Here is a 72089-nt window from a genome sequence, read left to right as displayed (position 1 = left end):
CCACTGTGCGATGGGTACGCCACTGTAGTCCTCTACGCAACAGCATGGCCACCCCCCTTGAATTGTTAGATTAGCCTCCGGCCACCACCTCCCCCCATCTTTTGTGTCCAAGCATACTCACAGTATTGTCCGTCAGATGTGTTTCTTGCAGCAGACATATGTCCGCACCGTGCCTAGCAAGGTAGGAATGGACCAGTCTCGCCTTCCTTCGATCATTCAGACCTCTGATATTCCAAGTAATACATTTTAAATGCGACATCGTTGCATCAAGGAATCGACATTTCTACAACACACATCAGACACCGGGCTATCAGAACACCTCTGCAAATTACCTCCAGCCCAGCACTTTTTACCTGCATCCAGGCTGCATCTACATATGTACGTGTACTCTTTCAACCACCAACAACGACCTCTGAGTGTGCATATAGCATTTGGCAGATACCCAAAACACAACTTTCCCATTCCCCTCTTCCCCACCCACACCAACCCCCCAAACAGGTTGTGATGTCCCCCCCCCCCCATTACCCAAAATTGGAAACAGTAGCCCCATAAAAGGAGCCCTAAGGGAATCTTCCCGTGGGGAACGCAGTTCCGCCCTGGCATGACACCACTGCATTCATGGTAGGGTGGCCGAGCTTATCACTGATTGCCCCTAGTCGCAGCACCATAATGATTATATATCTGTGACAACATGTACATTGGTATGGCCGCAGCGATTCCAGAAAACTTAATAACCCAGCCTATTGGAGTCTACAGTCAATGAGTGTCTCTATCAGTTCAATCATTACAATACAATAACGCAAATGTGTGGACTTATCTGCCCAAACGGTGCATTCCTTCTGTTCATTCAGTCATTGTCGCTCAGATTGTTTGCCTCGTTCGAATCCCCCGGCTTCGGCTTATGTCTCTGTTCCTTGGCCAACTGTTTAGCATACGACAGAGCAGCCTGTGCGTCTGTAAAAAAGGCGGGCCTGCCAGGGCCCTGTACCCTTAACTTGGCTGGATATATCAGCGAGTACTTAGTTCCAATCTGCTGAAAGATCTTTTTGGCTGGCATGAACTCTTTTCGGGCCGCCTGAACCTGCGATGTGAAATCCGGGTACATAGCAATGTTATTCCCGTCGTATTGCACGTCTCCTTTCTCCCATGCTGCTCGAAGGATCGCATTTCTATCTCTGTAGTTTAGGACTCTCGCCAGAATAGGTCTCGGCGGTGCACCTGGTCGTGACCTCTGGCCTAAAGTTCTGTGAGCCCGCTCAATGAAGAACATGGGGGACAAGGAAGGGTCAAACAGCTCTTTCATCATGGTCTCTACGTAACGTTTCATGTTCTGGATATCTGTAGTTTCCGATACTCCGGTAATTCGTACGTTGTTCCTCCTTGACCTTGCCTCCAAATCCTCATTCTTTAATCGAATTACCTGCAACACTCCATCCATTTCACATAGTTGTTTGGCCAGTTCCGTCTGCCCTTCTTCCGTCTCCGTGACTCTAGTCTCCAACACTCCTACTCGACCTTCCTGCTTGTCCATCCTCTGTGTCATTCGGTCCATACGCTCTGCTAGGGAGTCCATTTTGGAATCTAGGCCTTGCAGACTTGCCTTAAGTTCCTGTAACATAGGGCGAATGTCTTCTGCTGGCGGCACCGAGGCCGCTCCCTCCTCCACCTGACTCTGTTGGCTGGTATCACCCTCTGTCGCTTTGGTGGCTTTTTTGTCAAAGGTGAGCCTGGGCTGTCTGGTATCATTTTTCCCCATCTCGGCAGCCTCTAGCCCCCTCCAAAGGCAACCGACGCAGGCTTCCAGCCCGTCCGCTCGAAAAGCCGCTGTCGAGTGCACTCACCAGCCACCAGTCGCCTCCATGAAGGAGCAAGACTCGGCCCCAGACGCCACCTCGCGTTACCAACCACTCTAGAAATCAGCAGGGCACACAGGCACCCCCCTGTCACGGCGACTCCACAGGGCGTCCGCAAGGCTTCTCCACTTCGCCCTCGTAGCTCTCCCTACTGTTAATAGTTCACTTAGCAACTACCATCTCCCAACCAGCACGGTTACTCCTTGAACTGCCAAGCTGGCGCCTACAGCCCACAGCTAGTTCTATGTGCGTCAATGTCCGATCCTTTTACGCCCCAGGGCCTCCTATGACACTTCGCAGTTGCATGCGGCCTCTTCAGACCCGGCGTCTGCAACTCTGCCGAGTAACCATGATGGCCTGTCCAACAACTGCGCCGCCAGTAGCTGGACGGGTTTTCCCCTTCAATGCAGTCTGCTATGCATCTCGCGCTGTATTGTGTGTGCTTCCCTTCCCACGTAGTAGATTACCGGTACATCGCAGCTCTAATGCCGTGTGCCACCTCCGCAATCCTTGTCGGATGTATACAGCGATATCTCAGACGCTCTGCACAAGCCCCGCGATCCACTGGCCCCATGCAGAGCTTGTGCGCTCTTCAGGACGCACTAGCGCCCACTAATCTGTATCGTTGCGGTTTTTTGCAGACAAGCCTCATTCCTTGCGCTCTCGATTGTTGCAGCGGGGGGGGGGGGGGTGGTTTCCGTTCACCCCGTGCTCCGATCAGGCCGTTACCGATGTTCCCAGGCCGCCTTCGCAGTTCTGCACTACACGGCCCTCGTGCTCTCCGCTTCCACGGGCTGCCCTCTCCTCCTCTGGGACACGACCTATAGTGCCCCTCCTGAGTCCCGGTACAGATCGGGCACAGCCTCCCGCTCACGTCTCTCGGCCGGCACCCGGTACCTGTATTTACTCCATCCGCCAGGCCGTGACACCGCACTCTCGTGGGCGCGCCGCCTAGCCGCTACTCGGGATAGCTACCTCACCCAAGGTTTCTGCTTCCAGGATTTCAGGCGTGCGCAGGCCTCCCCTACATCGCCGCACTCGCTAATTTCCTCCTGGACGGTCGCTACACCCAACCGACATTGAGACGACTGCCAGCACCCACCTAGGGCAATATTGGCCGATTATATCAGGATTAATGCAGCTCGGCCGGCGGAGCCGCTCTAATGTGCGGTCATTACTCAGCTCAGGGAAGCCACGCCCCCCAATGACTGACTATGTTGAGCACAATGAGGGATCCACCTCAACCCTGGCTACCGAATGGAAGACCTTTAAAGGGATCATCCAAGGGATGTGCATCCGTATAACCTTGGGTGAAAAGTATGCAACACAGCAGGATTTGAACGATATTGAACAACAATCTCTCAATATCGAACAGATTACAGTCAACGACTGTGAGAAGTTGGCCTGATATATGATGTCACTAATTCTAGTGTACACCTTGTATCAGTCCAAACAACCCTTATGGTGATTGGTTGTAAAGTCAACCTTATAGACCAGCTATCCTAGTGGTAGCATGGACAAGAGCAGTCTTAGGCTAAACTCTGAATGGCATGTGAAGCCAGCTGTTATACCATATGTAATCCCTTGAATACCAAATGAAAGGACACCACAACAGATATATATATAAAATAAAGTGTATTTATTCTAGTCAAACCCTCAGCACTCTTTATGAGATTCGAGGTAAGTACAACACAGTCTTATTAAAGCATACATTAAGTCACACAGGTAAGTAAAACAGTTAAGCCCTAGGGGCCACGCAAACCATATACTAAGTAAGTGGTATAAGGACAACTGTCACGGAAATAGGATAGGCCTAGGCCTAGGGAATCGCTGGGGCTACACTATACTACCCAAGGTTAGGAAGTGGGAGGCCCACGGGATTCAGGTGCAGAGTGGAAACACTCACGCGTAATGCTTATAATCGATAGAAATAGTACAGTTTAGAATTAATAAGATTTAGGACACTTCTGGAGTAGCTAGGAAGTCGAGACTTGAGAACTAGACACTAGGATAGTCAATACCCTGATGAGCACCGGAGTACCCAAGTTACCTAGCCCACAGGCTGCGGGTCCATAGGTGTGAACTTGCGTCGGGTTTCGTCGTCGACTCCTATGGATGCCTGAAGGAAAGATGCTGACAGGCAGTCAGTGAAGAGTGTCCGGTGGATCCCAAGGCCGGGATCAAGAAGGAAGGATACCTGCAAGCAGAAGGGACAGAGTCTGGGTCACTAGCCAGTGACCACGTGGAACCAGGAAGGAACCAGGCGATGTCGGGAGATTGCAGGTGAAGAGGTGAAGCTTGTCGCAGCAGCCACGGGTACCAGGAGACGTCGAGGACAACCAGGACCAGGAGGCGAACTGTCCCACGAAGGCTCTTGCTGTCGGCGGCGTCGAAGTCGAACTAGGACTCACCAAGCCTTGGCAAGCGGAACCCACGAAGAATGGAGGACTTGCTTCTGGTGCAGACCAGGAAGGTCTGGGGTGCTTCTCATTTACAGAGGAGCAGGAGCCAGTCTGGAGGAGCCAAACAAGCAGTGGAAAATTGAAGGTGTGTCGTCGCAAAGGTTGCTAGCCAACGGGCAAGCAACCGGACAGACGCGGCAAGCAGGAAAATGCAGAAGGGCCCCACGCAGGACTCGTGGAGTGTGGGGGGCTGATCTTCGGTGCAGATGGTGCTTGGGGTTGGGGCTTCTCAATCCCCGGTTCACAACCTCGAGGGTGCCTCAGAAGCTGCGCTGGAAGATACTTGCCACTTTTCCCAGGTAGCCGGTCCCACGTCTCTCGTCACCTCCACGGATCTCAGCTCGGCTGTGGATGTGGATCAGGGTCGGAGAAGTCTGGAAGTCAAGGCTCTGGTCGGGCTCTGCAGTCGGTCTCTCGTAGAACTTCAGCAAAGCAAAGGGTAAGTCTCTTGATGGTGCCTGTTCGCACAGGGTGGCCACTCCTTGGCCACAAGGGAGATTCTTCGGTCTTCTTCTTTCGTCGAATGTCAAAGGTCCAGAGTTTCTGTTCAAGTTGCAGGTTCAGGATAATCTACTCTAGCAGGGCCCAACTAGCTACTAATATACTGGGCTAGTGGGCTGGGCTACCTGCAAGGTCCCTCCTATGGGTGGGACCAGGAAGGGGAGTGGCTACACCCCCTTTCCTTTGTCCAGTTTCGCGCCAGAGCTGGGGCTGGAGTGCCCCAGCACCGGTTTGAACTGGACTATGCATGGAGCACCTTGTATGCCCCAGGCATGTCTCATTCCTTTCAGCCCTCCCTGCCCCAATACACTAAAGTCTGTCTGGGGAGGTGCTAGCACCTCCCCAAGCAGGAAACCTATTGTCCCGGCCTCCCTGGCTGGGAGGGCTCCCAGCAGCAGGAGGTCAGACTCGTGTCTGTGGCAGCAGCATCCATTTTGTGATGCTGAGGCTTTGGTTAGAGTTAAACAGCAAAGTAGGATTTTAACATGTCTGTCCCTCTAGAAGGGAGGAATAATATCCTCATCACCAGAAATGGTATGGGGGTATTATTCCAAAGTGTTAGACACCTTACACGACATGTTTCGATAAAGCCAAACCATAGTTACCATAACCGTTTAAGATTATAAGGTACTTTGAGAGTATATGGTAGGCTATATCATAGAACAGCTATAAGGACATGGTTCCGAAAGCTGCAGACAGGCTCAGCTCATGCTAGAGCACCATCTCACATGTTACCAAGCACTCTGCCTCCAGGATTGTTAAGGCCTGCCATAGGAGTGGCTGATAGTTACACATGTGTCTATATTAAGGGTAGATATAGGTATACTATATCTAAGCAAGGGGTGATTACACGACCTTGCCCCAGCTGAGTGATCAGCCAGTTGTGTCTGATTGGAAGGCCAGACCAGGGGTGGCATAATACATGCTGCAGCCCCTGGGAGGCCTAGGGTACACCTATGCCCTGGGTACCTAGGGTACACTGTCCAGGGTACAATAAGGTGATCCTTACCAATTGGGTATGTACCTAGGGTACATGGAGTCCATTTTAAAGAGAGAGCAGACAACCTGAGACCCTGAATGGCAGGATCTCAGGCCAACTAAGTCGAAAAACCAGCTAGACACTAGGCAAAAAGTTGGGGGTAACCATAGTCAGATATCCACCTTCCTAACAAACCCCCCCCCCAAACGAAAGGAGATAAGGCTGTCCTTGACAAGGTAATCCTCTATTGCCTAAGTGGCCATATAAGGAAGAACCAGCACTGGCATGGTTACCCCCTGTCTCATGGTCCACTAAGCAATCCCTCACCCTAAAGGTATCATAGGGTCTCCGCCATAGGGAATCTCTACCTTTGGTGTGTCTTTGCAAAGTAAAAGGCTGGTGTTGAGATGGAGTACTGAAGTGAGTGTCCTCAAAGTGAGGCCTCAGCTTCCTCCAATCATCCTCCACCATGGATGCCTTTCTTTCTTTAACTGAGTTGCACTGTGCTCTCAGGGTCAGCCTCTGGCTACCTAAAGCTGGAGGCTGGGTCCCTTTTGTGGGCTTACTGGAGGGACAGGTCAGGTTTGGGGCCCTAAGGTCCCATGTTTGCCTGTGCCCAAGAGAATCCCTCTGGGGGAGGTCCCTAACTACCTGTAAAGGGGATCCCTCAGGAATGTTATTAACCATCACCTGGCTAGGGCTACTAGCCAGGCAATCCTCATCTTTTTGATGGGGGGGGTTCTTGTGGACAGGGGCCCTCTTGGGGTCCACTGGCCTTCCTGACCTCTGCAGCCCTGGGCTGACTGAGGCAGGGTAGAGAGAGGCAGGCTACCTGCACCAGACTGGGTCCCACCTTGGAAGGGGCCACTGACATCAGAGGCTCTGCCAGGCCAGGCCTGGCTACCTCTGGGGCAGTTCCTTCACAAGGGGTGAGGTCAGCTCCCTGAGGAGGCTGACCTTTTCCTAATGTCTGGGGAGAGGGAGACTTTTCTTCCTCCCCACTACTCTCTGTTTGTGTGGAGTGATCCATAGTTTCAGGCTTCACTACACCTATGTCAGTCTGAGTATGGACTGAGACCATTACAGTCCTGCCAACCTTTTCAGGGAGGCACTCGGTTTGGGTTTGAGCTGTGACTGTCACAGCTCTGCCAATCTCTACAGGGAAGTCTGTCTTTGCCTGGGCTGTGGCTACCACTGCCCTTCCAACCTTTTCAGGGAGGAAATCTACTTGGACAGGGGTTGTGGCTGGCACAACCCCACTACCCTTTTGTGAAAGGCCTACCATTTTAGAATGGGTGTCTTGTTCAACTCCAGCCCAAGCTGAGAGTTCTAAGTCATTCCCCAGTAAGCAGTCTACAGGCAAGGTTGGGGACACTGCCACCCTTTTAGGGCCAGTGACACCTCCCCAGCTGAGATATACTTCTGCCATGGGATGACTGTTCTGTTTGCCATCAATGTTAGTTACCTGGTATGAGAAACCAGGCAAAAGCTGCTCAGAGGGAACTAGCCTATGGGCCACCATAGTGATGCTAGCTCCAGTGTCTCTGTAGGCCTCAGCTTTTCTACCATTGATGTAGGGCTCCTGTCTGTACCTACCCAAAGTGTTGGGACAGGCAGTGAAGTTGGCAAACCCCATGCCACCATCACAGACAAGAGTAGCTGCTGTAGGGGAATTGGCTAAGCCAGAGTCCCCCTGTGTTCCCCAAGAAAACCCAACCAAATTTTTGGGGGCACTCCCACCACCTGGGGGATTACTGCTGACAGAAATAGGTGGTGTGACAGGAGTAATTGGAGGAACAGTTTTGTTTTTAGCCTTTGGGAAACTGCTGTCAGTTTTCCAATGCCCAGGAGTTTTACACTCATGGCAGTAAGGCTTTTCAACTGTGGTAGAGGAGGGAGCTTGGGACCCACCACCCTGTGTGGAGTTTTGGGGCCCTGAGGAAGATTTCTCTTTTGTTTTATCCCCACCCTTCTCTTGAGGGTTGGTGGTATCTTTCTTTTGGTCACCACCCTGATTTTTAGGCCTAATCCTGGTCCTGACCCATTTATCTGCCCTCTTTCCCAATTCTTGGGGAGAGGTCTAATCTGAGTCTACCAGGTGTTGATGGAGAAGCTGGTTCTGACAATTACTAAGGATCTGCTCCCTCATAATCAAGTTGTACAATCCTGTATAGTCCTGCACCTTGCTGCCAGTTAACCAACCTTCCAAAGCCTTAGTGGCACAATCCACAAAATCAGACCAGTCCTGTGTCTGTGTCTTCTGGGTGTCTCTGAACAACAACCTATATTGCTCAGTGGTTAAGCCAAACCCATCTATCAGAGCACTCTTCAGGACTTTGTAATTGTTAGCATCCTCATCACTAACTGTGAGGAGCTTGTCTCTACCTTTGTCAGAAAAGGAGAGCCACAAGATAGCTGCCCACTGACTCTGGGGTACCTGCTGTACTTTGCAGGCCCTCTCCAAAGCAGTCATCCACTTGTGGATGCCATTCCCATTCTTGTATGGGGGGACTATCTTGCTTAGGTTTCTATGGTTATAAGACCTATCCCTATCTCTAGGAATGTTGCTGCCACCAGTGGGTTCTGACCCACACAATGTTTGCTCTCTGGCCAGAGCAAGCTTCTCTTTGGCAAGGGCAAGTTCTTCCCTTTCAATCCTCAGATTGGCTTCCCTAATTCTAGCCTGATGCTCTCTCCTCTGGGGGGAAGTCATCCCCTGTGGGATGAAGCATTGGAGCTTCTTGAGTGATAGGAGTGGAGAGAGTCCCCTGAGGGAGATCTACCCCTCCTATCTCTCTTTTTAAGATTACTTGGGGGCCTGTAAGGGAAGCTCGCTGCCTTCAACTTCTGGAGGACGAGGTGGTGCTGGTGGAGCTGCTATGGTGGTTAGTCAATAAAGAACCTGTGGTCATCACTTACTCGGAGGGTGACAAGTCTGGGCACTCATTGGCTTGATCATCAATAGAGAGGCACTGCAGCCACAAACAACGTCACTCTGTGGCCACGATGGGACATTCCTTTACTCCCAGCATGATATTCACAGATCCATCGTGGTATTCTATAGGGCCCTATAGTACCACCACTATGACGCTTCCCCAGAAGACATTCAGACCTTTGTGGGGCAATTTCTCTCCCCTGATTGTCCCATGTAAATCAGGAGGGGATAGATGCACCTATTACAGCTCATGATATTAAGACGACAATCACAGAATTAGCCAGGAACAAGACACCTGGAACCAATGGCCTATCACCTTCTGCTAGCCTACATTAGCCTCAATGCGAAAACTCAAAAAGGACCCCACCAACCCGATTTCTTATCACCCTATAGCAACTTAGAATACCAACTATAAAATCCTTAGTAAAGTTCTAGCTGATTGCATACGAGTGCCCCCTGCCTGATACATATGGACCCACCTGATACATATGGACACACCTGATCCATATGGACTTCGTACCCAGCTGCAATGCTGGACTGAATATCAGGAGATTATACCTAATCATAAAGACTGTGCTGAAGTGCTGTCCCTGTCTGACAGCCTTCATTGTAGATCTTGAGAAAACATTTGATTCTCTGAGCTGGGTATACATGTTCGAGGGCTGGCCAAGTTTGGCTTTGGAGCCTGCACCATCTAATTGGTCCAGCTGCTGTGCTCAGATCCTTCCTTCCGGGGCAGTCTGGGTGACCTTATGTCGGAGCCACTGCCGGTGGGCATGGGCATGTGATAGGGATGCCCTCTCTTACCCCTTTTTTTCTACACTTATGATGGAGCCCCTGGCTGCCCATGTGCGGAGTTCAGGCAACATTTGGGGGATCTCCCTGCCAGACAGAATCCATGTATTTTCACTATATGTGGACAATATCTCATTTTCATCAGGGACTTCACCGAGGATAACTCCAAGATCTTCAACCTCCTATAGACCTTTGAGACATTATCAGGTCTCTGGGTCAAGTGGGACAAATCGCGTTTGATCCCCCTGTCCCCATTGGTAGCGCAGATGAACTGGCACACTGGGAGGCCTCCTCCTTCCAGTACCTGGAGATCCAGATGTTCCATGAATACCAGGACCTCCTGGATGGTAAGCTTAGAGGTGGTAGTGACATTCCTGTGTTTTGAGGTGACGTTTTGGGGGCCGATTTCTCTATCCGCACTTGGCCTCCTTGCCTCCTTGCCATCTCCAAGATGGTGATGTACCTTGACTTTTGTATTATTTTGTCAACCTTTCAATGGCGCATTTTTCAAGTACTCGATATACTACTTGGCGAGCTCATCTGGCATAACTCTCACCACAGGGTAGCTTTATCCAAATTGCAGTTCCCACTGGGTTCGAAGGCCTGGGGGCACCCAATTATGAGCTCTACTACTTGGTGAATCAGCTGCAGTGTCCTACTTGAGGATACCAGTACCAAGAATCCCCCACTGTCAGAAGAGAGGGCTTTAACTGTACTGCTCCCGGAGCTCGTTGTGTGTTTAACCCCCCTCGTCTTTTATTGGTGGCCCTGAAAAGCCTTACAAGTGGATTTTGTATTACCCAGGGCTCTCCTCCTTATAACCAATCATTGCCTCTGATGCGTCTCCCAGAGGAGCAGGAACACTTTTCTAAGGGGAACTGCGATATTGAGACCGAGTTGGAATATCCAGACTGGGGGAACTTTTTCACGATAGCCAACTATTAACATTTGTGGAATTGACTGAACAGGCGTCTCTCCAGGGGGAGCAATTTACTTGGATTGCAATGGGAGTCTGAATCAGTTATTAACCAGCTTACTAATGCCCTACACAAATTGGGGGCGGGACATAAACTCATAACCCGGCTATATAGGGCCTTGGTAAAACATTTGCCAAATTTTCCTACAACCCATCAGGAACACAGGGGTGGCAGAGATAGGTAGAGCCCTTTACAATAGGGAATGGTCTAGGACTGGGATCTCCAACATTATGTGTAATAAGAGCTTCTTATGTTCAAAGAAAATAATTATTATTGTTAGTGTTGTAGTAGTGACCACATCATACAAGATTACATTAGTGGCCACCAAAATTACCAGCAGTGATCACCTCAGTTAATCAGGCAGGATTGTCATCAGAAATGTAAAAACGCTTTATCAACTTGGAATCCCTCTGTGTAGGTAATACATGCCAAAAGAAATTAGGGGGAAGCAGAGATTCATTCAGCCTCCACAGTTAATGATGCTGTAATCAAAGTGGTGCTAATGAATCACTTGTGTCAATGTGCCAGAGTATCAGGAAAGGTGTATCGGAGACCCTCAACCACACTTTCACAGTATGTTTTATCTCCGCTCGTGTGGTTTGGTGGCTAGTGTCATCATGGAACCCTGGAACCACTATCTACTCCTAAAAATGTTGTTTTTTTCAATGCATCCCCTTTTCCTGTTAGGAAAACAGGCTGACGTTAAAAAAAAATGATTGCTTTATTTGAAAGCAATTAAAGACATGGTTGTCCTCTGACCTTCCCCCCTTCACGCCTCTATGCTGCGACTTTAGGCAAATGTTGTGGATCTCAATTTTCAACCTACCTCATGCATATTAATAAGGTGGGTCAAAATGCGACCCACTATGATTGATTATTTTGTGAATCAACCTATTCATTCATAGGTTGTTTGGCAAAATACCTATGCGTTTGATAGAAGTCGGAGTGGAATTTACAACTACTTCTACTGAATCCATTTTAGTAGATTCCTAATAAGAAATTGCGAATTGTTTTTATTTGCAACTTACAATTTCTTATTTGGAATATTAGTAGATAAGGCTCAAAATTAGCTGTTTTAGTGTAACATGAGACAATCTTAAGATCTCCGCCAGTGCTGCTGTGCGCCAGGCACACACCTTTTTGACATAGCACAAGGGCATGTGCAGTAGTCTAGCATAGGTTTTGTACTGGAAGGGTGTCCTTCCAGTACAAGATACTCTGCCTAGACAACTTTTAAAACTATTCCTACTCTGTATGTGTGCAGTAGGGTGCAGCAGACAGGCAAAGTTGGAAAGGAAAGGAGAAATTAAAGCAAGTTTCCTTTAAGCACCTGCTTTCAAATGGCGTTAATTTTTGATGCAAAACCCTATATCACATTTTTGGCACATAGGGTTTTGCATCAAAAAGGGTGGGTGGTTGCATGTGCATGCCCTTGTAGCGTCCCCTTGACACTAAGTAACGCAAAGTGCTACTTTGCGTTACTTTTAGTCAATTTCCAGTGCAAAACAAGTTTTGCCCTGGAAAGTAAATAATAAAAAAAACATTTTATGCGAGTTTGCATCCCTTTTGTGACTCAAACACAGGGCGACATGTTAGTAAATCTGCCCCTAAGTGTCATATCCAAAAGTTTGCTCGGAAGCAGCAGCCCACACTATCTAAGGTCGGGGGTGTCGAATACTAAGGCTGCATAGTCTTGATTCCCCCTCTTCCCACATTCCCTGCCTTTTTAATCTCGCTCTTATAGATTCTTTTCGATCCCTGCTTTGTCCCATTGATATGGTTTTTCAATCTTTCTCTTCCGTTTTCTACTTCCTTTTGAGTTTTTTTCTGTCTTGCCCTGGGTTAAAGTAGGTTGAGGAAAAATAAGTGCACTTATAATGTTACAAGCAAAATACGGGAAACGTTCCATCAAATAAAGGATCAATAACAGCTTAAAAATATAACAAATCTTCAGCAGATTGACGATTTTCAGAAACAAAGCCCTAGTCACTTATATATAGAAAGACGTAAATGCTAATAACACTGTAATGATTTTGAAATGTTCAAGGAAAATTTATTTAAGCAAACAAAGCAAATGATTTTAATATATTTTCTTTGCTGTTGCAGACAAATACACAGTATTGGCCTGATAGGTAAATATACTCTTACAGAGTGCTCAGCTCTCATTGAATCACAAGGATGCACCTGCAAAATCACATTTTCACATGCCTCAGGTTCATTCTGGTTGCTGTGGAACTTTCAGGACCGTCTCACCTGCAGCTGCTGCTGGGGCGCTTCAAGATGTGTATTTTGAGGCAGCTCCCCCATCCTCTAGCCTGCCACAGTCACTGACTGCAGGTGCTTGTGCTCCAGCGCAGAGTGCAAAAATCCCTCCCTACTGTCACGGACCAAAGATCTCACATACACACACTATCCATACATTCGCTGGTGGGGCCCATAACACCAACATTCACTCACCATCAGTCCGTGTGGGAGGCGATTATCACTCGAAGCGCTGGAAATGAGAGGGATATACCACTTCTACCCTAATGAGCGACAAATCTACACAACCTTCTGATACTCATTAGGCCCGAACTTCACCTTTAGTATTCCTCTCTTAAATCGGGACAGATCAGTTAGTTGCAGGTTTAAGTGACTTTCTGATTCTCTAATTAACCTTCTCATTAATACATTTCAATGAATAAACAACCCAACTCATTTCTGTAGATATTCAATTCAAATTTTAAATTAATATTGCAAATTAAATCATTCATTTGATCAAGTTGCCATTCATATTTACCTATTCTGGCTAATTGTCGTCCTCTATGTCAAATCTGGCAGTCTCGCAAATCTATGCCCATCAAATTTAGTAAATTCAGTTCATCAGGATTTTGGCCATTAATTCAGTTCATCAAAGATTCAGGCAATCAGCTGTCCTGCATTGTCACCGTCCTCTCCGTCAGTATAACGTCAGGAAATCGAGAAAGGCCAGAAACGAACCTGCTACCACCTCTCTATTCTACCATAATTTATAGTAAAAATCATTGACAATTTGTATCAAAAACGGGTCTTCAAATGTTCTGATTGGTCCATTGAAATCGTCTGACAGGATTCTCATCAAAATAAAGTCTCTGATGTCATTGTACTTGAATTATCCGGTTTTTAGTAGCACCTTATTGTTCATTCAGAAAAGCTGGCTTGCATCCCAGAGCAAACTTGAAGGGTACATGTTCATCTGGGGTCAGGATGAGGCCACTGTGTATCTGTTGTCAGCGCAGGCGCACTTCACCCAAGCCTTGTTCAGCGTTGGCAGTCGGGTTAGGCACCAAAGACAGCCATCTTTCGATAGGCCAGAATGGTCAACTTAAGCAAAGAAACACAAAAACGTAATTAATACATAGAAATGACTAATTAATTGTAATTCCCTCGCTAATACCCATATGTGTGTGTATTTATCTAGCAAAAGCAACACTCAGTGCGGTTTATACTTACTAAATAAAGCACGAATCACAATATCATCACAAAAGCGACATATATCATGCAATATTCTAATTGTCTATCATTAGTATGCGTACCAAATTTAGTTCACGTATTAATTAAGCCATGCAGATGCAAATCCCACGTGTAATCCATATATTAGTAAGGTTGGTAAATATTTTCCACATCACTCCAATCCATTACTTCAATTATAATTAATTAGTTAATCTTATTAATAAAACAACATGCAAAATGGGGTGGGTATACAAAATTTTGCATAACCCACTCCAGCACTTGCAGCACCCCTTGTTAAGAATGTGCATTTGCAGATCCTTTACTGGCCCTGGGAAGTTCTTTCCTCCCTTTCCTCCCCCTTGCTTAAGAACAGCCAGTAGGCCGAATTTACATGGCAGTTTAAACCGAGGAGTAGTTCACCGCTAAGAACAGAAATAGTTTATATTTAATGCAACATGGTTAATGTCATGTATGTAAATCATGCTAAGGGAATATATATGCTGCAATAATATGTTTGATTTTTTTTTTACAATCTAGTAATTATTTTCTCTGTGGCTTACAACATAAGTACAGCGTTGCAAAGTTGTGCCTGCAACACATGAAATGCGACCAAATTCACTAATAAAGTATTCAGTGGTTTTATTTGTTTATGTTTCATTGTTGCATTTCCCAGGAACACTTCCTTCACTACAATCAATCTTTAATGTGCTTTTTTGGGGTGTTTTTTCTGCAATGTTTTGTGCTGCCTCGTCTTTAAAATGGTGAGCGAAAACAAAAAAATTGTTTACGTACTTTGTGTTTGTCTGCTTCACCAGTTCAACTTTTGCAAAAATGAACAAACCCTTGAAGGCTTTTTTAAGTATTGATCAGTAAGAGAAAATCTACCAATTGATAACAGAGAAAGTAGTAAGTGCTTAATTGGGACACTGTCTGGTATTAGGGGTATCTGCCAGCAGCATTCTCTCTGCCATAGGGATCGATCGGCATGATAACTCTTCTGCATCTCTGCCATAGGGATCGATCGGCATGATAGCTCTTCTGCATCTCTGCCATAGGGATCGATCGGCATGATAACTCTTCTGCATCTCTGCCATAGGGATTGATCGACATTATAACTCTTCTGCTGGAGTCTACAAGGTGGGACTTCTCAAACTGCGGATTTAGGACTTCCTTCTTAAATAGGCAGATTTTGCATTTCCTGCATGTCTGACTATGGCCCTTAATCTCATTGAATCATGGTTAATTATCTACCAAAATTGTGCATGCTAAGAGCTGCATGGAAACTGGGCACAAAATGCCTTGTTTAGAGTTGTGTGGGTGTCAGGAAATCCTGCTGTTTGTGAATGAACAGCTAAACCAGAAACCAATCCAACAGCAGAATGTGTCAATGAACACAATCAAGGAGGGAAGGAAAATGTAATGCTGGATAATCCACATTAACCATATGGTGGATTTTCTGTGAACCCATATGAAGATAGAAATTCTGCCTGTGGACTTTCATTTTCGCATTTACTCCATAAATCAAAGTATTTTCTGTTATTATTCAACACCAAATCATTCCTTACAGTCTGATTTTCAGTGGAGATTTGGCAGCAGAGTGATATCTGTCAAGTTATCCCAATGATGGAGATAGCTCTCTCGAAGCCGGACAGGTGTGGTGCAGCGGCCAGGGCAGCTGACTTCAGAGCACAGGGCTCACGGTTCGATCTCCGGCTCCGACAGCAGCTCAGCTCAGCACCATGTGACTCTGGGCGATAGCTCACTTAATTTCCACTACGGCCCCCAGCGCCTTGAGACCCGTAAGCTATACAAATACGGATTTTTACAAGCTGAGAATGCTTCAATTAAAACATACCCCATTCTCCACAAATTGGTGGATGTTCTGTTCACACGAAAAGAGAAGAAAATCCTAGTGACATACAAGGGAATAGAGTTGAGTGTAGTGGTATACGGTGGAGTGCCATAGAATTGAATAGTGTACAGTGGGGGGGGCGTAGTCTGGAATATCATACAGTGGAGTAGCATAGAATAGAGGTGCGTACACTGAAGTGGCGTAAACTGTAGTGTCATAGTGGATGTGTCTAATGCAGTGGCGGAATCTGTGGTTGGGCATAAAGCCACATTGGCCAAGGTGTATTAAGGTACAGAGGACTCGCTGGAGCCTATTTCCTAATGCTTAGGCAAAAAAGTTTATGTCCATGTTTATCAGGGATATGGGGTTGTATGAGGCACAACAGTCTGCTGGGTGTCCCGCTTTGGGTAGTACCACCATAGAAGCTAAGTCTAGCTTGGATGAGAAGGAGCCCTTTCATGCCACTTTGGTTGATAACCGGAGCAAGTGTGGGGCAATAATGTCTCTGAATTTATAGTATTACTCAAGAGGAAACCCACCGGGACAGGAAATCTTCCCACTTTTCCAAACACGCATTGCGGATAATATTTCATTTTCTATATTAGGGGAGTTCAGTTCTTCTCACTGAGGCTTTGTGAGGTGTGGAAAGAGTATTCTGTCAAGGAGGGGGCTGGTATGATCCCGGGTGGACCTTGACTGGTCGGCTTATAACAGTCTATAGCAGTCCTCAAAGGCTCCTGCTATCTCGACTGGTGTGTGTAGTGGGCATCCTGATGGGTCTGTAATGGAGAGGTTCAAATTGGAGCCAGCATCGCTGGTGGCTAACCAGTAGAGGAGTTTACTGCTTTTATTCCCTTTTGTCGGATATGTCGGCGGAGGGAGTCAGACACGTCAGAGACTGCTTTGGTCTCCAGTATTAAATTTTTTATCTCAAAGTAGGAGTGATCGATCTTGTACAACAAACTAGGCATTGAGACACCAGAGTGGCTGTTTATGGTGCATAGGGGTCCCCACTTGGAGAGTAATTGGTGAATGGTTAGAGACCCCTCAGGGGGTAATTGTTGCTGTTGTTGTGTGCAGGCAGGGAGAATTATGAGATTGATGTGGGATAAAGCTTTAAGATGTGTGTGTGTATGCCCTCTCTCTGTGCCATATCTGCCAATTGTCGCATAATTCCAGGGAGTCCATCTAAGAGATGAGTGCCCTGGATTTATCCAGTAGTGTTTGGTGCAGGGCCTGATGCATGATCGTCTTGGGTAAGTGTAGTGTTAAATTCACCGCCAAGGACCGTTGTCCCAGGTGGCAGCTTGATTATCAATTTTGTAAGCTTTTCGAGGGTCTGTGGAATTTAAATGCTAGGATTGCTGTATGATTTCGCATCTTGTGTCTTCACCCCTCCGATGTAGGAACCTTGCGGGTTGTGGATGAACCATATTGCAACCAGTGGGAAGTGCTTGTGGAGTAATGTGGCTACTACTCTGGAGCCTCAACAAAAACCCACATGAAAGACACAGTTGTAACCAAATCAACACGGTAAGGGGCAGTTAGAGCCCAAAAGTGGGTTTCCTGCAGTTAGGCTATGTGTGATCAGATTGCTAGGCACTTTGTGCTTAAAGTGGAAAGCATTTTTAATGAAGTGGGCTGTAGTAGAGTTAAGGAGAAACTGTCCATCTCTGATATGAAGCCTGCAGCAGATAGCTCCACTGAGGAGCCCCGCTTTGACATTTCGATGTCCTGGAAAAGGCACTAGTGGTGGATCTAATTGCAAAAGCAAAATCAGGCTCGTCGATCGACCCTGCCCAGTGGCGGTGGTAAAAATGGTGCAAGATATCGTTGCTGATAATTTGCCAAAAATGTTAAATCATATCTTAAGGATGGGAGTTTTCCCTAAGCTGTGGAAAACGGAATCAATTCTGCCTATCCGGAAAAAAATCCGGAGGACGTTAACAACTATTGCCCTATATCCGCCTACCTTTTCTCGACAAACTTCTAGAGAGGGCCATGAATAAACAGCTGATGGATTACATCACCTTACATAGCTGCTTGGACGATACACAACACAGCTTTAGAACCGGTTACAGCACTGAGTCGGCCCTGATCAAATCAGTTGAGGAAATCAGGGCAGCTCTAGACAACAGAGGGAGGGCCGCACTTATCCTATTAGATTTGTCGGCGGCCTTTGATACTGTCCACCATACTATTTTGGTGGATAGACTAACAACAATAGGGGTGCAGGGATCAGTACTTCATCTGCTTACATTTTTTTCTGGAAGATAGGATGCAATTTGTAGCTATGGACCCGTTTAAGTCTAACCCTTTTCAGCTCCCTTGTGGAGTTCCACAAGATATTACTATTCTGGATTCTATTATAACTAAACTCAAATCCGGCTCCCCCACTGATCCCGCCCCTTCTCAGATCCTCTCGCTAGCCACTGAAATCATCTCCCCTACTATCCTTGACCTGGTGAACTCCTCCATCTCCTCTGGCATTGTTCCTTTGACATGGAAATACGCCATGGTCAAAGCTCTGCTGAAAAAACCAAATTCAAATCCGGATGTTCTTTCCACCTATCGCCCTATTTCTCTTCTTCTCCGGGTGAGCAAATTGTGGAGAAGCACATAAATACCATCATGGTTGACTTTCTGGAACACAACCATCTTCTCCATCCCTCCCAGACAGGTTTCCATCCCCAGTTCGGGACCGAAACTGCCCTGCTTGCAGCAACAGAGGAAGCTAGGAGGATCCTGGATCAAGGGGGTAATGTTGCCATTATCCTCCTTGACCTCAGTGCCGCCTTTGACACTGTAAATCATAACACTTTGATCCGTAGACTAAAAGATCTAGGAGTTTCTGGTATAGCTCTACACTGGCTACAGTCCTTTCTGACTGAACGATCGTTCAGGGTCTTTGAAGGAGATGCGGTTTCTAACCAGCTGCCGCTTAACTGTGGGGTTCCTCAGGGCGCCTCACTGAGCCCCACATTGTTTAACGTTTACATGAGACCATTGGCAGAGATCATCCATCCATTTGGCATAAAAATGGTCAGCTACGCAGATGACACTCAGTTAGTGGTGGCGCTAAACCACCCTGAGCGGTCACCCAGCGCCCTAGGCTGCTGTCTAGAAGAGATTGCCAGATTGATGGACCTCTCTTGCCTTAAACTCAATGGGGACAAAACAGAGCTTATGCTACTGGGCAACGCCCCCATTATTTAACTCAGACTTGCTGTGGCCCAATTGCCTTGGGCCTGCTCCAGTCCCCAAAGAGCAGAATAAGAGTCTGGGAGTATGGCTAGACCGCTCCCTCACCTTTAACCATCAAGCTGCAAAACTCTCCGCCTCCTGCTTTGGCCTACTCAGAATGCTACGAAAGATCCTCCCCCTCCTTCCTTTCCTGGCCAGAAGGATCATGGTCCAGGCGCTTATCCTCTCCTGCCTCGACTACGGCAAGGTCCTTTATCTGGGTGCCCCCCATTCTACCATCAATAAGCTCAAGATTGTTCAAAACTGCGCTGCACTCCTCCTTTTACAGATCCCGCGGCGGCAGTCGGCGAAACCTGCCATTAAGGCCCTGCACTGGCTTCCGATCAAAGAAAGGATTCAGTTCAAAGCCATGTGCTTAGCCCAGAAGGCTTTCTGGAAGACCGGCCCTTCCATCATCCAATCTTTGATTATCCCCTTCCGTCCCAGAAGGGTTCTCCGTTACACCACCGCCTTCCTCTCTCTTCCCCCTTTTTTTGGTGAGTAGCACACTACTCTGGAAACCATAAAGGATTAGTGGTGAATTAGTATAGTGAAATATGAAATTAATGTGAGTGGTGGACATGTTAGTCTGTTACTTCGATTGAGAAGGATAGTAAAGGGATAGAAGAGAGAAAAATGTTTGCATTTATATAGCGTTTTGAGCCGTTTTGAGCATAACATTGAGCCTTCAGGAGTTGATTTCCACTCCTGTACCTAGAAATGAACAAACAGTCCAATTCTCAAATAACTCTAATGTACAAAAGAAAAAAAAGAATAGATTTGGTGGTGTGGTGGTGGTGGACGTGGTGGTGGTGGATGTGGTGGTGGATGTGGTGGTGGACGTGGTGTTGGTGGACGTGGTGGACGTGGTGGTGGTGGTGGACGTGGTGGTGGACGTGGTGGTGGATGTGGTGGTGGACATGGTGGTGGTTGAGGACGTGGTGGTAGTGGATGTGGTGGTGATAGTGGATGTGGTGGTGGTGGACGTGGTGCTGGACGTGGTGGTGGTGGACGTGGTGGTGGATGTGGTGGTGGTGGACATGGTGGTGGTGGGGGACATGGTGGTGGTGGACATGGTGGTGGTGGACGCGGTGGTGGTGGACGTGGTGGTGGTGGTGGACATGGTGGTGGACGTGGTGGTGGTGGACGTGGTGGACATGGTGGTGGTGGACGTGGGGGTGGGCGTGGTGGTGGTGGACATGGTGGTGGACGTGGTGGTGGTGGAAGTGGTGGTGGACATGGTAGTGGTGGTGGACATGGTGGTGGTGGACATGGTGAGAAATAGTGAGAAAAGGTAAAAGCAAAACACAGAGTGAATGATAATAAAAAAGTAAGCAAGATAGAGCACGAGGGAAGAAGTGATGAGAAAACTGTCACAGTAAAAGCAAAACACAAAGTAAATGATAGCCGTGCACGAGTGAATAACTAGTGGTGCTATTTTGAAGCACACGCGTGCTTGTCACAGTAAAAGCAAAACACAGAGTAAATGATAGCCGTGAACGAGTGAATAACTAATGCTGCTATTTTAAAGCACACGCGTGCTTGTCACAGTAAAAGCAAAACACACTGCTGGCACTGCAATCGTGTGTTTGCTGGCCCGGGAGTGGTGCGTGCGCGCCCGGTCGGCTCTTTTTGGAAGCACTATAGCTCTTTTACTTTAACTATGGTTTTGTTTAAAACGTGTTTTAAATTGTTAGTTACATTGCCACGCTTAAAATTCAAATATATATACAAATTCTGGTTAAATGGTTGTCTGCAGTATCATCACTATCACACAATTGTTTTTTGTCTGTGCTGTTATCTTTTGTGCTGGCTTTTCTTATTAAAGGTAGGGAGGAAAAGCTGTTGAATGGTAAAGTATTGACTGTGCTCTGCAGCAAGGACACATAGGTTATATTCTCCTGTGGCCCAGTTCATATGCACGTTGGGTGTGGCTGCCAGCAGGGCATTTGCCAGCAGAATAAAATCCACCATAGGAATCAAATGTCATGGTAATTCTGCTGCTGCTGCTTCCACCATCAGCTGAGAATTTTCCAAAGGTGGCAGGATAACTTTCTTCTATTATCTGCCAAAATCGTAGAAATGAAAATCTGCACGAAATGGCTGCTTTAGAGTTGTGAGATTGCAGATAATTGTGCTGTTTATGGGCTATTGTTTTAGGCTAATCTACCAGCACATTTGTCTACAGCATATGGATAGTAGATGGAGGAAACAGCAATGCTGAATACTTCACAATAACAGTCTCATGCATTCACCATACCACCCCTCCGGAGCTGGAAATTCCACCAGTGGATTTTTCAGTGTTTAGCACTTAATTCACAAAAAAAGATTTAGCGTTACACGATATTGGCTGATTTAGAGTTGAGTGGTAAAATAAAATTTGCCAGTCCTTTGCTTCAGACATGCAATGCCTCGAACACTGCTTGCACATCAACCAGACCCAGTTGCCCGGAGCCTACCTAAAGCTCAATCACACGTAGACAGAACTTAGATTATTTGCTAGGAACAATAAACAAAACACAGCACAAACCTAGCTCAATGACATAAACCTTGAGAGCTTGGAACTGCAACTTTCACTGAATGCCAAATCACTTGGATTTACTCTAGACACCAACCTCACACTCAAGGAAAACATTTCCAAAAAACCCCAAAGACCCCCTAATACAAGTTCTCTCTTTTAAAAGAAAGTTACCCATTTCTTCCAGAAAGTGACTTCAGAACTGCTGTTCAACTCCTCGTAGTCTAGAATCTGGATGGTGTTAGTGCCCGACTGCATGGGCTCCCAGACTCCACAATGGCACCTCTTAGGTAAGTTCTAAATGATGCAGCTTGTGCCATCCAGTGCATGAAGAAATATGAACACATCACCCCCATCCTGATGGAACTCCATTGGCTGCCCTTAATGAGTAGTACCAAACCTTATGTTGCAGACAAGCTCATGAGCTCTGGTGGATCTCGGCATACCTGTAGCAAGGACACAATCAAACTGCAGACTAAGAAGTGTAAAAAAAAAAGAAAAAAGACAAGACAACAGGCCTTTTCCTTCTAAGCACCAAGGGCCTCTATTATCAAAACTGTTGCATCGTTATGACATAACAGCGATGCAACATTTTCACTGCGCCCTCCTTGCGACACGATGGATGCGCCGTATCTAATGTACGTCGCTCCATGTTGCAAGGAGTTACAGATACGTTAGTATTACCAATGTATTTGTATGCGCAACAGTTACGCAGTGCTGGGGTGTGTCTGAAAACAGAAGCAACTCCAGCAATATGTCAATTCACATGGGGGAAGCCCCATGTGAAAGGGCTTGCATCAGTCTTACACCTGCTGTGAGGCAGGCGTATGGTTTTGATGCAGTGGCTTCCTAGATGTGGTGCAGGGAAATCTGAAAGATTTTACCTCTTTTTAGAACATCACAGTTAACTAACCACAAACAAACCAGCTTCTTCTCAACTTACTAATTGACTTTATGCTTATCTCTGGTTCTGTACAGGCATTCCACTGCCTTTTGGTTAGGTTTGAGCTATAGGAATACCAGACACATACATACATTCATACATGACATCGAAGTACAAATTATTTTATTTGAGAAGACTGCACCAGTTGAAAATATGTCATCAAATTTACATCTGTCCAGTAGCGGCTTGCATGGGTAAGAGCGGTAGGCGGAGGGGAGGGGCGGGGTCAAGGTGGGGGCAGGGGCGTGGTGGAAGTCAAAATACGATGGGATGAGCAATATTGAATAAAGAAAGAAATAAAAACATTTACTTTGTGCTATGGGTAATCTGATGATGAGACAATATTATGTCTCCCGATGTCTTTGTCTTGACAATATTTTGCCCACAGTGTTTTAAACTCAATATTTAGGTGGTATGCGAGTATGAGCATATATATATTTAACTTCAATTTGTATTTACACTATTCAGACGACATATCTTCTAAGAACGTCACTAATTTTCTAAGAACATGCCTTATCTGCTAAAGTTAATCTCCCCATGCTGTGGGTATAACATTGCTGCAGTTTGGTGTCTGTGAGAACTTAGGGCCAGATGCATCAAAGGGTTTTGCCCATTCTGTGTCTATGGGAAAATGTGTTGATGCATATGGCCCTTAGCCCTTAGCACGAGGCAATGCTATTTACTCACTCAAAAGACGGATATTCTTTTATTAACTGTGCGATTACTTAAAATCTTTACAGTATAAAACACATGAACAGCGCCCCCCTCCCAACCACCCTTCCCCCAGGAAAAACCCGGTTTTCAGCTTTAAAATAGCACCGTGGATACATGGGCTCTATTTACTACTTTATGTCCATTTAAAACTTCAATAAAAATAAAAAAAATAAAAATATTGGGTTACCACCCTTTCGCATTTTTACACCTCTAGGGATCAATGGTTATATAAAAATCCAACAGGGTCATTCTCTCCGTGATATTAATTGTCATTAAGAAAAGTTCTTAACGTACCCCTGTTTGGCCCCAAGTTTAATTTCTGATTCCAGTGACCTTGCAAGAAACCCCTGGGTTAGGTGACGACTAACAGGGTTAGGGCACCAGATAATTTTTATTACAGAATGACAGGACCCCTGAGTTCTGCGGCCTTTTGATGGGAATCAAGTGCAATTCTAATTTGATGGATAAACTTGCCAACTTGGCAAGTAAGCAAGTTGTGATTTCTGAAAAGCACCAGTCCGAGGCCTCTCTGCAGGTTCTGAGGCCCAAGTCCCGTCGGGCCGGGCGCAGCAAACGACGACGATCGCGGGCCAGTTTTGAGCTGCAGCATAAAAGATGTAGCCAGGATTCTCTGTGGTAATTGCATAACCGGCAGGAGATGATGCTGTCAGTACGTGCCCATTTTGGTTAAAATCCAAAATCTTGAGGGCCGTGAGGCGCAAGTACAGAATTTTCTTTCTTGCTTGGGCTGAAAGTGAATCTCGCAAATATGGTTGAGCTTTCCCAGGAGTATATGACTTACACAGGGCCAGTGTGAGTGAGTTGTACTCACTCACTCATCTAGCCATCCTCTAAAAGAACATATTGTGGAAATCGAAAATAATTGCTGTTAGCATGAGCTGAAGCCATCTTGTTTGCAGCATCCATTTTGTTATCCTTGTGATTCTGCCATCTTCACTGTTGCCTGCGTTTCTATTCTGCTTGAGTCATCAACCTTAGTTGACTCCTTCTGTACTGAGCCGGAGCAATGTATGAGCCCAGAAAGGCCTGTAGCTACTAGATCGCACCTGTTTGAGAATGTAACTATCATATCCTACTGATGTAAGCAGTTCTGTTTCCCCTCCCACTTTACTGACTAAGCACGCAATCTCGGGGTCCTCTTTGACAATCAGTTATCCATGAGGCAACATGTGGTTAAAGTCTCAGCCACCTGTACTACCATCATCAGGTGGCTGAGGAAGATCACATGGATGCTTCCCCCAGACACCCAGAAGTCAGTGGTCCAGGCCTTAGTGACATCGCGGCTGGACTACGGTAATGTACTTCTTCTGGGTGCCTGCAAGGAGGTTTCCCGTAAGCTTCAAGTGGTCCAGAACATGGCTGCCCGTTTACTTTGCAATCTGCCTAGAACCACTTCTGTTTCCTCTTCCCTGCGCAGCCTGCATTGGCTGCGCATAGAATCTAGGTCCAAATTCAAAGCTCTATGCTTTATGCACCGTATCAAAGCTGAAAAATCCCCTCACTATCTATCCACCTTAGTCCATCAATATTGTCCCTCCCGCACTCTCAGATCCTCCACTCAATGCAGATTCTCTGTCTCCCGTTTTAAGCGGGCTAGAGTTGGTGGGCGCTCTTTCTCCTACTTGGCGCCCTCGCTCTGGAACTCGCTTCCCATCCCTTTGCGGTCTGAAACATGTTATCTTAAGTTCCGCAAAGGAGTGAAAACCTGGCTGTTCTCTTTGTAACCTGTTCCTTGCACTCCTGTTTGCCTCTTTTACCTCTGTGCTCGTAGCGCCGGGAAACCCACGGGTAGCTGCGTGCTTAACCCCTTCAGCGCGGCGCAGATTTCCGCGCCACGCTGAAGGTTCCGTGCGCGGGCGGGGCCATGACGGAACGGTTCCGTCATGCGCACAGCCCAACCGACGTGCATGACGGAACCGTTCCGTCATGCGCGTCGAAGGGGTTAATAAATTCATATATAATAATAATAATAATAATAATAATAAGAGATATTCATCTGCCCATGTTTGTCAGTATCTATTCCTGTGTAGACCTGTACCTTCTACTTGTAACTACATGCTTACTCTGCAACAAACTGTGTATAAAAGGCCCATGGTTTCTGTATTCCATGTACTACCTCCTACAGCGCCTGAGGGTGTTGTATTAATGTAGTCCCACTCATGAATGATTAATAAACTTGTTATTTTGAATTCGAGCTTCAGTGCCAATCTCTTCTTTGTTAGTCTAAGGACCCGTGGACAAACTTAAGAGTGAACCCTGCACCGGTGTGCCCCTGAAAAGGCACATTTCCACAGTTTGGCGCCCGACTCGTAGGGCTCATCGGAGATGCAGCCGTCCGAAGGAGTTGTCTTGATGGAGGAATGGAATCTTACTGAGGAGACGTCCTGCACGAGGAGACCTTTTGTCTTTGCAGACCGAAGTGCATTTCCGTTTTTCCGATTTGACCCTCCAGGTGGTGGCCGGTCCCGACTGAGATCTCCTGTGGCGCAAGTTTTGCAGTGACCATTAGGTCGACCAAGAGACTGGCAGTTGGAGGTTGGAGACTTTTGTTTGGTAAGGTCGCTGAAGCGACACTCTTGATTTTGGATTTGCTTGGCCAAGATTCTGGTTTTGTTTGTTTGTTTCTTGCAATAAATAAAGGCAGGTAATGTGGAGATTTTTCTCTACTTTGATATATCTGGGATAAGTAATATTTTACTACAATTTTGTAGCATTCCTTCTCCTAGCACACTTCATAGCTGGTGTAGCTGTCTTGGTGGTACCAAAATGAATTTAGAAAGTAGTCAGCCGGCACCTCTAGTGGGGACACCTAATAGGTACATGTATATTAAATACGGTATTTCTTCCTTAATGTATAGTACACTGTGGAACAAATATACAAAAAAGGATCCTGATTTACGATGGCCTGTAAATGGGTCATTTGATTTTAAAAAGATTCAGTATGTTGAGCAGTGTCTGTTTAAACGAAAGAGTCGACAAGATATGTTTGATTGTGTACGAATGTGGGAGAAAGAAGTGCATGAGAGAGTGAGGAAAGTAGAATCTATAGCAGAAAAAGAACAGCGAAAAACAATATATAAAAAAGTATTGGAATTGAAAAATAAGGAGATGAAGGAAATAAAAGAAAAAGAAGATAGGGAGCGTCGTTTAGAGGTAACTGGCCAGTACCCTATTAGGCGCCCCATTTATCCCATACTTAATAGACCTCAAGATGATTCTATTTTGTTAGATCGACCTCCACCCCCGTATAAATTCCCTAGTGCCCCTGAGAATGAAGGTGCGCATGAAGAGCATTTGTCTTCAGAAGAAAAAGATGAAGATAAGCAGGATGGCCGGAAGACTCGCTCTACTTTGACTACTGAATGCAAGGCCACTCTTAGATTCGCTGCTCGTAAAGCAGCTCGTGGGAGTGCCTCTGCCTCAGCACTCATAGCAATGGTTCAACAGTGGATAGATTTAGAGCAGTTATATTTTGTAGAGACATTTACTTGGGAAGTAATACTCAGTTTTAGAAAACATTCTGATGATTTAGAGCCCTCTGATATATATTCTAATTATAAACAATTAAGTGATGGCACCTTTCTTCCTTCACAGGTGCCTGATCTAATTAGGCGAGTGGTTAAATTGTGCACTGACACGCTCCGTCTGTGAGAGGAGATAAAAGCAGCTGGTAAAGCTACAACTGAACAAACAGTTCAGACTCCGAAGCGACAAGAGGGAGCTACGGGGACAGATAAAGATACTAGTGATATTGAAGTTACTATGAAACCCAGTTCATGAAGAAGTGGAAGGAGCTATTAGCTCCTGTACTATGACTCTGTCAGATATTGACATGTTTTTTGGACTTATTTTGCCCCCTGATATGTGGAGATCAATTCGGAAGGTAGATGATAATGTAGCTTATGGTGATACTTGGGTGTATTTAGAGAAAATAGATGCGGCTAGAGAGCCTGCGCAGAAACCACAACAGGAGAAATTAGTTCTTCCCAAAGCTATTGTGATTAAATTGAAAACTCTTATACCCCCTAAGAAAAGAGATTGGACTACATTAGAGTCTTGTAAACAGAAAGCGGATGAGTCAGTTTCTGATTTCTTTACACAATTTGAAGAGACATTCCAGATTTTAGTGGGCAGTCATTGACAGATCACACGGGTAACTATCTGTTCGTCGACAAATTTGTTGCTAACATGTTGCCAGAAATAGCTAGTCGCCTAAAGGCCAGCGAGAGTTTATGGACTACGTCTTACCCAGTCTCCCTTTTGACTATGGCTCAGTATTATGAGCGACAGGTATTGGAAGCAAAAGGCAAGAAGGATAAAAAGGTTAAGGATTTAAAAACTAAAGCTATGTTGGCTCAAGTCTATGGTCCCTCATTTAGAGGTGGTGGTAGAGGTAGAGGTGGACGTGCGATGTATCGCCCTTGTGTACCCACTTTCCCTCGAGCAACTTTGTCTTCTGATCAGTGTGCTTATTGTAAAGAAATTGGACATTGGCGTGCTGCGTGCCCCCTTTTGCAAGGTCAGCAGTATCAGAGGGTTTGAGGAAGTATGAGAAGCCGCCCAGGGAACACAGGAAACAGGGGAGGCATGGATATTCGTACCAGATTTGAGGCAGTTGAACACAATCCAAATTCTTCTAATACCTTTGATAGACGAAACCAATACCAGATGCCTGATTATTCGGCTGATGGTCCTAAGGATTCTGATAATACATAGGAATGCTTAGGATGGGGTAAGGAACCGGTTGAGGTCCCAGTTGATCAGAGAGGTCCCTATGTCGATGCAAACGTCTTGCGTTCTACTGATCAGTTTCTGGTTGATACAGGAGCTACTCGTAGTGCTCTGTCTAAACAATTGGTTCCTGGGGCTCCCCTGTCTGGCACAATGATAACATAGATAGGGTTCGATGGAACACCTACACTTAGCCCACTGTCACAGCCACTTGCATTTAGTCTTGATAAATTCACTGCAACATGTCCATTCCTGCTTTCCCCTAACACGCCGGATAACATTGTGGGTATCGATATGCTTAAACATTTTCGTGCTACAATACGTTGTTTCCCAGAGGGTGTGCGTGTTATTTTAAACGATAACTATCCAATGGTTGAGAGGTCTTGTCTTATAAAGAGGAGATTGCTTTGGCATTGTAACCTAGTACCTTGTGGGCTACATCAGATACTAATGTGGTATCCATCAGTAAATATTCAAGTGAAAGAAGGTGCTTCTTTGCCTCGACTGACCCAATATAAAATATCTCGGGAAGACTAAGAAGCATTGATACACATTGTTCAGGATTTGATTAAGGTGGGGGTTGTGGAAGAAGTCCCTTACAATACCTGTAATAGCCCTATTCTTCCTATTTTGAAAAAAGACACTGATTCTAAAATGTATAGATTCATCATTGATTGCATTAACAAGATGGTAGTGCCCCTTTATCCGGTAGTCTCTGATATCACAACACTTCTTACTATGGTTCTTCCTACTGCAACTACATTCAGTGTGATCGATTTGAAGAATGCATTCTTCTCTATACCAATTCATCCTGACAGCCATTATTTGTTTGGCTTCCCTTTGAATAATCGATCATTCCGATTTTGTAGAGCTCCACAAGGGTATACAGAGAGTCCTAGCATTTATAGCCAGGCATTGAAAAGGCAGCATGATTCTTTCCCTGTACCGAAAGGGGTGGCTCTTATTCAATATGTCGATGACATCTTGTTGGTTGCCGATACCCCTGAACAGTGTGAAGAAGGTACACTGTTATTGCTATCATTCCTTGCCTCTCATCATCACAAAGTCTCTTGGAAGAAATTGCAATATTGTAGACAGCAGGTTACCTATTTAGGTCACCTCCTGTCTAAGGAGTCTCGTGCACTCACACCAGACCGCATTCAAGCTATTTTAGACACGTCTGTGCCCCGTACTCAGAAGGATGTTTTTGCACTGATTGGCCTTACTTCTTTCTGTAGGCAGTGGATCCCTAGCTTTTCTCACAATGTTAAACCCTTGTTGGCCCTTTTGACTAAAGACACTACAATGCCTCTCCCATGGACTACTGAATGCCAGCATGCTTTCCAACAGTTACGTCAAGCTCTTTGTTCTGCACCAGTATTAGGAACTCCAGACTACACTAAGGCCTTCACACTTCATGTACACAAGAGGGACGGTTGTGCTCTCTCAGTTTTAATACAGACACACGGTGATAAGCAGCGTCCTTGTGCATATTTCTCAGCTGTCCTTGATCCAGTCGCCTGTGCGCTGCCTGGGTGTTTTCGTGGCGGCGACAGCTGTGTCCATACTGTTGTGTGTAGATTTAGATTCCGTTTATAGGTATCCCGATTTATGCCCTTATAGAGGTACAATTCACATTGCCCTTATTTGGACATAGAAATCTGGCCCTTATTTAGACATTGTCCGTACAAACCAAATACAGGCATGGCCACCTACATCCGTCCATCCACGTCACAACGATTTCTTGGAAAACCAGACCCTTAAGCCTTAAGGAATTTCCCCCAGCTTGAATATTGATTTCTCCAAGAACTCATTAAGCATGCATGAACATCTATTCCTTAGGGGTTCATTCATGATGTTCCTCTGCCCGACGTTTACGTCAATACTGGCATTCCTAGACACCTTCAAGGTATAAATATACCAGCACTTGACTTGGCAAATTGCGGTTCCCGGAAGATTTGATCCAACCCAGACTACGCGGTTTGCCACGGCAAGTTCGGAAGGAGATCGAGTTCCAGCCTGATGCACTGACCTGACGCTGTCATCCTCCTCGCAGAGAATCCAGCTCCAGTGCTCTCTGACTTCCCTTACGGGGGTTTAGACTATCGCGTCCAGAAAAGAGATTCCAACCTCTCTCATTCTCAGGTATGGAGCTGACTAGAACTTAGAGAAACTTTTGGCAACTCTTGGCTAAACTAAAATATAGCTAGCTATACTTTAGAAATAACACCTACTTCAAACCTCGTACTGCACTTAGGTTAGGTACACTGGGGTAGAACAATTTAGAAGCATCAGATGAGTATCACATTTTAGCATTATGTTATTTATGTATGTATTTTGATTAATATATGTCATAGCTACAAACCATGCAATTGCAGTATTATTTTATCTTACTGCTAACCTTGTACATATTGTACTTCGTAGTCTGTCTTACGATTGTAGCAATTCATATCTCTTGCACGAGAAATAAGACTGTTTAATAAACCCTTTTTATTGAAAACGCCCGTCTCTCTATTTCTGTGCAACTCTGTAGAAACGAGGCATGCACTATTGACTGAGTGAAACTGTTATCTATTGTTTCCACGATTCTGAGACTGTTCCGATTCTAAAGGGAAACAAAGTTGTCATGTTTATGCGGTTGTCAGAGAATAATCCCTTCTTGTATATTCGAGAATTTTTTAGTGACCTCTGAGTTAGCTGGCACACACAAGTAATTAAGTTTAATATACTCGATAGAGACATACTGACCTTAGTCCTATGTCAAATCTATAGTGTATGTTATTCCAATGCGCAGAGCCTATCAGGGATATAGGAACTACACTACATGGCGCCCAACGGTTTGGTAAGGCACTTATTTAATGCTAGATACTGTAGTAACTCAGTCGTGCTTTTCTCAGAGACCCTCTACTCATAAAACTCCATAAGACGTCTGGAGTGGGTAGGGATAATATCCGCCATAGCTGAGTAGGACGAAAGTCCTATGTGTTAGCTGTTTGGTTTTGTTCAACGTTGAAGTATACAGTGTTCCAAAGTATTGTGCACCTTATCTTTGTTTCCTTGAAACTTGCTCTGCAATTTTTCATTAAACAATGTCAGACACCGGAGATGCTGTCGTCGATAATGGTGCAGCTGCGGCTGACCTTACAGGTTTAAATGAAAACAAAGCGGGTGTTATACACATTCCACCAAATTTAAGGAGAGCCATCACTCTAAAACTTATAAAACATAGTCTAACACCAAGAGGTGGTAGAGCGGTTTTTGTGATAGAGGCACATGAATCTCACCAGACAGAGGTATTCTATTCATGGATAGTATTCCCAGAATCAAATCCAGTAACATATATGTTTCACTTCTACAAAGAAGATGAAACACCTGAGGAATATATTCCTTTCGAGGATATTGAAATTCCACTCACATACCAGGATCATGAGCTCTGGTTTAAAGGCGCCCTAAAACATTACAATCACATTACCAGGCTCTGTCCACTAGGTAGACTAGGAGCAACATGGTCGATTTTAGCCAGCTACACACCTCATCCTGACATTGAAACTATGTCAGACATAGATTTACTTGCTCAACTCAAGGAGTTGATCAAGATATATAGATAATTGGTTCAATATGTCATGCGGACTTTCACATTCCAACAACCATTAACAATTCCAAATCCAGCCCGTTATCAGGGGAATACACTAAAAATTACTCCACAGGGGGGGGGCGTGGCCTGCAGCCACGGAAGATGGCCGCACACTAAGAGAGCTGCGCCAGCAGACCGCAGTGAATCACCCTAAATCCGGCATTATCCGTCGAAATAAGGATACCTACCAGCACGCAAAGTTGAGGAGAAGTGGCAGGCAGCAATCGGTGTTGTCTTTAGTCGCCCGTGAGAGTCTGGCGGCGGGGGTGCTGTGACCCGGACGGTGCCTCCTGCAACGAGAAAATGGTGCCCGCCGTCCCTGAGTGTTCGCGGGTGGCAGCGAGGACTCATCAGCTGCGCTGCTGTGGAGTGCGGAACACGGTGGTCAGTCCAGGTGACAGTGGAGCGTGGGCACTCCTTGACAGCTATTACTGGGAGCGGAGTGCGAGCGTTGACTGGCGCTTTGTCGGACTGCCTTGGCCGAGACTGCGGTGGGGAGAAAATGGCTGCGGAGCTGACTGCATAGACCGCGATCGGCAGCGGGGCCCGGTAAGCTGTGAGCGGGCGGCTGTGGGGCGGTTCAACTGATGTTGTGGAGCACCATTGATGGGGGGAGCTGAGGCGTGCCCTGAGGAGAGCCCGGATGTGCGATACATTGGCAGTCCTAGCGGTGGCGGCCCGCCGAGGGACGGGGGCTTGCTGGCACTCCTGAGGCCTGGAGCTTGCGGAAGCAGTGAAGACAGGGCGCAACAGTGATAGGGGTGCCAGGGCTGGCCTCTTGGCTGTGCGGCCTGACAGCGAGTGGTACCGGCGAAGCCTGCGGCCAGGTGGGGGCAGAGACTGACACGAGTGACAGCGGGGCTCGGAGTGACAGGCCTAGCAGATGCCTCTGCGCCCTCAGACCCGGTGGCTGTGGGGCCGGTTGTGCTCGCCCATTGCCTGGGGCGAGTGTTGGAGTCGTGTTGCCTTGTGCCCTACCCCGATTGGGGGCACGCCCGGACAGAGCGGCGGGGTCGCTCCGGGCACCCCTGGAGTACCATAGAATGTGCTGGGGCCTATCCGATGGGCGTCCCTGGGTCCCCCTAGGGCCCATTTTTGTTTAGTCAGAAATTGCGCTGAGGGTCACGGCACAGGACAGCATTGCCACTGGTGGATTGGGTCAGAAGAGGAGCTTCGCTAGCAGTGTACGTTGGGGCGCCCCGAAAGTGACTGGGCCGGTCGGGCCATTTTGTCTGCAGAAACTGGAGTGGAGCCCCGGACGCAGCCGGGACAGCGCTGCGGGTGGCTTGGACATTGCTCGACCTAGGGGCTGGTTGCAGGACCTGGGGTCTCCTCCTGATCTACGTGCTTAACGCAGCCGGGGCGCCGGCCATACGGCAAGAGGTTAGTGCAGACTGGGCGGTGGGGGAGCCCGGGCGGCCCGGGCGCCTGGTGTACCGCCTTGATTACTCCGGCGGGGCTTCAGTCATGGGCCGCAACAGGCTGACAGAGCCAAACCAATCAAATTGACAAGTACACAGTTGCAATGGGCAGAGAGGAGGGCCATCATGGAGCGAGTCAGCACAGCAGGGCGGAGGATGACGGACCTGACCCGTCGCTCCGAGACATCATGCTGGCAATTAAGGACATGCATGGCACTATGGAGCCCAAATTAGATTCAATCACGGAAGAGGTCAACTTGCTCCGCGCAGACTTCCGAAAGATGTCAGAAAAAGTGGCGGCGGCGGAGAGCGGCATTGGAGGTTTGCAGACCAAAATGAAGAGGCTGGAGGAGTAGGTCGCCTCACTTACTAAAAACCAAACGAACATTGTGGCTCGTCTGGAGGATCAGGAAGGTCGGGCACAACGCAATAACCTCCGCATCGTGGGGGTTCCGGAGGGAATGGAGGGCCCGTCCGTAGACTGCTTCGTGGAGGACCTGATCCCCAATCATCTAAAGCCGAAACTTCTCTCCAACTTTTTCTCAGTTGAAAGGGCTCACCGTGCGTTGGGGGGAGGACCAAGCCTGGGGCGCCCCAGCGCACCATTATTGCCCGCATCCTGAACTATGGAGATCGCGATGCCATCCTGCAGGCATCGCGAGTGTCCGGTAATCTGCAGTTGGGGAACGCCACCATTTGTTTCTTCCATGACTTCACGTTGCACGTCCAACGGCTGCGCAGATCCTTTGAGGGGGTCAAGAGAGACTTTCGTGACCACGGTGTGAAATATTTGATGCTATTTCCGGCACGACTCAAAATTATGGACGGCGAGAAGTCACATTTCTTTGACTCTCCGGCAGAGGTGAATGATTGGATGGAGGGCTGGAGAACAGTGGGCCGCCAGAGCGGTCAGCGGCAATCAGCTACTAATCGCATCGGTCCAGAAGTCCTAGCTAAACGCACGCCGCCATGAGAAATCAGAGAGAGCGAGCAGACTGCTATAAAGTGACTGTAGTAGCTCAGGGCCACACGGGGCGCTGGCTTAGTGAAGGGTGAGGGGGTGCCATATTGCCTGGGTCTGGGTATTTTCTTGGATGTTGGGCGGGTCGCTCTGAGGCAGTGTGCTTGTCACTTGGTTAAAGTTGCAAGGTTGCGGTTTAATAGTTTTTACCTATGTCGGCAGGAGGATTTTACATCCAGGGTTGGGAGGGAGGGGTGGGCCCGGTGTGGAGTGGTGGGGTCCTTTGAGTTGTTTTGACATTGGGGTGTGCACTCCGGCAATCCAGTATGACTGTTTCTGCAGACTGCAGGTTCACGTTCCCTAGTTTGGTTGACACCGGGGAGATGGGGCGACAGGCTCTCTGCGAGTTTTATGGGTGGGTGGTTGGGGTCCCACTTAGCAGGGAGGCAGGGAGGGGGGTCTGGTTTGGGGAGGGGAGGTTGGGGTTGAGGGGTAGTTTATGTTTAGCTCATGGCGGCTCACACTTAATTGTATGGTTGGGACATCAGGGAGGCAGGCATGGGAGGAGAATAGATCCAATGTACCATGGGACATTGTATGGGAATGGGTGATCAGGCGCGGATGAGGATCTGGACGTGGAACGTCAACGGCTTGGACAATAAGATCAAGAGGACACTAGTGCTACAGCACGTGAAGCGCCATTCCCCAGACGTAGGGTTCCTCCAGGAGACGCACCTTCGGGGGAACAGGTGCAAGGCCTTAGACCGTTTTGAATACAAGATGGTGGCTAACTCGGGGTTCATGTCAGGATCCAGGGGAGTGGGGATTCTTGTCCGAAACACCTTGGTTGTGGTCATCACCGGCACATGGACGGAGGATTCAGGGTGTATGGCATCGGTGGCAGCTAGATGGGAGGGGAGGCTAATAGTCCTTAGCTCGTGTTACGTTCCACCTGGCCTACATGCCTCGACGTTTAAGAAGCTGGGTGCGCACTTGACGGGCCTCCCCCAGGGAACGCTCATGCTGGGAGGTGACACAAATGCAGACATGGATGCCGACTACGATCGCTCTGGGGTGAGACTGGGCAATAGGGGGGAAATGGGCCTTAGGGGCTTCGTTACAGGTATGGGCCTTAGTGACATATGGCGCTCGCACCACCCCTCCCAAAGGCACTACACATTCTATTCAGCCAGACATGGATCCTTTTCCAGATTAGATCACATTTTTACGCGAGAGGACCGGCAGGTGGATTTTGCGGATCTTGTATTATGGCCCGAGGAATCTCGGACCATTCCCCAGTAGGTGTGGTCTTTAGGGGGGCAACAACCACCAGGGCAGCCATCCCTAGGCTAGACCCATGGCGCCTCAAGGATGACTCCATAATGGGTAAGCTACGGGAATGTTCTCAACAATACTGAGAACCGGGGCTCGGTCAACTCCCAGCTCACTTTGTGGGAAGCGTATAAAGCGTATAAAACGGTCCTAAGGGACCAGGCCCAAGCGCTGATTGGAGCCCAGAAGAAGGAGGAACCGCTGCAGATTCGGCAATTAGAACAGGAAATCGAGGATATGGAGCGAAGGGCCTGCGGGACTCCCTCGCCGGGCCTAGCCCACACTCTAGCCCTCAAGCAGAAGGAACTTTGGTCGCTGGCTGAGGGCGAGGCCCGAGCCTACTTCCTTGCCAAGCAACGTCGGATTTACGATGCGGGAGACAAGAGCATGAAATTGTTGGCATGGCTCGAATGCAGAGATCGGGAGCGATCCTGGGTGGCGGAAGTGAGGGATGGGTCGGGGTCCTTGGTGACTACGGGCGCTGCCATAGCGGAGACCTTTGCGTCATACTACGAGGGTGTCTACTCCCCGGTCCGCACCAGGACTGAGCTTAACTGCGAGGAGTACCTGCGCGATTTCGCGCTTCCCGCACTGTCTCAGGAGCAAACAGGCCATCTGGAATCCGATCTAACTAGGGCGGAGCTCAGTGAAGCCCTTAACTCCCTTCAGGCAGGGAAGGCGCAGGGTCCCAACGGGCTCCCTATGGAATTATATAAGAGTCAAGCTAGCGTCATTATCGACCCATTACAGCAAATGTTCCTTGAGGCCTGGGAGGCGGGGAAGCTCCCGCCGGATCAGCGAGAAGCTACGATAGTTGTCATCCATAAGGCTGGGAAACCAGCTGACCTGTGCTCCCCCTACTGGCCCATCTCGCTGCTAAATATGGAGGCCAAGGATTTGGCCAAAGCCTTGGCGACGAGGTTACTGTCGGTCCTGCCGGACCTTATCCACGTGGACCAGTCAGGTTTCATTCGGCACAATTTGAGAAGGCTATATGTGGTCCTGTATATGACAGAGGCGGTGGGTGACGTTCAAACGGCCCTGATGGCATTAGATGCATCAATGGCCTTCGATAGTATTGAGTGGTCATATTTATTTATGGTTCTCCAGAAGGTGGGCTTTGGCCCGGTTTTTTGTAGTTGGGTGCGACTGTTGTTTGAGCAGCCGTTAGCGAGGGTGAGGGTAAACGGAGCGATGTCCCGAACATTCCCCCTGCGCAGGGGGACCAGACAGGGGTGTCCCCTGTCCCCGCTTCTTTTCGCCCTGGCTCTCGAGCCGCTAGCGCACTGGATCAGGCGGGACAGGTCTTTCTGGGGCCTGGCGCTCAATGATGACTGGGAAGAGCGTATATCTTGATACGCAGATGATATCGTCCTATAAATGGCCCAAACATACCACTCGATTGCTCAGGCATTTCATCTCTTTGAGTTGTTTGAGAGCTACTCTGGCTTCACAATTAATTGGACCAAATCCCTCATTTATCCCCTTTCGGGCCCGCCACCAAGGATCCCGAGGGGCTGTTCGGCATCGATAGTGACAGAAGGCTTCAGATATTTGGGGATATATGTCACCAGGGATAGGGCGGAGTTCTTTACCAAAAATCTTGAACCCCATTTGGTGAGGCTGGCATCTGATGTGTCCCACTGGAGGTCCTTGTCTCTCTCCCTAGTTGGGCGTGCTGCGCTGTTCAAAATGATGGCACTGCCGAGGCTCCTGTACGTCTTGCAGAATACACCATACCCAGTCCTGAGCGGGGTGTTTAGGCGTATATCTCAGTCTGTACGAACGTTGCTATGGGAGGGTGGAAGGTCGAGGATAGCGATGCGAAAACTCACGAGAGGAGTGTACGACGTGGGGCTGGCCCTCCCGGACGTCCAGTTATATTACTGGGCTTCCCAACTGCATGTGGTCAATGACTGGGTCTATGTGCCGAGTTCAGAACCTGCTTATCGAGTGGATAGGTATGCTATGCCGGGAGATACTTGCGAGCCACTCCTTTACTCACGACATTTGCGCGGGGACCTGCCCTCGCACACGGGGGTGGTACTCCAATGCTAGCGGGATGCTAATAAATTTCTGGGGTGGGCCGGTACCCCGACAGGGAGGACCCCTCTATGGGTGGGGGATCACCTAATAGAAGTTAAGGGGCTTGTGGGCTTCAGGGTCTGGAAATTAATTGGGATAGAATACCTAGGTGACGTATGGAAAAGAGATGCCCCTAGATCCTTTGAATATCTCAAAACAAGAATACCAATTGCATGAATCCCAGCGTTTTCATTACCTTCGCCTTATGCATGCCCTGCGCTCCCATGTACGCCCGACACTTCCATTCCAAAATATTCTCCCATGGAGGACAGGCTTCTTCTGGACACCATCCTCGGTAGGCCAACGTCCACTATCTACCGTAAACTCATAAACAATATGCCTGACCCGCTGGTGTCCCTGAGGGAGAGATGGGAGGGAGATATCAGTCACCTCGAGGACGACGACTGGCAGGATGCCCTGCAAAGCCCTCGCGAAGTTGCCATTCGGATAAGGTTCCGCCTCGTACAGCTGAAAATTTTGCACCGGGTGTATACCCGCGAACTCATCTTTTCGCATGAGGCAGGAGCCTGTCTCCACTATGTGCGCGGGGATGCCAGGGGGAGGGGACATTCTATCATATCCTCTGGGAATGCCCGAACATAGTACCCTTTTGGACGAAAGTAGCACGCACAATGACGGAAGTGGTGGGTTCGCCGGTCTCGGTGGAGCCCAAATGGCTTCTCCTCATGATCAAAGGACCCACAGATTGGCAACACTGTTCCCTCCAACATGCGCGCATGAGCGGGTGCGCACCTATGTCTCCTGGAGCGCACACTGTAAATTACAAAGCGCGCACAGGCAACTGAGGACCTTCGCGCCGCCGCTTTTAAAATGTGTGCGGCGTAAAAACGGTCAGATTGTGTCCCTTTTTGTAAGTTAATCGCAGCGCCCGTCAAACACAATCTGCTCGGCTTTTCAGTGTTGTGCCCTATTAACAAATGAAAGGCAGCAAGTGTACAAGCACGTCATGCTTGTAGACTTGCTGCCTTTCATTTGTGAAAGGCAGACCGAGCAAGGAGGGGACAGAGAGCCGGAATGGGTGTCTCGAAGCAAAATTTGGGTCTAATTACGAGTGACATTTCAACAACTATGAGTGGCATATTCTCGCGAGCTAAACACGCAATGAAGCTGAGAGAAATATAGAAATATTAGAAATTACACGCATTTGAGCAATGATAAACCCAAAGAAGAATTTAACTGCTGTAAAGCACCAGTAATAGAAGGGCACGAACACGCACTTGTGTGTCGAGGTCAGGAGGTCGAAGACAGACATCGGTCTTCCTGTAATTTAACTCAGCCAGCGCTGAGCTGCAGCAGCAATTACTGGGGGCCTGGTTTGCGAGAGCAGCATTGTTGCAGCAATGTGATGTAAACCTGATGAATTTTAACCGATAAGCTTAAAAACTTGACTGTGTGTACCTTTACGAGAAATATCATCCTATGTGAACTTCGAATTTTCGAGGTATGCCCAGCGTACGTCATCTTCGTGTGAATTGTTTTCAGCCCAGTTAAGGCTGACAACACTAAAATCTCACACTGCCCAGTGAGGATGTACATTGGCATTCCCACGGTGTCCGCCGTAAGCAGATGTCTGGGCTGTATTTCTTTCTGACATTTTACTTCTATTGGGGAGGTGGGGAAGCAAATTACAGCTTTTGGAATTCTGCCTGTATGTTACAGTCACTCCGTTTTCTCCCCCCCTTTTGGGTTGCATACAGCTGGACAGGGCCCTGCAACCGGCTCTTTATAAAGTGATTGACAGGTGCATATGGATTTACGCTGGGTGAGGGGCAACTAAGGCAGCGCTGGAGCGAAGCAAAGTGGTGGTAAATATCCACACCCTGTGGGTAAACGTCCCCATCAACTAAAAAAATGTAATCTGTAGTCTAGATCGAATTACACAGACAGCTGCTCACTGTCGTAATGAAAGATAATTATTTCAATTATTACCCGTTTGTAGCAAGCAGCAATCATTTCAGTTTGCCGGTGCCCATCTCCTTATTCCAGGCTGGTCAGCTGTCCTGGTGGCTCGGGGTCGCTGCACAACCGAGTGAAAGTCAGTCACTGACTCCGTGACTGCACAAGACTTGGACCCCAGGCTCGGCAATATAATTGAATTTGCCGTGGGTGGCGGCCGCCTCAGCATGGGCAGCCCGAGCATTAAGAGCAGCAACTCTACCACGAGCTGAGCACCATGATTGCGCCAGCGCCGCCCGCAAACAGTACCTTTTTTACTAACGTTGTACTGGTGTAGCCAGATAAGTGCAGAATCCCAATATCATTTCTGCCCCTAATGATTGACAAGCCCAGACTTTGCATTTCAGTGCAGTGATACGGACCACCACACTGAAATGTGTTAGTCTAAGGCCTAATGTATGGCACTTGACAGGGCTGAGACTTCAGAGACGATTTAAGGCATGGACAAAGTGAGTTCTGGCCCAGGGCCCCAGCCTTTAAGGGGAGCCTCCCGATAGTCTTGCCGTGATGACCTTGAATAATTACTAAACCGATTGTTTTGAATACCTTTTCCCTTAATTTATTTATAAGGTGGGTGATGTGCGAGTCTGTTATTGCCATTCTGCAGAGAAATGTTTATTTTCCTTCAACACCCATAAAAAGGTTTCTTTTAGATCGCAATAGGACCAAACATGAGACATGGGAGTGTGTCACAGATATTATTTGCAGTAATATTAGTGAACTGCTGATGTGTTACAATATTGATAACACCCATCACTATCCCTGAACATTAGATGTAAACACATTTAGAATCCAGACAATTGCACCTGTATACTGTCAGTGACCAGGCCTAAGAGGGCAAGAAAGAGCTGAAATTAAATCATAAATTCAAACCTGTTCTGAACAGGGGCCTCCAAAATAGGTTTGGCCCAGGGACCCCAAAATCCTTAAGATGTGCCTGGTAGACTTGCTGCATTTCTTTGGTTAATAGGGCGCAGCCACGGGTCCAGTGCCAGCCCTAGGAAGGTGTGACCGGTGCCACTGTACCGGGTGCAGACTTCAGGTGGGTGGGGGGGGGGCACTGTGTTTGCAGATATATTATTGTATTAATAGCACCTGCTGCTATGTTCCTTGACTCCAGCAATTTTCATGCAATAATAAATATGTCAAGATAACTGATTGTGTTAGTACCCCATTCAGTTGATGCTCTTTTAAATCAAACCAAAACACAACATTTGACTAGTGCCTGCCTGGGAGAAATTCGACTCAGGGAAGCAAGATGGCGGCCGCGTAGTTGTGGCCGTCGCAGCAGGGCAGTGAGGGCAAGGAACTAAGCCCCATGGAGCCTTAGCTCACAGCTACGATTCTCCTGGATTCCACTCGATTTTTTGGCAAGTACTGGTCAGATGAAAAACGGCAACGGCAATGCCGACGGCACTTACTGGCTGTAGTCTTTCGAGGCAGTCTGTCCGCTTGGTGCTGGCCGCGATCGCAGCTCTCTCTTCCGTTCACGGACTCCGCGAGCTCCGCGGGAGTGAGAAAAGGGCGGAGTCAGGCTTCGAGGCGGTGGAAGGAAGCGGCATCCAGACCACGGCTGGGCATTGTCGATGGTGGTTGTCACGGCTGGAGATCGCCCTGCATGAGGATTCAGAAGGATATCATGGCCCCCAAAGCAGTTGCTGGTTCTAAACCATTGTCCCAGAAGAAAAAATCGCAGAGGGAGGAAGCCGTGGCAGAGGGAGATGAGGTCCTGTGAGGGCCCCAAACACCATCGGAACAAACAAAAAAAAGGCAGCATGTAGCTGGCAGAACCCGACTTGCGGCAGCATCAATAGCGGACATTTTTCCTAAAGTCGGTAAGGAGAAGGAAGCAGAGGGTGGCACAAATTTGTTGGTGGGAAATCTAGACGGTAACCCCCCCCCCCTGATTGCCGAGGAATGCACCAACTTGACTCTCTCCTCTGATATACCCTTAGTCAATACCGCAAGTCTGGCCCTTGCCCCCGCAGAGGCGGAAGGCGTCGCAAAGGAGATGGCTCTAGTGGAGATCACCCCGGCCCCTTCAGATATGGGGAAAGGGTGTGGCGGTACGGTGGGGCAGATCACCGGGGGCGGTTGTGCTGGAGTCCAGCTAAAGTTAGGAACATCAGTCAATACTGATCCGCTGAATGTTGATCCGTTGCCAGGAGGAACTATCATTGAGAGGGAAAAAGCGCCAAGTGAATACTATTTTTCGGTTTCTGACGGCGCGGAGTGGTCTGAGGAAGAAGAACATAGCTCCTATTTGGACTCAGAATCTGACCCTGAGTATGGTCTCCCTGCAACTACAGTGCGGCCTCCTGTAGTAAAGAGCCAGCCTTTAAAAATAGGTCACTCTCACCAAGACTTAAGTTGGGATCATTCTCCTGACTTAGCCCTGCAGGGAGGCCCTGCGGCGGATATTACTCATCGGTCACTTTTGGAGACTATACATCAGGAGATACTGGCTCACAGAGAAGAGACTCGCCAGGATAATCGCAAGGCGCAGGCCGCTATGAAGAAGATGCGGGGAGTGGTCAGGAAGCTCTCTAAAGTTTGCACCAATACGGGAGACAGAGTATCCAATCTGGAAGAGAGGGTGGTATCTACAGAGGCCGAGGTAGCCGTTGCCACTAGCAAAGTCAATGCCCAATGCTCCCAGGTTGTGGATTTACAGTGGAAAATGGAGGCGATTGAGAACAGGCTTCGCCGGAATAACTTGAGGGTTCTGGGGATCCCGGCGGGGGTTGAAGGTCCCGATATAAGGGCGTTTATCATCAAGCTTTTTGAGCAAGCATTTCCAGAACTCTCTAGCTGGAACTGGTCCACCAAATTACAACGAGTTCACCATACCCCCTTTAAGATCCGTAGCAACGCTAAAGAAGGGGATAAACCTAGAGCAGTATTGATATTTCTGGGCAACTTTATACTGAGACAGTCCATTGCAGAAAAGGCCAGACCAGATGCTAGGAGGAGCGGCGATGGGTTTTCTTTCTTCGTCCATCCAGATTATTGCCACATGACTGTGGAGCGAAGATGGCGACTGAGGGAAATTATTAAGCCGTTTCAGGAGAAGAGGATTCAAGCTTATCTTATAAACCTGGCCCAGTTAAAAGTCATCAATGAAGGGAGGACTTTATTTTTCTCATCGGAAATCAAAGCGAAGGAGTATCTGGACTCTCTGGGCAAATAGCCTGACTCTTTTCGGAAATGGTCACTCTTTAGAAAACAATCAGTCATGAGTGGGGTGTGGGGGATTTTAGTAGCTGTGGTTTAAGTAATATTTAAAATGGGCTACGGGGCTTTAAAGGGGATCATATATTTTTGTTTCTACTGTCCTTGTCCTCACTGTGTTCACTGCAGCTCCATCATATGCACAGACTAGGTCTGAGCGCTTCACTAAGGAGGGTTTGGGTGAGGGCCTGTGAACAGGGTGGGGTTCGCAGTGGAGGGGAGGGAGTTTGGGGTGGAAAGAGGGGTGGTGGGGGTTTGGGGGCGAAGGGGGGTAAAAACAGGGGGAAAAATTGCAGTTTGTACCATTTCGTTTACCTTTTTAGTCAGCTTATGGCCTTAGAGATGGCGAAGCAGTTTAAAGCGCAGGTTTACTGCGATGTTCAAGTAGTCCGTCAAGATGGCAAGCATTAGGGTATGCTCTGTTAATATAGGTGGTACAAAAAGGGGTGGTGATGGACGGAGCATCAGAACCAATCAAACACTCACACCCAGTCAACAGATCTAGGTTTGATCCATCACCGTTCTTTGGCCCACTCTGCCACCCCAGTTCAGACATGGCCATATGCAAATCAGTCTGACCCTGTGCCTCATGGGAACAGTCCAGCCCGAACTGCCAAGCCATGTCTTCCCTGGACCGGAAACAAGCTTCCTAGGACCGGTTTCTGGCATTTCAGCCGTCTTCAGCCAGGCTTGCTTCAATCCAGTGGCAGAGTGAGCAAGGGACTCACGTCTGAGCATACCCTGCCAACTTATGGCGAACAAAGCGGTACAAAAAGGGGTGGTGATGGACGGAGCATCAGAACCAATCAAACACTCACACCCAGTCAACAGATCTAGGTTTGATCCATCACCGTTCTTTGGCCCACTCTGCCACCCCAGTTCAGACATGGCCATATGCAAATCAGTCTGACCCTGTGCCTCATGGGAACAGTCCAGCCCGAACTGCCAAGCCATGTCTTCCCTGGACCGGAAACAAGCTTCCTAGGACCGGTTTCTGGCATTTCAGCGGTCTTCAGCCAGGCTTGCTTCAATCCAGTGGCAGAGTGAGCAAGGGACTCACGTCTGAGCATACCCTGCCAACTTATGGCGAACAAAGCGGTACAAAAAGGGGTGGTGATGGACGGAGCATCAGAACCAATCAAACACTCACACCCAGTCAACAGATCTAGGTTTGATCCATCACCGTTCTTTGGCCCACTCTGCCACCCCAGTTCAGACATGGCCATATGCAAATCAGTCTGACCCTGTGCCTCATGGGAACAGTCCAGCCCGAACTGCCAAGCCATGTCTTCCCTGGACCGGAAACAAGCTTCCTAGGACCGGTTTCTGGCATTTCAGCCGTCTTCAGCCAAGCTTGCTTCAATCCAGTGGCAGAGTGAGCAAGGGACTCACGTCTGAGCATACCCTGCCAACTTATGGCGAACAAAGCGGTACAAAAAGGGGTGGTGATGGACGGAGCATCAGAACCAATCAAACACTCACACCCAGTCAACAGATCTAGGTTTGATCCATCACCGTTCTTTGGCCCACTCTGCCACCCCAGTTCAGACATGGCCATATGCAAATCAGTCTGACCCTGTGCCTCATGGGAACAGTCCAGCCCGAACTGCCAAGCCATGTCTTCCCTGGACCGGAAACAAGCTTCCTAGGACCTGTTAATATAGGTGGGCTAAACGATTGGAGGAAACGTCTAAGGTTGGCTCACTTCGTTAAAAATAATAGAATTGATATTCTTTGTCTGCAGGAGACACACCTCCCCTGGTCCAAAAGGAGCCTTATGTCCCTCAGTGGTTTCGAGCTGGTGGCTTGTTCGACCCAATCCTCAACAAACAGGGGAGTTGCGATCTTATTAAAAACATTTTTGGGAGGGGTTAGGCGGACAAAGTTGGATAGTCACGGTAGATGGGTCTTAGCGGAATTAGAAAGGGGCTTGACACTCTGCATAGTGTATGGGTCAAATGAAGATGATCCGGAGATCTTTGACTCCCTTGAACTAGAGCTTGCAAGTTGGCCAATTCCCATAATAATGTGCGGCGATTTAAATATTTCTGCAGATTGGGGTGACACTGCTTTGTATCAGGGTAGGAAACCAAGAGTTCTCAGGGCAGTAAAAGCCCTTATTAACTCTCACGGGCTGAAGGATGTGTGGGGGGTAAAAGAACCATCAAAGCCTGGCTATACATATTATTCAAACCCCCACCAGAAGTTCACCAAGCTGGATTATTTCTTTATATCCTCAACTGAAATAAATAGAGTAGGAATAACGAAACTTCCGAAATTATTGTCGGATCACAATCCGTTGATATTGTCTTATGAAATATTTGGATCTGATAGGGTTAGGACTAGATGGACATTCGAAAGGCGTTTATTGGCAGACAGAAGATTTACAGAACATATCTTGAAATGGGTGGGTGAATTTTTTGCGGCCAATAGGTACAGTGCATCCAGAAATGGCGTTTGGGAGGCATTTAAAGCCGCTCTAAGGGATGAAACTATAAGCTATGGGGCCAGGTTAAGAAAGGAGGATAGGAGGTAGATGGAGAGGTTAATGGGGAACTTGTCGGTTGCAGAAGAACAGCATATGAATGCTATAATTAATGGAGGGGATAGCAATGAGAGTCAGAGAGAGATGCTGAAAATTAGAGCAGAACTCCAGAAGACGATTACCCAGAAGGCTATGGGAGATAATCAAATATCAAGGGCCAAACGCTATGAAACGGGAGAACAGGCAGGTAGAGTGTTAGCATTGCAAATAAGACTGGGGAAAGCAAGGAATTTAATTGCCTTGATTAAAGAAAATGGGGAGGAATTCACGCAGGCTAACGAGATAATACAGGCTTTTAAGAATTTCTACCAACGCCTGTACAATGAGGAAACGCGGGATGGTAATCAGGGGGAGGAGGTAGTGGATAATGGTCCCCGACTTAATACCTTTGTGAAGGATGAACTGGACAGGGATATCAGCGGGAGCGAGATAATCGTGGCTCTGTGAGAGCTTGCCTCCGGCAAGGTCGCAGGCCCGGATGGGATCCCTTTGGAGGTCTACAAATGTATTGAATCGGAGATCATTCCTTTATTGGTGGATCTTTTCAACGGTATATTATGTACAGGAGTGGTCCAAGATTCCTGGCACGAAACTAACATCGTAGTCTTCCATAAGAAGGGGAAACCCCGGGAGAAGTTAGGCTCCTACAGCCCAATATCGCTAACTAATGCGGACACAAAGCTATATTCGAAAATCTGGGCGAAAAGGCTGGGCAGGATCATTGGCGGTCTTGTCTCCCCTTGGCAACATGGGTTCATACCGGGGCGCAGTATTACGGACCATAATAGAAGAGCAATAGCGTTGTTTGATGCCCAGGTTGCCGGGGGAGGGGAGATGGCCATGATCCTGCTCGACCCAGAAAAAGCCTGCGACCGGGTGGTCTAGGATTTTTTATGGGGAGTGTTGGCAGGGAGAGGATTTGGGGAGAAACCTATCAGAGCTGTCAAAGCTATGTATGTAGATCCTGTAGCGAGGGTGGTGGTTATGGGGGAGAGCTCTGAGAAAATAGTCATAAAGAGAGGCACACATCAAGGGTGCCCCTGCTCCCCGATCCTCTTCGCTCTGTACATCGACCCTCTTATCCAGAAGATACTAGGTTCCTCCAGGATTAGCCTGGTGCTTTGTAATGGTCATAGTAGCAAAATTTTGGCCTATGCTGACGATCTGGCAATCATTACAACCAACCCTCAGCAGGCGCTTACGGCCCTGGTTGAAATAGCAGAGGATTTTGGTAACCGTTCTGGTTATCTCTTAAATGAATCCAAAACGCAAATAATCTGCACTGGGAATATAGTCAAAAGTGATACTAGATATGTGGATTCGGCGATTTATTTGGGGATCTAGATTAATGCCTCAGTGGAGAAAATAGTAGCTGAGAATTATCCCCCACTCATGAAATCTATTGAAATAGAGCTTAAGAGAATAGATGTGTTACATCTTTCTTTGATTGGGAGGTTAAATGTTTTAAAAATGACAATATTTCCAAAAGTGTTATATTTGTTCCGAGCCATACCCCTTATATTGGAGGAAAAATTAATTAAAAATTTGGATTCCATCTTTATAAGATTCATCTGGCAGTTTGGCAAGGTTAGGCGCTCTACAAACCTTATGTCACTCCCTAGGGAAAGAGGAGGGCTGGCCCTACCGCATCTAAGACTATATCACTGGTCTTGTCTTCTGACCCAAATGTCTACTTTCTTTCAGCATGAGGTAAATAGTGGTGTCGCTAATCCAGCAGTTCAGGACCCACCCTCCATTTTCGAGCTATTAATTGGGGGAAAGGCCATCGGGCTGCTGCTGCGCCAAGTCAATCGTAGGTATTACAAGAGGCCCTGTTTGAAGATTTTGGAAGGGGCATGGGGGGTTTGGAGGTCCACTTTAAGGCTTTGTAAAATACCAAAGGTTAATCGATATCTCCATCTGTGTAATTCTAGTCTGCTTCCTTATGTGGGTGCTGATAGGAACCTGCAGGCATGGAGGGACCTTGGCATTAAGACTTTCGGGGACATCTGGGGAGGTCTTGAACCGCTTGGGTTTGATGCCCTCCAACAAAGGTTTGATATCCCCGACAATTATTGGCTTTTGTATGGTCAAGTAGCCCGGTCATTAAAGGCATTGAGACCAAAACCATCATTACTGGAGGACGCCCCCGTGATTGAATTTTTAATAAAGAGGTGTAAGAAGATTAAATGGGTCTATAAGCAGCTCTTGGCAGGACTTCAAGATGATATGGAAAAAACAGAGTCCGCTTTGGCTACTAAACTGGGAGATCCCGATGTCGATCTTGATCTGGCCCTCACCTTGAATAAAAAAATATTTAGATCTACAAACCTGAGGGCCCAGCATTATAAAACCATATTCAATTTATATCATTCTCACGCTAAATTATTCGCCTGGGGGGTCAGGGTTGACGATAGATGCCCTAGGTGTAACGCAGGGCAAGCTGATCTTTTGCATATGTTTTTTTATTGTAGCTCACTGACTTCGATTCAGAGGGAATTGGGAAAGTTCTGGGAGGGGCTGCTAGGCCACAAGATCGACCTATCCCCTACCCTGATGCTATTGGGCTGTGACCATAAGTTAAAACTGGTAAAGGCTGAAGAAGCTTTGGTCTTTATTTCTGTAACTGTGCTTCGGATTTTAATCTCTGCGGGTTGGAAGGACAGTACGGCCCCCTCTTTCCAAATGTGGCTTTCCAGACTGCTGAGTATACATAATATTGAGAGATGTCTGTATGAGCAGAAGGGTAAAAAAATTCAGGATTTTGGAAATAGCTTTTGGGCCCCGATCCTAACTTGGAGGGAGATGGACAGTAGTCAGCATAGATAGCGTTACATGTTTCAAAACTGTATCTATTTGTTTCTTTTTTCTTTCTAGGCATACTGGCTCGACTAGGACGTATGGCTAAGGTTTAAAGGGGTAAGATCTTCGTTTTGTTTTTTGCTCTTAAAAACATCTGTATTTATGCTGATTACGCATGTATTGTTGTGTTCAAACTGCAAATAAATAAAATAAAAAAAATAAAAATGACTAGTGCCCGCTTGACAGGATATGAATTGACACTTTTGGCTCCTCATATCACACTGAAAAGATGCTCGACTCTGAATCCTGCTACATTATTGCCATTTCCAGCCACTCAGTCTCAGTCACAAAAGTTACATGATTGTATATCCCTTACTGAAGAACAAACAAAGGGTCATGTTGACCTACAAGATACGCCCCTTTCTAGTGTTGATGGGAAACTGTGGGTTGATGGGTCCTGCTTGAAGTTGCGTGATGGCACGACATCTGCTGCGTATGTAATTACGGTACAAAAGGGGGTGGTGATGGACGGAGCATCAGAACCAATCAAACACTCACACCCAGTCAACATTTCTGGGTTTGATCCATCACCGTTCTTTAGCCCACTCTGCCACCCCAGTTCAGACATGGCCATATGCAAATCAGTCTGACCCTGTGCCTCATGGGAACAGTCCAGCACGAACTGCCAAGCCATGCCTTCCCTGGACCGGAAACAAGCTTCCTAGGACCGGTTTCTGGCATTTTAGCCGTCTTCAGCCAGGCTTACTTGAATCCAGTGGCAAAGTGAGCAAGGGACTCACGTCTGAGCATACCCTGCCAACTTATGGCGAAAAAAGCGGTACAAAAGGGGGTGGTGATGGACGGAGCATCAGAACCAATCAAACACTCACACCCAGTCAACAGATCTGGGTTTGATCCATCACCGTTCTTTAGCCCACTCTGCCACCCCAGTTCAGACATGGCCATATGCAAATCAGTCTGACCCTGTGCCTCATGGGAACAGTCCAGCACGAACTGCCAAGCCATGCCTTCCCTGGACCGGAAACAAGCTTCCTAGGACCGGTTTCTGGCATTTCAGCCATCTTCAGCCAGGCTTGCTTGAATCCAGTGGCAAAGTGAGCAAGGGACTCACGTCTGAGCATACCCTGCCAACTTATGGCGAACAAAGCGGTACAAAAGGGGTCAGACTGATTTGCATATGACCATGTCTGAACTGGGGTGGTGGAGTGAGCTAAAGAATGATGATGGATTAAACCCAGATCAGTTGACTGGGGGTGAGTGTTTGATTTGCTCTAACGCTCCATCCATCATCCCCTTTGGTATCACTTTGTTCGCCCTAAGTTGGCAGGGTATGCCCAGACGTGGGTCCCTTGCTCACTTTGCCACTGGATTCAAGATAGCCTGGCTGACGAGGGTTATGAACCCGAAACCGGTCCCAGGATGCTTGTTTCCGATCCAGGGAAGACATGGCTTGGCAGTTTGGGCTGGACTGTTCCAATTAGGCACAGGGTCAGACTGATTTGCATATGACCATGTCTGAACTGGGGTGGTGGAGTGAGCTAAAGAATGATGATGGATTAAATCCAGATCAGTTGACTGGGGGTGAGTGTTTGATTTGCTCTAACGCTCCGTCCATCATCCCCTTTGGTATCAATTTGTTCGCCCTAAGTTGGCAGGGTATGCCGAGACGTGGGTCCCTTGCTCACTTTGCCACTGGATTCAAGATAGCCTGGCTGACGAGGGTTATGAACCCGAAACCGGTCCCAGGATGCTTGTTTCCGGTCCAGGGAAGACATGGCTTGGCAGTTGGGGCTGGACTGTTCCAATGAGGCACAGGGTCAGACTGATTTGCATATGACCATGTCTGAACTGGGGTGGTGGAGTGAGCTAAAGAATGATGACGGATTAAACCCAGATCAGATGACTGGAGGTGAGTGTTTGATTTGCTCTAACGCTCCGTCCATCATCCCCTTTGGTATCACTTTGTTCGCCCTAAGTTGGCAGAGTATGCCCAGACGTGGGTCCCTTGCTCACTTTGCCACTGGATTCAAGATAGCCTGGCTGACGAGGGTTATGAATCGGAAACCGGTCCCAGGATGCTTGTTTCCGGTCCAGGGAAGACATGGCTTGGCAGTTCGGGCTGGACTGTTCCCATGAGGCACAGGGTCAGACTGATTTGCATATGACCATGTCTGAACTGGGGTGGTGGAGTGAGCTAAAGAATGATGATGGATTAAACCCAGATCAGTTGACTGGGGGTGAGTGTTTGATTTGCTCTAACGCTCCGTCCATCATCCCCTTTGGTATCACTTTGTTCGCCCTAAGTTGGCAGGGTATGCCCAGACGTGGGCCCCTTGCTCACTTTGCCACTGGATTCAAGATAGCTTGGCTGACAAGGGTTATGAACCCGAAACCGGTCCCAGGATGCTTGTTTCCGGTCCAGGGAAGACATGGCTTGGCAGTTCGGGCTGGGCTGTTCCCATGAGGCACAGGGTCAGACTGATCTGCATATGACCATTTCTGAACTGGGGTGGTGGAGTGAGCTAAAGAATGATGATGGATTAAACCCAGATCAGTTGACTGGGGGTGAGTGTTTGATTTGCTCTAACGCTCCGTCTATCATCCCCTTTGGTATCGCGTATGTAATTACAACACTTCAGACAGTAGTTGAGACAGCTCGCATTCCACAGAAGTCAGCTCAAGCAGCCGATTTGATAGCACTGACAAGAGCATGTAAGCTTAGTACAGATCTACTTGTTAACATCTACACCGATAGCCGATATGCTTTTGGAGTGGCTCATGATTTTGGGCAACTCTGGAAGGAAAGAGGCTTTCTTACTTCACATGGGACGCAAATAGTGCATGGGAATTAGTACACAATCTCCTTACTGCCTTGACATATCCTAAGAAAGATGCAAATTGTTAAGTGTTAAGCGATTGAAGACAGAATCTCCACTCATGCACACAACAGCAAAGAACTCTTCAACATAATCAAGGGGTTCGCCCAACCCACCAGCGAGTCCACCAACATCCCTCCCTCAAAAGACCTCTGCGACAAACTCAGCACATTTTTCCACCACAAAATAGCATCTACGAAAACTTCGACGAAGACAACCAACACACTGAATCCTCACCAACACCCCCAACACCCTGAAGCCAGCGATCGACAACTGGACAGCCCTCACCACCAAAGACACACTGAAGACGATGAAGTCAATCCACTCCGGGGCCCCCACGAACCCCTGCCCCCACCACATTTTGAACAGAGCCACCATCGCACTAATGCTTTGCCACACCATCAACCGCTCCCTGGCAACCGCCTCGTTCCCTGACGACTGGAAACACGCTGAGATCAACCCCCTCCTGAAGAAACTCTCGGCGGACCCCACCGGCCTCAAAAACTACAAACCCATCTCCCTGCTCCCGTTCCCAGCGAAAGTCATCGAGAAAGCCATCAACAACCAACACGCCACATTCATCAAAGAGCACAACATCTTCGACTCTTGCCAATCCGGCTACAGAAAAAAACACAGTACGGAAACCGCCCTCCTCGCCGCAACAGACGACATCTGTACCTTACTGGACAAAGGAGAAACAGCAGCCCTCATCCTCCTCGACCTCTCAGCGGCGTTCGACACAGTCTCTCACTGCACCCTAATATGAAGACTCCATGACGCAGGGATCCAAGACAAGGCCCTCGACTGGATCCGCTCGTTCCACTCCGGCACAATGCAGCGGGTCAGACTCCCCCCTTTCCTCTCGGACCCTACACCTACCACCTGCGGAGTCCCCCAGGGGTCCTCCCTCAGCCCTATGCTCTTCAATGTCTACATGGCTCCGCTCGCACCCATCGTCAGAACCTACGGACTCAACATTGTGTCATACGCAGATGACACCCAACTCATCCTCAGCCTATCCAACAAACCCAACACCGCCAGACACAACTTTCGAGAAGGCATGGAAGCTGTCGCCAAATGGATGAAAAACAGCTGCCTACAACTAAACACCAACAAAACGGAAGTACTCATCATGGGCCCAAACCCAGACGCCTGGAACGACACCTGGTGGCTCCCCGTCCTCGGAAACCCGCCCACCCCCACGGACCACGCACGCAACCTGGGAATCATCCTGGACTCAGAGCTCAAAATGGACTGCCAGATCAACTCTGTCTCGTCCTCCTGCTTCCACACCCTCCGCCTCCTACGTAAGACCTTCAAATGGATCCCCCTCGAACACAGAAAGACCGTCACTCAAGCCCTGGTCACCAGCAGGCTCGACTACGGCAACGCACTCTATGCTGGAATAAACAAAAACCTCACCCGCAAGCTACAGAACATCCAAAACGCCACCGCAAGACTGGTCCTCAACCAGCCAAGACACTGCCACATCTCCCAGCATCTGCGCACACTCCACTGGCTCCCCATCGAAGCTAGAGTCACCTTCAAGATGCTAACCCACACTCACATGGCCCTCCACGACACCGGACCAGCATACCTGAATAGCCGACTCAAATTCCATGCACCCCAAAGGACCCTACGATCAGCCAGGCTCTCCTACGCCGTGGTCCCCCGCACCAGAAAGACCAGATCGCGAGTCCTTCTCCTTCCGCGCGGCCAGAGCCTGGAACGACCTTCCGCTCCACCTCAGACAGATAACATCGCTCCCCATCTTCACAAGAAACCTCAAAACCTGGCTCTTCGACAGACCCCCTCCTTGAAGGACTGGAACCTGCGAACCCCCTCCCCCACATCCCCAGCACCTTGAGACCCTTACGGGTGAGTAGTCGTGCTTAACAAACACCTGATTTGATTTGAAGTGTAGCACACACAAGAAAGTGACTGATAAAATAGGAAAAGGCAATGCCTTTGCGGATCACACAGCTCGAGAGACTGCAATGCAGCGAAGTACTACACCCATGTATGTAGTTAAGTCACAGGCTGAGCGTTGGCATGATGCCAGGAAAGAGGTACTGAATATGCAACGATCTGCTTCTGTTGAGGAATTAGACCAATGGTCTAAAGAGGGAACATTGGATGATGAGGGCTGTCGGAGGAATAAAGAAATGACAAAATGGAAGTTACCCACAGCCTATTCACATCCTATGATTCACATGGCACATGGGCCGGCACATGTTGGAGCATCCTCAATGGCAAAGCAACTTATGCAAGTTTGGGATCATCCAGATATTGCCGACACAGCTAATAAGATAGTCCAGTCTTGTCTGATCTGTCTCCAATATAATCCTGGAAAGGGAACATGAACTCCAGTAGGAGGGTTTGCCATACCTACTACACCTTTTGAGGTCCTGCAAATGGATTACATACAGTTTGAGAGTTGTAACAACCTAAAGTATGTCTTGGTAGTGGTTTGTGCCTTCAGCAAATGGATAGAGGCATATGCTACGAAAGATAATACAGCTCTTACTACAGAAAAGGTGCTCCTAAAGGAGCTTTCCCCCAGATTCGGCATTTGTCGAGTTTTGTGGAGTGACAACGGACCCCAGTTCATTGGGCAAGTTGTTGATTACCTCATGAAAGGGTTCGGAATCAAACAGAAGTTCCATGCTGCTTTTCACCCACAATCAGCAGGGCTAGTGGAACGTTACAATTCTACCCTCAAGCTAAAATTGGCCAAAATACAGGCTTCCACATCTTTGAAATGGCCTGATGCACTGCCATTAGCGTTGCTATCTATTAGATCGATACCACATACACGATCTGGCCTCACACCGTATGAGGTGTTTTTTGGAAGGACAATGAATATTTGGTGGATTCTTAAGCCACACCCTATACATGATGTACCCTATGTATTGATGAACGACTATTTGTCTCAGTTGACTGACAGTTTGTCTTCTATTTATCAACAGGTTCGGGAGACTCTTCCAGACAGGTCGCAGGATGAGGGCCATGATCTACGGCCTGGGGTCTTTGTCCTAACAAAGTCCTTTCAGCGGACCAGCTCCTTGTAGCCTCGTTGGCGTGGCCCTGAGCAGGTGCTCTTGGCTACCAGGACTGCGGTTCGAGTGACCAACCAGAAGTACTGGGTCCACATAACCTATTGTTGGAAAGTGTTTGCAGGACCTAGTGAGCCCAGCTGTGTTGGCAGATCATCGCCACATCCTGGACACAGAGAAAGGACAAGCCACGTCACCTGAAGGACCTGAGGAAGTCTTCCCGGATGACACGATCCCTGGTACATCTCGATATCAGCTGCGACCCCGTAAGAAATACGCTTTGTTGCCGAAAAAGACTGTTTGAGCCACTGTCCTGGGTAGTAAAAGACTGAGTTACAAAGGGGAGTACTCTTTTAGTGCTACTCGTCTCAACCTCAGCGAAGAAACCAACGTCTGCCCAGGACCTTAGGGCACCATCTGTTCTGTTGTTCAACGGCAAGATGCCTGCGGAGAAGAAATCAACTGCTGCAAGAGTCTGTGATCTAAAGAGTATATTCATTATTGGACTTACTTCAATTGCTGTTCTGATTGCTACAATAACATGGGTTGTAGAGGGAGTAGCTCCTGCTCGAAATCCACTGATTGCTACTACTCCTGTCCCTATTGAGCACCACTATTATACTCTTCCTTATCATGAGAAGAAACACCGGATGTCCTATCTCAATAACACTTTCATTCAAATGTTGCATCACACCCATAATGCTATGAACATTACCAATTGTTGGGTGTGTGGAATGATGCCAGCTCATCAGAAAAAGGGAGGAACGCCTTTTATTCCTCTGCCGTTTTCACATAATGGCTCCTGCAGAGCCTGGTTTGCATTGTTGTGGGCTTCTCATATTGGTAATATTACCAACTTTGATGTAGGAAGACTTAACGCTCAGTTGAATAGAGTCTGTTACCTTGATGAGGAAGGAGATCCACAAGCTAAAGGAACTGTATGGGAAATGGAGGAGTATCGCCGAGGAAATTCCTCCAAGCAATATGTTTTCCCTAACACTCAAACTGTCAAGGGTAATGGCCTCCTGTTATAGCTGTTACTAGAGCTCGAGAAGACCTTTGTGTGAGCAGTATTGGCAGTATCCCTGTGGGAAAAAGTGACTGTACTATACCCTTGAATATTACTGGAATAAACAACAGTAGTTTTTTTGTCATCACATAACACCTATTTCATTTGTGGAAGTAAAGGTTATTACCATCTACCTATTGGTTGGTCAGGTAGCTGCTATGTGTCCTTTTTGCTACCACCTGTGTTTTTGGCACTTGCATCCTACCACAAAGACTATAAACTGTATAATGAAATTTCTAAGAGCCGATTTAGGAGGACAATAAATCACAATGAGGTGGATCAAACCGATACTGCGTTGCAGCAGTATATTGACTTTAATTTGGGACCATTCTTCTTTGTTGGTGCGGCCTTAAACAGCAGGAAAATAAGGCGCTTAACACGTGTTGTAGAGGCTTTAACCAATCAGACAGCCATGGTACTTGGAAACATCATGGAAGAACTACAAATTGCGAGAATTGTGGCGCTCCAAAACAGGATGGTTTTGGATGTGATCCTGGCAGACCGTGGTGGAGCATGCCACATTATTGGGAGCAGCTCCTGTGTCTACATCCCTGACCGCGCCCCTTCAGTTTTTGAAGCAATTTGTAAGTTGCACAAAATAGCCACTGAAATCCATCAGGATTCAAGGACATGGACTTTGACTGGATGGCTATGGACTATGTTTACTGAATGGGGATGGAAAATATTGTCAGCCCTATGTATATTTTTTGTGATCCTTTTTATCTGTTGCCTATGTATCCAATGCGGCCCAATGCTCTGTTCCCTTTGTGCTTCTACCTGTACCTCATGTATACCAGCTAAACAAAATGTCAAGAATATAAATACCCGACTAGTAACAGACCAAGAAATTAGTGAGTTAATGATGATTGATGTCCATGATATCTTCCATGCTCCTTCTAAATCATAGAGATGTCTTCAGCTAATGCTAAAAGGGCCGTCTGTGGAAATCGAAAATAATTGCTGTTAGCATGAGCTGAAGCCATCTTGTTTGCAGCATCTATTTTGTTAGCCTTGTGATTCTGCCGTCTTCACTGTTGCCTGCTTTTCTGTTATGCTTGAGTCATCAACCTTAGTTAATTCCTTCTGTACTGAGCCAGAGCAATGTATGAACTCAGAAAGGCCTGTAGCTGCTACAATGCACCTGTTTGAGAATGTAACTGTCTATCATATCCTACTGATGTAAGCAGTTCTGTTTCCCCTCCCACTTTGCTAAGTGATATTCATCAGCCCATGTTTGTCAGTATCTATTCCTGGGTAGGCCTGTACCTTCTATTTGTAACTACATGCTTACTCTGCAACAAACTGTGTATAAAAGGCACATGGTTTCAGTATTCCATGAACTACCTCCTACGGTGCCTGAGGGTGTTGTATTGATGTAGTCCTACTCATGAGTGATTAATAAACCTGTTATTTTGAATTCCAGCTTCAGTGCCAATCTCTTCTTTGTTGGTCTAATGACCCGTGGACAAACTTAAGGGTGAACCCTGCACCGGTGTGCCCCAGAAAAGGCACATTTCCACAATATTACATAATGCACATTAATATGTAAGCAAAGGCAAAGCAACACAGACTCTGAATTCCTGATAGAAGCTTTAAAATGTAACATTAGGCATTGATGCCTCTAGGTTATTTGCAAAAAATGATCAAATCAGTGTATTTTGTATCATGGTGTAGTGCGACATCATTCTTTAATTTCAGATAAGGATGAAACTGCAATAGTGAAGTATTCTGGGATTTGAAACTGACCCAAATTGCTTTTTCTATTGTTTATAAAACCACTAATAATTATCAGAAATAAATAGTCTAAATTCAACAGCTTCATGTAAATAAAGTTTTATTGTGATAAATAGAAAAAAGGTTAATTTGCATTAAAATATGTTTTAACACTGAGTTATGCAGGCTTTCCTTAGAAATGTCTGTGCTTTCTGCTGCTAGCATGTGTTCCTAGTGAGCAAAGTGTGTTTTTAAATGCAAAGTGCGTTTAAGACTGCAGTACCGCCTCCTGTCTACAGGGGCAGAGCTGAGCAAAAATATAAATACACTTTACGAAACACAGGTCCCCACAAGGCAATTTTTTTTAATTGACACAGATGTTCCTGAACTTGTTTTTTTACCATTAAGAAGACATTGCCTTGTGGGGACCTGGGTATCACACTCAAGTCCCCACAAGGATTGTAAAAAAAAACACACACACCACCCCCCACAAATCCCCCCTCCCCCCCTCTACATGACTATGTTTACAAGGCAATCGCAGGACCTCCAATCTGTGCCCCCTGCTCCCCACTCTGTCTCTGCTGCGAGCAGGCAGTGATCCCTGGAAGAAAGAGATACATTATTTCAGACTTCAGAGGCGCCTGAAAGGAGAACATACCTATAAATTCTGCTGCCCAGAATGATCTGACCTTTGTCCCAAAAGCCAGGACATATATTTAAAATTAACAAATGTATTGGGACAAAACCAGGGCTGTCCAGGTAAATCCGGGCTATCTGATCACCCTAAGAAAATCACCATGGGAGTAACAAGCTGAGTGGAGCATAGATTGTGGGCTTGGCGAGCCTCAGCGAAACCGGGAAAAGTATCAGCAGAGCTACCTAAAAATCCTGAGTTTTTCATGGATACCCTGTATGTTCTTTCTTTAAGTTCCTTTTTGTTTTCAGTAAAATAAAATGTCAGTATGCCTTTATCACACCATTAAACTCAGGTTATTGAGGTCGGCGTAACAGTGCAGCTATCACCTGACCTAATGTGATCAACTAAAAAAGAGCTTTAAGAAGTACCAAAGAGGGACTTGAGCTCTGCTCACATATTGCTTACCCTGAGAACAGCATTTGATTGGAGGGAGATTGTGTGATTCTGCCAAGAGTGCTGCATTGCACTCCTATAGGCTGTAGGAGGGTCTCGCCATACCCAATGTAGAAGTCGCATTAAAATGTGATGACCTGCAAGGGGAAATCCGCTAGGATACCCTCATCCTATTTGCTCAGATAATTGGTTGTTTACTAAGCTACACAAGCCTGCAGCCATATGGTCGGTATAACATACAATTCTTTTTCCTACAGAATGCTTATTATCTTCTCATTTTCTGAAGTCTCCTTTCTATTAAGTTGCACTTTCTCAGGTCTGCGAAAGCTGGCTGCAACACGAGTTGTCTGCCACATGAGCCTGCCATGAAGTAATGCAACTGGCACCACTGAAACTCCGTCATCCTGTGGAGGTTGTCCAGTCATGGGGATAGAAGCTGCCTCAGGGAGAACCGCTAGAGGGGGCAAGGCTTCCGGAAGGAGGGTCCCAGCAAGGGCTGCAGTCTGTGCCGATCCTCCTTCCTGTGGGTGAGGGGTGAAGTGCCGCAGCAGGCATGGACATCCATAAGGGAAGGCGGGGCGGCTTGTCCCCCCTCCTTTAGATCCTAGATCTTTTGCTTGCCCTTTAAGAAAATCTCACGATCGCACTGCCGGGACGATACCTGCGGCGCACTCCTGCTTTTCTTTTTTTTTTATGCTCCCCGTGAAAACATTTCTGCAGGTGCCAATGGCAGCAGGCATGAAGGCACTGTTGCACTTATTTAGCAGCAGCAGCATCCAAAAACAGTCGTACTCGCAGCTACTGCAGGTATGCCAGCTCTACAAATAAAATATGCATGAAAAAAAAGACACTTTTGGAAATATATCTCAATGTTGATCTTCTTTTGAATTTAGAGTATTTCTTCAATTTTGACCCTCCCTCTCTTTGAAACTATGGGAAGGCCAGCAGCAGATGTAAACGAGGGGCTAGGGTGGGGGGAGAGGGAGGAGGGGTGTGACTCGTGACAGGAGGTAGGTTTTCACAAGCATCACAAGTATTCTTGCTTGATAGTCTCTCAACCATTAACTGTGATTACACACACTGGTATATTTACAAGAACTGATAGCATTAGTTAGCGGCAGTTTTCTTAACGCGGGCTATCGCCCTGTTAGCGATGTATTTACAATATGTCGCTATATGGCGATAGTTTCAGGTAGCCACGGTGAAAACTGCCGCTATTACTAGCGTGAAGGCGATACAAATTCTGACGTTAGTGGGGGAAAACTGATGAAAGGCCAATTTGCATATATGAAAAGTGGCGCATCGCTGGGAAAACCTGTGATGCATCACTTCTCATAGCACCCTCCTTGCAACACCATGGCAGCCAAAACCTTGAGAGCACGGACAGTCCCTGGGGCCTAGAGGCCCCACTGTGCCTGCGTCTGGGACCCAGAGTGGGATGCAAAGGTGCTGTGGAGTTTCTGAGCAGTAGCGGTAGACATTGAGGCATTGGTGATCACTGTTACCTGGTGGTGAAGTCTGGCAGGTCGCATGGAGACACGTTGCTGACATGTGTGAGAAGACTGCCTGGTGCACCTTGGAGCTGTGAACGGTAGAGGCGCTCCTGCACACCAACATATGGAGGTCTGCATCGCATACCACGTGCCACCACTACACTGGAGGGGATTACCAATGGTGACTCGCGCCTCTCTGCATCACAAGCCGGAGAATGTTGCACTGGCCGGATGCTGTGGAGGTTGAGGCCCCTGAGCTGCACAGAACTTGTGTGGCGGGAGCGCTGCATCTTCAAGCATAAGGGGCCCTGTTGCATCACTTGCATTGGGAGGTTCCCCAGAGGACTTGGCAGCAACTGCTGTACCCAGGCTTGTGAAATCCCACCTGGCCAAGTCACAGATTTGGGGAGAGTGCAGCTGATTGCACCATAGTGTCAATGTCCAGTTGAGGAGAAGGTGGGACACGTGGTGGAGGATGCCTGGGGGTAGAGTCAGGCCCAGGGCTAGTGCCTGTGGGTGACGCACCCCCAGTGGCGGCTCCTCCACTATGGAGGAAGAGCGTCACCACACTGCTTTCAAGCAGTGCAAGAAGAGGAAACATAACATGATGATAACTTTATGATATTCTCATGCTATGTTTCCTTTGCGGGTGGAAGGGTGCATGGCGCTGCTCTGCTCACGGAGCAGGGCAGAGGAGGAGTGGTATGCCTACTCAAGTGCGCAATGACTGTTTAGTCGGCCCTCTCAGACCATCCAAAGCAGACATGCGCCCTTCCCTGTTCGCAATGCAGGCAGCATTACAGCCTGCATGGAGAACATGCCCACCCCTCCAGCCCCTGGCTGAATGCCTTGTCTCGGCGCTCAAAAACAATCGCCACACCGCATTGTAGCTTTGTGATTGGCTTAGGGGAGGGAGCCTGGTTGCCTGCTTCATGTTCCTGGAAGAAGACTCAGGAGAGCAGGAGCATGAAGATGTGAGACCCAGCCTTGAGGTAAAAAAATATATATTTACAACCCCTACTTCCCCTGCTTCCCCGCCCCCTCCAGTGTCCTTTCCTGCATTTCCCACCTCCCAGCTGCCCAGTTCTCCCCGCAGCACTACTTAATGGCAGCCGCTGTGCGGCCATGTGCAGCGGGTGTACCAGTGATGCACCAAAGGGAAGCCTGTCTGCGTCTGTCTGCCCCTGGACCACGCCCAGCACCAAAGACCCTTCCTCTTGTAAACTCTACTGCTACGACTCCAGCACCCTTCTCGCCATCAGCCCAGGACGCCGCACCGCCTGCCATCTAGCATCACTGCACCCTGCGCATGCCAAAACTGCAAACGCACCTTCTGCCACATCAGCACACCAGCACCTCTTGCCGCCCAGCCGACCAACAGCACAACCGACCAGCTCAACTGTATCCTCCTCAACGGGCGGTCCCTCCACAAACACGGAACAGAAATCTGGGACATCCTCGACGCCACCTCTTCAGACATCGCCTTGTTCACGAAACCTGGACCAACCTGTTCTCTGGACCGGACATCGCCATCAACATCCGCGACAGCTACAAATTCACCCGCACGGACCACCAGGAGCGCCAAGGAGGAGGTATTGCCATTGTCTAAAAAAGCACACTCCGAATGACCATGCACTCTCATGAACCGACGGCTACCATGGAACACCTTCACTTCCAGATCTGGACCAACCTCAACACCACCCTCTGAGGCACCCTCGTCTACAGGCCCCCCCTGCCCATGAACCCCATTCACCGATGCCATTGTAGACCTCATCGCACCTCAGGCTCTCCCATTCACTGACTACAACCTACTCGGAGACCTCAACTTCCACCTGGTCAACCCCAGTGACCAGAACTCCACCACCCTCCTGGCGAACCTCGCCAACATTGGACTTAAGCAGCTAGTCACCGCACCAACCCAAATAACGCTGGACCCACACCACCAAACTCTCCTGGACCGACCATCATAGTATACATCACGCCTTCAACATGCCCAACGTACACCACCGCCATCATCGCCCCCCCCAGCCTCAGCTGGATCAAGTCCATCAAATAACTTTTCGGCAACTCCCTCAGCACCACCACTCCGCCAACACTTACAGACGCCAACACCGCAGCGCGTAAACTCCAGCAATGGAGCTCCAACTGCACCAACACCCTGGCAGCTCCTCCGTGTCAGTGGACCGAGCATCTGGGGGTCACTGGCCGCCTGGGAAGGTGACTGCAGACATCCTGGATGCCAAACTAGACTATGTACAAAGGGACGCATCTAGGCATATGAGTGACCTTGTGAACCCCTATGCCACATTATACCTGCGTCAGGTAGGATGTATGCAGGGCGGGCGTTCCCACGCAACAAAGCCTCATAGGAGTGGCGCAGTGAAATCTCTGAGATTTCACTGTGACAATTCTAGGGACGCCGCTGCGTCAAAACCTTACGCCTGCCTCATGGTGGGCGTAAGGGTGACGCAGTGCCATAGGGATAGGCCTGCCCTATGCATTGCTGGAGTTGCGTCATGCTTGCGAGAAAATTGCAGCAATGCGCGACTTTGCGCCGACAGATACGTCAGGAATACTAACATATCTATAAATCCTTGTGATATAGAGAGCTGTACAGTACATACGGCGCATCCATGGTGTCGCAAGGAGGGCGCAACGAAAAGTGTGCCAACAATGTCTTGTTGCAGCGATGCAACATTTTTAATGAATGTGGCCCAGGACTGCGCCCTATCTTTTTGTGGGGCGCATTCCTGAGCTTTTATTTTGGCGCAGGGCAGCGCAGCAATATTCTTTGCTGCACTGCCCCGCACCAAAACCTCTGAAATGAGGCCCCAAGTGTTTGCACCAATTTAAGACTAGCTATTTTCTGGTCTTGAAAAACTGCCTCTAACTGAACTTATAGGCAGCCATACAAGGAATTCCTTGTAAATATCGCGAAGTGGAGTTAGCGGCAGTTTTATCACAGGAACTCCCACCGTGCATCTCATTTTCGTTAACTCTTGCTAACAGAAGTGGCTATCTTTAAAGTTCACGTTTTTGCTGGAAAAGTGCCGCTAACTCCAGTTAACGGCAACTTGTAAATAACGTGATAAAAAAATTGCCGCCGTAACGTCAAACAATTGACGCTACGGCGGCGTTAACTTCTTGTAAATCTGCCCTGCAGTTCCTTGAATCACTTATAAAAATATATGCAACACAAGCCAATTACAATGGCATAATGTACGGTAAAAGACCTAAAATGTGAAGATACATTGATGATGTACAACGATTCCACATGGTGTAAAATAGATGTGAACATTCTTCACCACCAACATCTTCAAATCCTTTTTCCAAACTTGTGCTTTCTAGTTTGTAGCTCTCAGGTTTGAGGTTTACCCTGGCAGATTAAGAGTTTTCAAATTCTAGATTTGTGGTCTGCTTCCTGCTAGTATGTTTTTGTAAAGAGAAACGGCATGAGGGCTGTATAAAGGCAAATCAATGAAAGAGTTTGGGTTCTACTATTTCTGTGAGCCTCACAAGACTGATACTTACCTAATACACATCTCACTTTTGTAATGCTTAGAGGGGGTTGTGTGTTTGTGGGGGTGGGAGTGGTTGCAGTCCATTGGGTTTTCGGTTGGTGTAGTGGAGAAATTAGTTGTAATGTGGGTTTCCTCCTTCAGTTCAGTCAGGTGCTCTGTAGGAAAGTAGGGTCTGCATTCATGGTTTCATTTTTTCCTGGTGTCAGTGTGTTTTGACTAGTTTTCTTGGATCCAGCTTACTAGGGCCCCAGCATTTGTGCTCTCTCACCCAAAATGGCTTTGGTAAGCACTTTTGCACCTCCACAATTGGCTACTGATGTACCCTTATAAGTACCTAGCATATGGTACCCGGGTACCCAGGCATAGGTACAGCAGCGGTCTTTGATGGGCTGCAGCATGTATTGTGCTACCCATGGGAGTCCACTTAAACTCAGACCACAGGCCTGCCATTGCAGGCTGTGTGAGGTGGTGCTTGCTCCTCTCACAACAGATATATGTTTTCTTATCTCTGAGGTCACTACACTTAAAACCTTTAAGTCACCCCTATGGAAGGCCCTTCAACACTGAAGGCAGGGTGCTTCTTTAGAAGTTTGAGGGTGCCCCTGCATGAGCAGACCACCCATATGAACCCCAGTTCTCGAGGTTTTGTAAGTGAGGTCAGCTATTTTAAGACGTGTAGTGGACATCAGTCATTACAAGATATCTAACAATATAATTGCTGCGCCAAACCTGTTCATGTATGGTATCAAACATGTTGGAATCATACCTCAACACCGATTCCGGTGTTAGTGGTGTGATCCCATCTACTGGTGTTGCAGGGATTCTGCTTAGGAAGAGAACTATGCTTGGGACTATAGAACATTAGTTAACTAGAGATTGAGTAACGTTACCACCTCAGTACAATGAGCAAGAGTCTGACTAGCTATAGTGTCTCACTTGCCCTCCTACTCATATCCAGAGAGACAAGTGAATTGACATCCCAGAACACAACACTCCCAATCCTCTCAGGGATTGTGGTAAAAGGACACACCCTCACGCTCACACACTCTTACTCATCCACAATAAGATATGACAGAAACACGAAGGAAGTTTGAAATGTTTAGTTAAATGATTGTGCTCTAGAATGCAGTATACGTGCCACAATCAGAAAACAACTGCCTAGCAAAAATACCATCAGCATTGTCAATAGACCGTATATTATGAAAAGCCATGTCATAGTGTAAGACAGTAGAGCCTAAGCTCTTTCCCCTTCTACAGAAGCAAACTGATTATACAGCCAAGATCTCTGGGTTTAGTAGCAGACCCCCTAACTTAGCATACACAGATGAACGTGCAGCATTTTAGATACAACCGTGATCTTCTCTCAGAAAATATCTGTCTCTGTGTGTTACATTGCTGTGCATCCCTATATGACAAGGTTTACATGTGTATGAACAACAGCTGCATTTCTGTGTTGTGTCTAGGTGCGAGTGACTGACCAGAACAAAATAACAAGGGACTTCGGGGCACATGCATCAACCATTTTTGCGAGCGCAAACAGTGCGAATCGCAAAAATCGTCCGTTTGCGCCCTCAAAAAGAGCATTTGCGATGCATGAAGGGTCAAGGCACTCGCAATTTTAGAATTCGCAATTAATTGCGAGTTCTCAAATTGCGATTTCATTTATGGAATCGCAAATTGAGATTCCTTAAATGCAATGCATTAAAGTAAAATAATTAGCGATTTCGCTGATAGGGGGCGCAAATTACCATGAAGTTGAACTTCATGGTAATTTGCAAAAACTTTGAAAAATGCACAAAAGTGCATTTTTCAAAGTCGTAGGTTACACACACACATGTCCTTTGGACATGTGTGTGCGCAACATTTGTACACAGATCGATTTCAGTGGTGCAACAGGGTGTCGTTTTGACACCCTTGCACCCTTGAAATTGTATTCTCAATTTGCGATTCTCTAATTGAGAATCGCAAACTGAGAACTTCCTCCCATTCATTCCTATGGGCCTCTAGGCCCCTAGGAATGAATGGGGAGGTATTCCTTAATTGCGACTCGCAATTTGCGACTCGTAATTAAGAAATATTTAGAATCGCTATTTGGTAAGCGATTTCTACATGCATAGGCTTTTGCGATTCCTTATTAGCGAATCCTTATTTTTCGCTAATAAGGAATCGCAAATGGCATTTTTGATGCATGTGCTAGATTATTATTTGACCTTGTCTGCTGTTCAGACTAAATCCCAGGAAAGAAAAGAACGAGAAAACAATGGCAGGTTCTGTGTGAAAATATATTGTGGCACCAAGGCAAACGTGTTTATGTAGTAATGTGTGTAAAGCTAATGAGGCCTGTGTCATGCACAGCTAGGCTAACACAGGGAAAACGACAATAGTCCCTGTGCAGAACACATGACACCCTTACCTTGGTCAGGAAGGAAGCATGCAAAAGATAGCAGAAATCCGAAGATAAACAAACTAAGAGCCATCACTAAGAATTTAAGATTGTTAAGAATCCAACAAATAACAATTTTGAAAAAGAAGAAATAGCCAATTAAAGCATGCCGGAGGAATCCAATATGTAAATCGACCATTGTAGAAGCAAAGGACTCCATAATGGGGTCTGACTCCATGTAGATGGATAGATCTGCAGGCCAGTTAAGTTCCAACAAACAGACATGATCCTCAGCTCCCACAGATGCAGATACTGTCAACGGGCAACCTGTGTTGACTCCAACTAAACTCTGATCCAGTAATTGCTGTGCCAATTAACAGGAACTCCCGTTGGCTATTTGCTCCAGGTTCAGATTCAGTAGAGGGTGCAAACCCAAGGAACAGTCCTGATAATGTGCCACTAAGGGAATCATCAGCAGTTCGAGATCTAGCTGGCATCTGTAGAGCCAGGCATATATCTAGTGCCCATTGAAAGGGGCACCAGATGCAATGAAATACAGGTTGCATGTAGGTGAAGTAAGCACGGTGGAAGGTTAAAAACTAATCAACATCCAATGCCTGCAGCGGAATCATGCCAAAGAGTTGAAGCATATGTTCACGGTAGTGCTGGAGTGATGCCAGGTCCAGGCTGGCTTACAAAAGGAACATCCATTAAGGAACAGCAGATACAGGATGAGAATGCTGCAAATGAGGAACTCCAGGACCAGGAACCCAGAGCCAGAGCCAGAGCCTACAAGTTTAAGAAAAATGGGCTACACCCACAGTATCAGAAGCATTAAATATTTGATGTATCAACTCACCAAAATGCAGGGGAAGATTTGTATTTAATAAAGACTGAAATTTAACAGTCGCCACCTGCAATGCAAAGGTCTTGCGTGCTGATGTGGGAGGCACTTCTTGCTGGAACAATAATGCTTTGAGTCTGCTTACTCTATTGAAAACTGCTTTCGATGTTGGAATGGAAGGCTACAACGGGCTATCTACTATCCCAAGCGGGGGGCGTGGCCTGGCGCTGATGGAGTGAGAAGCACTGCTCGTGAGCTCCCGTCAGCCAGCCGCCATCCACAGATATCCTGACACCCTACACGGGGCCTGAAGCCCCACAGCACATCCCCATAATGGCCAGAGAAGCAGGGATACGCCGGAGGTGAAACGAGCCTCTCCCGCGGCCCTGATCAGCCGAGAATCGGAGTAGGTGAGCGCGCCCGGGTGTTTGGCCAAGATGGCGGTGCCCAGCGAGCGCTGACAGGCCCTTATCGAGCGCCGAGAGCCAGCGCGAAAACACAAGAGCGGAGGACTGACGTGCAGTGGCGGCTGGTGACATTTGAAAGTGGTAAGGCGTAAAACAATTGTCGTACTTCACTGCGTCGAGCGAGCTCAGTGAGCACCCCGCCCCCCCCGAGAAAATTTTGAAAAAAGAGTGGGCAAATGGTGCCTTTTCAAGCAATATATCAAGAATGAACAGGGGGGGCGTAGTGGGCTTTGCGAGGGAGGTCCAGCTGAGTATGCCCCAAAGTATACAAGAAAAGTAACAAAGCTGTTCCTAAAAGTGAGTGAGACAGACCATGTAGTGTTCAAGGACAGTTTTTATTTGGATATCGGGGCCCTCACACAACCATCAGGATGTCGTGAATCACGTACCCCTCAGGATGTATCGTGTCATCATCGGGCTGCTCCTGCGTCGAGTGGGCTGGTGCAATACCCGACGGGCTCTTGTTAAGGGAGCACTCTTGTGGAGATCTTTTTATCCAATACAGCCGCTGGGTGAGGTGGGAGTGTGGGGCTCTTTAGTGATGTAGATGAAAGACAATAGTTGCTAAAATAGGGGCGGAGTGCTTTCTCAATCAATTTATTAGGAAGCCTCCTCGCCTAATTAAAAACTGTGAGGTTGAGTGTTAGTAACTTAGGATAATGGGCTAGGTTATATACACTGCCTCATTGGGGTCGACATGTTTCTCGCTCAGATAGAGGAATACTCTGGCGATTCTTCAGGACCCAAAAAGTTTTTCTATCTACGTTTGAATCTAAACTGTATATCCTAACTAACAGTGAGCATTCTCAAACATAGCTGGTATTTTACCTGTAGCTCGGTCTACCCTAAGAAATCCATAGGATAGTACCCTGCAGTTCCTGGTAGGCTACGCAAGGAGTTCCTCGCGTTAGACACGCCAAGTCCGTGTCTCCAGCAAACCTACCCCGCTCTACCAGGTCAAGCAAACCAGAAGGTGTGAAGAACAGTCCTGGAATGCTTCCTACCCAGAACTCAGGATCCTTCCCACCTGGCAGTGCCAAAGGAAACAATGAAAACCTGCCTCTTCAAGGAGGCTTGTCTATCCCTATACAAAACTCACAGGATGCCTCCCATCCCATGCAAGGAAAAAGTCCCTGAAAAAAGTTAAAGTGCCGCAGAGGAGCTCTGTGAACTGAGTAAAGAACAAGTGACCTGAGCCTGTCATATTTTGCTCATCCTGTGCGTATGTAGGGGTTTTGGTTACACATTAAATACACCTAGACTCAATATCCAAAACAGCATTACAAAGTGGCCATCAGCCAAAAGTCAGCGCACAACAATTCAATTAAATACATAAATAAATGAAGTGAGAGAGATCCCGCTTAAGCGCAGCGACTGATGTAAGGATACGAACACCACTCTGATCATCTGCCCTCAGTACCCCTCTTCCATCTCATGTGCACAGGGCTCTCTGCCCTCAGTACCCCTCTTCCATCTCTCCCACGCACAGGGCTTTCTGCCCTCAGTACCCCTCTTCCATCCCTCCTGTGGACAGGGCTCTCTTCCCTCAGTACCCCACTTCCATCTCTACTGTGCACAGGGCTCACTGCCCTCAGTACCCCTCTTCCATCTCTCCTGTACACATTGCTCGCTGCCCTCAGTACCCCTCTTCCATCTCTCCCATGCACATTGCTTGTGCCCTCAGTACCCCTCTTCCATCTCTCACGTGCACATTGCTCGCTGCCCTCAGTACCCCTCTTCCATCCCTCCTGTGCACAGGGCTCTCTTCCCTCAGTACCCTTCTTCCATCTCTCTCCTGTAAGGTTGACCAGATAACTCCCTGTCAACAGGACACCAGTTTTCCAGTCCTGGGATTTAATTTAAGAAATAGGTGCCTTCTGGAAAGGAGAAGATAGTGCTATTGGCTTAATGGAGTCAAACCTAACACCTGATTAAATTAATTACCGATTAAAGGACAGCAGAAGATTTGAAAACGTGACATGGAGCCATATGTACATTCTAACTGGAGGGATACAAAAACATAGAAGGGTCTTCGTCTCAGCTCACTTTCTATTCGGTATGTGTCAAACGTGTACTATGTTATCAACATGTGCACATCGCTTTTTAGGTCTCGCCTTCGCAACGCGCATGCGCTGCTTAGGAAAAAGACCTTTAGTAATCGGCACAGCTTTTCGTCCAAAACGTGCACGCTTTGCATTGTTTCCAATGGCAACACGTGCAAGTCTGGCGATTCCCTTGCGAGAGCGATCTTTTTCACCATGTGTTATCAATTATCTCTCCTGGCGCCACTCGCTCCCGCAAGGGAATTGCTTTCACTTTTGCTGCGGCGGCTTTAAGCTGATTTTGTTTATAAATGTTCGCTTTCACTTTTCCCGCGTCTTTAAGTTGACTTTGTTTATAAATGTTCGCTTTCACTTTTGCCGCATAAATGTTGAAAGCGTGTTTCCCCTTCTTCAGAATCCTGCTTTTCTATCCATTTTGCCGCGCGCTTGTTTGTAATGTTACAATTTTAAGCGCAGGTTGGCAATGGGAAAGCAGATTAAATCCCTCAATCGAGGTGGCTTAGTTTTCAATGTCGGCAGGACCTTGAACCTTTCCGATCAATTGTGCTCTATTCCTCTAACATAAGGAGATTCCATTTTCAGAGTCATTGCTTTACTCGACTGCTCTCTGCCTGAACACTTTTCCAAGCACCCAGCACGTTGTCTGCATATGAAGTGTTCATATGACCATCTGGTTTTGTAAGCTTTCTACCAAGATCCCCAGGTAGTGGAAGATGAGGTGTATATGAAGATGTTTCACCATCACCAATTAAGCACTGTGCCCGGAGCTCACGCACATTCTAAATCCCCCCCCAAAAAACAGTGCATTTTGTCGTTCACTCCCCTGCCTCCTGCACTCTCGCTAACTTTAGTGCATATCTGTGACACTTCTCAATAAAACACAGGCTGCTACTGGTAAAATGTGCCCCAAACCCAGCTCCTCTGTATCCAGCAACAGGCCACGCAAAATGGAACACTTACTTGCACCATGGCACACAGTGTTTTAGAAGTGCATGGAGCTCTCGCACAATATGTATTACCCTTCATTTCTTTGTAAAATACGTTGCCATAGAAGCGCAGGGAGCTCGCGCACATTTTAACTTAAACAAGATAAACCACACAGCGTGTCTTTTTGTTCTCTCCCCTGCCTCCTGCAGTGTCGCAGACTCGAGTGCACATGTTGCACATCTCTTAGCAAAACAAAGGCTGATATTGGCAAAATGTGCCCCAAAACCCGCTCCGTTGTAGCCAGCAACAGGCCCTGCAAAGTGAAACATTTTCTTGAACCCATGTTACACAGTGTTTTGAAGCCGGTGGTTCTCGGTGCTTAGCACTGGCATTTAATAATAGAGGTTGCTTTTATTTACACCAAGAGGCATGATGTTGTTGAAAACCCTGCAGCTACCCATCTTGTACACCTCTACTCCTTTACTACCCCTCTACCACTCTACTATCACTCCTCTACCCCTCAAATATCGCTCTACCCCTCTTCTACCCTTCTAATACCCCTCTACCTCTTTACTACCCCTCTACTACCCCTCTACCCCTCTACTAACCCTCTATCCCGCTACCCCTCTCCTATCCCTCTTCTACCCCTCTACTAACACTCTAACCCTCTACCATTCTACCCTCTTCTACCCCTCTACTACCCCTATACCCTCTACCCTTCTACCACAACCAGATAATTACATAACATATAAAAACAAAACAATAAATACAACATACACCCCACATAATACCACTCACTGTAACAAAATTACTTCTAAAAAATCACTTAAGGTCCCAAAAGCGAGACCTATTGGCTATGCCAATGCTTGTTAACTTTATTGTGAGTGTATATTCAGCAAGCTGCGCTGCAAAGTCTCCAGAGAATCGAGCGGATTCAAGTGTATATTTATAAAAGCTGCAGGCTGTGTGTACGGAACGGAATAAAGAAGCGATATTTGTGCAATAAATGGCATGAAATCCATAATATGGCTGCACGTGCGCAACGCACATAGAGTCCTCACTTAACTAGTAAAGAGCAGAGACAATGCACGGAACAGCATACACAAGCATTGGCATAGCCAATAAGTCTCGCCTTTGGGACCTCATAAGTGTTTAGCCATGCAACAGTTGCTGTTGTTGCACAAAGGATATTGTGCTGCATAACTAAATACTTATAAGGCCCCAAAGGCGAGACCTATTGGCTATGCCAATGCTTGTTTTCTCTGTGTTCGTCCAGTTCAACAGGAATAGCTCCCAGAATGCACTGCTTTGTTAAATGACAGTGCATGATTTGAAACAGACTGTCACGGGGCCTGGAATCATTTAATAAGTGCTGGCACTCCCACCAGAGCATTGTAAATCATTAAAGGAATGACTGCTAACGGAGCCTTCCATTCTCCACCACATTATCCATCGATGCACTCACTCCTTCATTTATCCATTCACTCGTCCTTTTACCAGCCATCAATCCTTACACCTATCGGGTCATCTATTAATGCACTGAGTCACTCAGTGCACTTGTGGGCCCATTCATCCATCTATACACGCATTCATTAATTCATCCATCAGTGCACTCAATCATTCATCCAAACATCGACTTTTTCACACATTCACCACTCACGTGCTAATAGTGTTGTCAGGGAAGGAGAAAGACTTGTTTCCCAAAGATATTCTCATGACGTCACTGCTCGTTTTTCTATCACATTCACTGAAATCATAAATAGTGAAATGACTGGAATAACACCAATCGCCTCAAGTGCAATGAGGATTTCCGCACAGAACTTACCACTGCTGCTAGATAGGTACCAGGGGTCTAGGGCTGCATTTCCAGGAGGTGAGGGAGTTTGTATTCATGAGTGAAGTTCGAGCACTGTTTCCTCCTAAAGATGATACTGGTGAATGAGTTGTAAATTAATAACATGTTTGTTTACAAAAAAACAAGCATTGAAAATGCAATAGGTCTCGTCTTTGATTAAGTTAAAGCCATTTCTTTGCTAACGGTATTGTATAGCAAAGCAAATGGCTTTAACTTAATGAAAGGCGAGACCTATTGCATTTTTAATGCTCGTTTTACTTTGACATATAAATGTAATGCAGCAAACACATTACAAAACCATTTCAAATGTATTTGAGCTAGTCAGGCTACTTCTAAATCCTTATTAAAGCAAACAGGGGCAGAATCAGCATGTTTAAAAAGAATAGCGGATTTTACCAAATTATGATTAGCGCTCTCACATTTCCTGGGTTCATTAGTGAGTATCTCATCCAGGTCAGATTTTAACTTGGCATCCTGGAACTATTTCTGCTATTATTGCAAAATCAGGACTGCAAGTCCCACAAAGCTTACCAAAAACACAAACTGGAGAAAGTGCCCAGGCATGGACCTCGAAAACTTGAAAGCTCTATCTTATTCAAGTGCGGCACTTCCGGACACGCAAAACAGTAACAAATGGATGGTATAACTGTGCGCTGCACATATAAATGTATTTCATTTTTGAGTGGTGTTCCCGGGAATAATTTTTGATTGATTTACACTAGGCCAAT

The sequence above is a fragment of the Triturus cristatus genome, chromosome 3_2 (assembly GCF_964204655.1).
Source record: "Triturus cristatus chromosome 3_2, aTriCri1.1, whole genome shotgun sequence".
Lineage (NCBI taxonomy): Eukaryota > Metazoa > Chordata > Amphibia > Caudata > Salamandridae > Triturus > Triturus cristatus.
This window is presented reverse-complemented; position numbering follows the sequence as displayed.